The sequence below is a fragment of the Ostrinia furnacalis genome, unplaced genomic scaffold (assembly GCF_004193835.3).
Source record: "Ostrinia furnacalis isolate ACB-3 unplaced genomic scaffold, ASM419383v2 OfSCF4558, whole genome shotgun sequence".
In the NCBI taxonomy this organism is placed as follows: Eukaryota; Metazoa; Arthropoda; class Insecta; order Lepidoptera; family Crambidae; genus Ostrinia; species Ostrinia furnacalis.
The window spans coordinates 1-56,302 of record NW_021134797.1 but is presented as its reverse complement, the minus strand read 5'-3'; the positions used below and the strand labels follow the sequence as shown (position 1 = coordinate 56,302).

The 56,302-nt window shown below is 36.3% G+C and overlaps 1 protein-coding gene across 1 annotated transcript; it reads right to left on the bottom strand.

Moving 5' to 3' along the window:
* Nucleotides 1–29,290: 29,290 nt before the first annotated feature.
* LOC114359675 (uncharacterized) lies at nucleotides 29,291–51,986 on the bottom strand. The gene is made up of 2 exons (XM_028314149.1): nucleotides 51,891–51,986; nucleotides 29,291–30,394 (listed from the first exon to the last, which is right to left on the bottom strand). The coding sequence occupies exon 2, from the start codon at nucleotides 30,290–30,292 to the stop codon at nucleotides 29,291–29,293; it is 1,002 nt and encodes a 333-aa protein (XP_028169950.1). The 5' UTR covers nucleotides 30,293–30,394; nucleotides 51,891–51,986.
* Nucleotides 51,987–56,302: the final 4,316 nt, after the last annotated feature.

The window sequence follows — 56,302 nt, the reverse complement described above, 5'->3', positions numbered from 1 at the left end:
CACCGACAATGACGGCATAAATTGTCACTTATCAATGTTATTACAGCAAATTTCTTCAAAACTCCATACACACACAACATCCGCAACACAATGCACCCGCAAGTCAACTCCGTACAGATATTAAGTCACTTTAACTAATAAAAATAATGTTTTTAACACAGATGTATGTTTGCCTGCGCTCAGCAGCGCCCGCAGCGATTAGTATACATACCTCTACAAAATTACAGCTCCCTAGTGCCATAGTGTCAATAGTTTCCAAGCAAAACCTCGGACAGACAGACAGACAGACAGACAGACATATCGAAACTATAAGGGTTCCTTGTCAGGACTAAAAAATGATATTTGTATGATGATAATGACATTTTATTCTATACCGTCTAAACAAATAAAACTAAAAATGCTTCCGTCTGCATGTGTGAATGCTAAAATGCAGAATAAATGACGAAATTAAGAAAATTATAAAACAAGTGCTTTTTTTATCAAAATCGATTTTGCTAGATTATTAGTGATTTTGTAGAAAGGAACAATTAAACTAGGTACTTCTGTAATAAAACAATGAGACCCTAGTACTAACCGCGGTCACTACACGTGTTTTTCTGGATCTATACGTAATCAGTGGGCTTAGTGCGAATTTACATCAATCGTCATCCGCTAGCGACTGCGTAAAAAATGACATACATTAAATGTATGATGATTGTACAGCGTCCCTAGCAGATACTTTCAAGAACTAAAATCTTGAAGATTTTCTTTTCAAGAAGATTCTTTATAGATTTTTTTGATGCACTCGTTAGCGACAACGTACAACAAACTCGCACTAAGCACACAAAAAAAAATGTTTGTTATATTACTCCAAAACTATTAAATTTCGGATTTTTTTTTAAATATCACGTGAGATTTGGGGGNGCTGTCTACAAAATACAAAAAGAAATGAGATTTGGGGGCACGGTAGTGCAACCGCCAAGTCGAGTAAAATTTTTCAATTTCAGTCCAGTTTTCTAGATACATAACTGCTGTCTACAAAATACAAAAAGAAATGAGATCCCATCAAAAACAATACTTGTCAAAAAAACCAAGTCTCGCAACTCAGTTGTTCTACGGTAAAAAGTTGTGAGATCCATGTAATACCAAGTCCAGGCCAGGAAATCTTTAACGTTTTACCTAAATATATTGACTTGGTCATCGCACTAAATAATTTAAATTACACGTGTTTTCATGCGATGGCCAAGTCAATATATTTATGTAAAACGTTAAAGATTTCCTGGCCTGGACTTGGTATTACATGGATCTCACAACTTTTTACCGTAGAACAACTGAGTTGCGAGACTTGGTTTTTTTGACAAGTATTGTTTTTGATGGGATTTCCTTGTCCAATTAAATTTTGCATTTGGTTATCATGCTGTTTGACGTTTCTTCATTAGTTTGTTGAATGTATTGCCTACAATAAGTACCGTTGTAATGTAACTTCAAATATTTCTAGACATAGCAAAATTGTTCACTAACTTTCATACAGTCGATTCAACGTCTTTTAAATAACGTCATCATCAGGTGGAATTAGTCTCCACTGCAGAACCACAATCCTCTAATTTACCAGAGGCAAATGGAGGATTTGGTCTACAGTCCCTCCACGGGCTCTAGTATAATCATCATCATCATTTCAGCCACTATAGATTTCCACTGTTGAACATAGGCTTCCACTAATGATTTCCACATTGGCCTGCTTCTAGCGTCTTCCCGCTAACTTTTATTATTTATTGGTGGACATCCTACGCTGCGCTTTCCGGTGCATAAGCTTGCTCACTTCACTTCAGCTTGCTAATCGATCGGGCGACTTTACTTCGTTTACGGACCTCCTCATTTGTGATTCGAACTCGTAAAGAAACACCGAGCATAGCCGTCTCCATAGCACACTGCCTTAATAGGTACCATCAACAAAACTGAAGTGCATCTAATAATTTCCCTTTCACTAGTAATCAGGGTTCGAGGATATATATCAAGGGATATATATCAAGATATATATCGGATATATATCCGATATATATCAAGCCGGTTTTGATGATATATATCAACTTTTAAAATTTGTTACTGTATTTGTACTTTTTGACATAAGATTTTTATATTTTTAGTTGACTTTGCCATATTTCAAAGATATTTTATGTTTTTGCTTTATTTGTCTGATTTTAAGTTTTAAAAACATTAAAAACTAGTTTATGTAACACATATGCAATAGTATTCATGAATAATACAATAAAATAATACTATAGCTTTCATACAAAATTGATATATATCAATCATAAATATCCGATATTTTGATATTTATAATAAATATCGGATATTTTCGAACCCTGATCCAGTACTTATCCTTTAACTAATAAGCAAAATTACTTAAAGAATACTGCCTTTTCAAATAGCACTGATCAGTAATTCAGTTAACCTCGGAATTTCCCACCATCAATTTCTTAATTGCGTCGAAAAGGCAAGGAAGGGGTTTTACCAAACATATTGCATGTAAATTAGACATTGTAAGTTCAAAGAGGGGACCCTGAGCTTGACGTTATGACCCAGTAAATTTTGCAGCCATTATACTCAGGGTTCGAGGATATATATCAAGGGATATATATCAAGATATATATCGGATATATATCCGATATATATCAAGCCGGTTTTGATGATATATATCAACTTTTAAAATTTGTTACTGTATTTGTACTTTTTGACATAAGATTTTTATTTTTTTTGATGATTTGGCCGTATTTCAAAGATATTTTATGTTTTTGCTTTATTTGTCTGATTTCAAGTTTTAAAAACATTAAAAACATGTTTATGTAGCACATATGCAATAGTATTCATGAATAATGCAATAAAATAATACTTTGGCTTTCATACAAAATTGATATATATCAAAGTTGATATATATCGGATATATATCATAAATATCCGATATTTTGATATCTTATCTTATCTTATATATATAAAAATGAAACCCGTTTCGCGTTGTCACGGCATCACGTGTGAACGGCTGAACCGATTTCGATAATTCTTTTTTTTAAATGTTTGTGGAAGTCCAAGGATGGTTCTTACGGAAAAAAATATTAAGAAAATCTCTACGCTAAGGCGGTACGAAGTTCGCCGGGTCAGCTAGTTTATAATAAATATCGGATATTTTCGAACCCTGCTAGTAATTAGCAGATAAAAGCTTATCTTTATAAGCTTCACTTCACGCATTAAGCCCTCAATCGTACTTCAATGCAAGTTATGAAATGAATTTGAATTTCAAATGCAAGTAGTCAAAGTCATTTCACTGGTTATGACTGAGGTTAGGCTGCGTTCACACACAACGTAATTACGTTTTATCGGTCAACTGTAAGTATGTTAAACAACTCAGTTCAATCTTAGTTTCAAGGACTCGCAAAAAACATAATGAGAAGACGACACTTTTAACAACAACACTGATTTTCCATTTTTCCAAATTAATCGCTATGCGTTGTCGACCTTCGGATTATTATTATACTAAAGGCGCTTTTTGGCTAAATGAGCATCTTATTTTCAAACTCAGAAAACTTTCAAGAGCTTAATAACTGAAAAAAAGCTTGTAAAAATAGACCAGATTCACCGCATCGCGGCCACACAGTAAGGCTGGTTTTAGAGTCACGCTGACGCTCGTTGACCGTCAGCGCTGACAGCCGAAATGTATGAAGCGTCGGCGCCGAGCGATCAGCGTCACTCAGGAACGTTCCCTTCAATTACTACATACATATTGATCTCTCAGCGCCGACGACCAGCGAGCGGTCAGCGCGATTCTAAAACCCGCCTAAGTATCATACCTAGTCCCCCGCTGACAAATCATTATGTGTGAACACAGCCTTACCGGCCACTTAAAAGTGGAAAGCCAGTTAACATCCACCATTAACCCAGTCCCGAAACTAATGATTAGTTCTACAGTCAACAGCACATCAGACTATACATTTTTGTTGAATAGTCGCCCCTATTACAACTGTATAAGAGATAGCAGTGTTTAGGTTGTCATGCCGACACTACTTAACTAAGTGGTGACACCGACTCCCGTATAATTTGTACCGCGTTCAAATGACAAGTTTAATAGTATGAAAATGTTGTTTACTTGAGACATAATTAATGCGGATAGACTAGTTAGTATTAGATTTTCAATTTCTTTGACAGCATAAAATAATGAGGGCATGTGCCAGTCTGGCAAATAGTGCTAATGATATTTTATAAATCAGAGGTTTCAGTAAGTTTACATGAATATGATTTTGAGCTTAAGGCCCGGTTTCCACAAAGCGGAGAGTTTAAATAACCAATTAGATTTCTAAACCGAAGTTAATTAGAGAGGTGATGCAGAAATAACAAAACCTTATCAGTTATTTAAAGTCCTCTCCGCTTTGGCCTTAGAGAGCACGTTAAGCCTGGTTTCCATCAAGGCGGAGGGAAGCGGAAATGTGTTTTCAATAATTTAAATTTTGTTTCTCTTCTCTCTCTCCTTGGTGAAAATCGGCCTTAGTCGTGTTAGCCAGGCGGCTCAATGAGACTGACGCTAGGACTTGTAACCTGTGATTAAAAAGAAAAACTTTTTAATGAAAACAAAATGACAGATAAAAACACATACCTTCATTATCAGTTCAGTTGAGTATCAAACAGGTTTATTTCACGTCACAATCATCAAGTGTCACAATTATTACAACAATCCACACTCACTCCCCGCTATTGTATCAGATACTATTCCACAATAAACATTCATGTTTTAAAAGTGCCAATGTGTTCATTAGTAACTAATATTTTGTACAGTCAGCCTTAGAAAGTTGTAATTTTCTTTTCAAAAGTAAATCAATCGCAACATTACTAGTTATTTACAAAATACTTAATTAAAAAAATATAAAAAGATTAGTAAGAAGACTAAGGCCCAGTTTTTTTATTCATAGTTAAAATAAATAATTGTTAAATTTTGCTACTAATGGTTAAATATTAACAAAATTTAAACGAATAGTTAAAAAATGTACTAAAAGTCAAGCTAACCATTGTTCGAAAAACATTTTTCTCTGATATTTAATCTGATATTTTGACAAATTAGACTATTGGTTATTTTAAATACAAATCAAAAAACTGGACCTAAGAAGCATCCTATTCATTAAAAAATCTGTTTGAATACATTACGCCTAAGGTCCGCCCTTCATTTTCGAGACCATGCTGTTCTCACTTCAGTCAGTAAATTCATATAATTTCTGTGCTCTACAAAGAATAGAGTGTCCTACAAACAAAGTGCGTATAGTTGTAGGCTGATTTTAGTGTCACGCGGACTGTCAGTGCGGATCGCATCGCACAGCCGATCTGTATGAACTGCTAGGGAGCGGAGCGGTTCCTCCAGACCGCATTACCCTAAAACGTGCTCCCTAGAAGTTCATACAGATTGGCCGTGCGGAGCGGGTGCGCACCGGACGGTCCGCGTGACACTAAAACCAGCCTTACAGATGTGGCTTGTGGCTATTTAGTAAAGTTCTGTCTTCAAACGTAGGTATGTGACTGACTGTACATATGATTGCATTGAATCGTGATATCTGACACCTAACGTTTTCATACTGTTAGCAGTGCTTCGTGACATTCTACCCGATCGATAGCTTATTTGTATGACGTGCATAGTTTAAATAAGTCATCAAAACTGTTCAATTAATAACAGAATTCAATATGAATAAATTGTTTATAATCTGTGTCAAATAACTAATTGACAGATAGTAACTATCTGATTGGATGAGTGTGGCACATTCATAAGTGAATTCGTATTCTAATGAGTTAAGGGCTTTGGGCTAAGCCTATATGCCACGTGCGGCANGTTTGTTATATTACTCCAAAACTATTAAATTTCGGATTTTTTTTTAAATATCACGTGAGATTTGGGGGTGGGGGAGGGGGTCAGGCAAAATCTCACCAAATCTCACCAAGGGGGGCGGGGGGGTTGAAAAATAGCCAAAATTGTCTCACGTAATTTCTGGACGCCCCCTAAGAGGTTTTCAAATATTGGTCTGTTCGATCAGAACAATCTAAGTCATAAAACTTACTCGTAAATATCTAACAAGGTTATGTAAAGATAATGTAGCAATTGGCAAAACATGACCATGATTTTTGCTAGAGTTTTAGCCATCAAATGAAAATATTTCACGAAAACAAGCTTTCCAACAACTTTTCAGTGTTTCTAAGTGAAACTAAGTCCTTTTTATTATTCGCCAGAATCTCTTTCCGAGAACCTGAAGAGAAGGTAAAACATGTGATTTTTATACGAGCCGAGCTAGAATATGAGACATTTTCAAGAAAAAATCGCACCGAATTTGGGCGAGCGATTCGCTCATGCTGTGAACCAGTTATTTTTAACCTCCGGAAACTTCATGTAATCCAGTTACGCCATGCATGTGGTGATCTACATCCATAGGTGCATCTTATTCCAACGTACCAAGGTCCAAAATCTGGTGCATCAGATAAGGCCTTCTGCCCACATCCATGGTTTTTATGTTTCCATTTATTACATAGCAGGTGTTCGGTATTTACGTTACTCCGACCTAGTTAGAGTTAGAATAAATTACGATTAAGTTACAAATTGGGTTATGATTGCCTTTAATTCGGTATTATGTTAGTTTAATAGCTAAATTAAGACTATTTGCATCGTATGAAGGGATTAATTGTAATTTATTCATTGAATGTTTTGATTTGCCTTAAGTGTATATCCTACTAAAGTGTTAAGTGCTCCAATAGGTGGATTTAACAGCTGACTGTGGCTTCTAACCAAGTTTAAATAGGGGCGATTTTGCAGCAAAAACTCTATAATCTAACTAATATGTATAAATAACCTAATTACATCTTTGCTTGAGTGAATTAAGTGTTAAGCAGCTCACTGGTTGACAGTATGCTTTGCTCTACCGCACACAAGTCAATAACTCTATAGAAAATTAATTACATCATATGCACAGTCATTAAGTACAGTCTACAACACATAGTACCATATTATCTACCTTGATGTGCTGTCACCTGTACAAATTGCACAGGGAGAGCTAACGGCTGAAGCGCCGTATGCGTTTGATATTAGCACCTATTGTCGCAAGTCCCGACCCTTGATAATAGGTTAAGGTCCATCGTGAGTACCTCATTTTGACGAATAAGTTGAGTAAACTACTGTTCTAGTAATATTAAAGTTAGTTATTTGGTTATTTCGAACTACAAAACAATATTGATACTTTTTTACTCACAAGGGGGGTAACTCTTCCCTGATTCACCCGGTCTCCGTAACCACAGAAGAATGGCTTCAAGAAAGGCTTTCTTGCATCAAAGAGCAGCCAAAACACAACAATTCTGTTGTTGTGGCGAAAGATTTGGTAAGTTATTAGAAAATAGCAAGGCGCACTTAGAACAAGCTCTACTACCAACTAAACGAAAATTGTGCCCCCTCTTAGAGTTGAACCAGTGATCATTGGGTCGGAACCGTAAACAATCGCTACAATGATTTCAAATCCCAAAGTAAATGTTGTGTCTTGTTTAGCAATCTTAAAATGACAAATTCTACAACAAGCAAATCCTGATCGATTCTAAAACCTTAATGTGCAGTAGTCAGATTTAAGATTCAGAACTATTTTGTAGCGGTGTAAGTTAAACCCCGACATCCAGTTCGGTAACTATCGCGCTGCAACTAGGGTTGCCAGGTCCAAAAACACAAAAGCCGGACTCTGTGCTTCATTTGGCCGGACATGTGATGCAATTAGTCAATTAGTGTCATACCTCACGAGTGAGTACTATCATCATTGGTCGCCCAACATCCTGATGCGTGCGCTTCATATTATTCTATGGCTCGATTTAAGACAATATTTGGCCGGACAAGACTGTAAAAAGCCAAACATGTCCGGCTATTAGCCGGACACCTGGCAACCCTAGCTGCCACGGTAAATCCTGTCGAGACAAACGTTCCTACGTTTCAGGCCTGACGGGAATTCTCGGCATTCCTACTGCGGGCTGCATTAGTCCACTTGAATACCATTAACTATTGTTTTGTCAGTCAGTATTTCCTTGTCCAATTAAATTTTGCATTTGGTTATTATACCGTTTGACGTTTCTTCATTAGTTTGTTGAATGTAATGCCTACAATAAGTACCGTTGTAATGTAACCTCAAATATTTCTAGACATAGCAAAATTGTTCACTAACTTTCATACAGTCGATTCAAAGTTTTTTTAAATGACGTTATCATCAAGTGAATTAGTATCCACTGCAGAACCACAATCCTCTAATTTACCAGAGGCAAATGGAGGATTTGGTCTACAGTCCCTCCACGGGCTCTAGTATGATCATCATCATCATTTCAGCCACTATAGATATCCACTGCTGAACATAGGCTTCCACTAATGATTTCCATATTAGCCTGAATCCAGCGTCTTGTTTGTTTGATCTCTTCATTTGTAATTTCGATTTCGTAAAGAAACACCGAGCGTAGCCCTCTCCATAGCACGGTGCTTTAATAGCGTCAAAACTAAAGTGCATTACTTTCCCTTTTACCAGTAATTACCAGATAAGAGCAACTTATCTTTATAAACTTCACTTCACTCATTAAGCCCTCAATCGCACTTCAACGCAAGTTTTGAAATGAATTTGAATTTCAAATGCAAGTAGTCAAAGTCATTTCACTGGTTATGACTAAGGTTAGGCTGCGTTCGCACACAAAGGTGTAACGCAGTTTGATGCTTTTTGAAATTAAATAAATTTAGGTTTTTATCGCTCAACAGTATGTTAAAAAACTCAGTTCACATCTGAGTATCAAGGACTCGCAAAAATCATCTGTTGAGTGGACGAACACTTCTCACACAACATCATTATTTTCGGGCCATATTATACAGAGCCATGTACAATAATAGCTACAAAGAACATAGTTAATCGCTATGTGTTGTCGACCCTCAGATTTTACTACGAGGGCGGCACTGAAAATTTCGGGAATCAAGGAAGTGAAACAACATTACTATTTAAAAATGTATTTATTGCTTTTTAAAGTATTCTCCGCGAAATTTGACACATTTTTCCATACACGAAACCAATCATTGAAGCAACCATTGCATTCGGAAGTTTGGGTCTCCAAAATGGCCGTTTTGTAGGCTTCCACAGCTTCTTCAGGTGATGAAAATCTCTGACCACGCAATTTATTCTTTATTTTAGGGAAAGTATAGAAATCATTAGGGCTTAGGTCGGGGCTGTACGGCGGATGGACTAATAATTCTATGTTTTCTTGCTCTAAAAACTCTTTTGTTCAGTGCGCGGTGTGAGAACTCGCATTGTCGTGATGGAGGATGATGCGGCGGTTGCAGTTCTCTTTACGGAGTTCAGAAACGACCTGTGGCAAACAAATGCTAGCATACTAATCTGCATTAACCGTTCTTTGTCCCCCAAGAGGAATAGTCGCAACATGGCCGGTTTTGGAGACAAACGTGGCCACCATTTTTTTTGCAACACTCCGTGAACGAACAATTTTTGTTGGCTTTAATTCATTTTCGAACACCCAAACTCGTGACTGGTTTTTTGTTTCGGGTTCGTACGCGTATATCCATGATTCGTCACCTGATACGATGTTGTATACAGCATTTGAGGATCCTGCATGTAATCTCCCGAGAGTTCTGACGCACCAAGTAACGCGAGCTGCTTTTTGCTCTTCACAGAGCGAATGCGGTATCCATCGGGAAAACAACTTTTTTACACCTAATTGTTCATGCAAGATTATTTGTATTTGACTCATGCCAATGTCTAAAGTTGCCTGAATTTCGCGGTATATCACATGTCGATCTTCTTCAATCAGCTTACGCACAGCATCAACGTTTTCTTAGGTGACTGCAGTTTTTGGACGACCTTGACGGGGATCATCACTGAGCTTGACACGTCCACGTTGAAATTCAGGAAACTAGCGATAAATTGTGGTTTTGGATGGGGCTTCATTACCAAATGCAGAAATCATCCGGTCAACACACTGTTTTTGTGTTAAACCACTTCAAAAGTCATAATAAATCATCGCTCTTGAATTTTCTCGAGTCAATTCCATTTTCTCAACGACTAAACAAGTTTGACAAGACCTTGTGATACGACCGAGAATCTTTTTTTAAATAAATAAATGGTATACGATTTTTAAAACCCTGGACTTTGCAATTAAATAGATTTTAATATGACTGGAACAGTGGAAATATTCCATTCCCGATACTTTTAGTGCAGCCCTCGTAAAGACGCTGTTTGGCTAATTGAGCACCATATTTTCAAAGGCAGAAAACTTTTAAGATTTCCCGTAAGTTGTGATAATAGTGAAACTGAAAAAACAGACCGACTTAAAATAGACCGCGCGGCCACAGTAATACTTAGTCCACAATCCACATTGCAGCTCACAAGACATTATGTGTGAACACATCCTTACCGGCCACTTAGAAGTGGAAAGCCAGTTAACATCCACCATTAACCCAGTCCCGAAACTAATGATTAGCTCTACAGTCAACAGCACATAAGACTAGGTATACATTTTTGTTGAATACTCGCCCCTATTACAACTGCTTAAAGGATAGCAGTGTTAAAGTTGACATGCCGACACTACTTAACTAAGTGGTGACACCGACTCCCGTATAATTTGTACCGCGTTCAAATGACAAGTTTAGTAGTATGAAAATGTTGTTTACTTGAGACATAATTAATGCGGATAGGCTGGTTAGTATTAGATTTTCAATTTCTTTGACAGCATAAAATAATGAGGGCATGACGTGCCAGTCTGGCAAATAATTTATAAATCAGAAGTTTCAGTAAGTTTACTTAGATATGATTTTGAGCTTAAGGCCCGGTTTCCACCAAAGCGGAGAGCTGAAATAATGTGTTTGAATAACCAATAAGATTTCTGAACCGAAACTAATCAGAGAGGTGACGTGGTGGAAACAACGAATTCTCTTCTCTTCTCTCTCCAGTTTGATGGAAACCAGGCCTTAGAGACCACGTTAAGTCTCGTCAGTCAGGCGGCTAATGAAGACTGACACTAGCGCCCGTATTCACAAACACTACTATGAGGTCTCACAGTGTGCGTGGACGCACAGGGTGACACACGAACCAATCACAGAGCTCTATTCAACGCTGTGCGTTCGATTTATCGTTTGTGAATACGGGCGTAAGACTGTAACCTGTGATTAAAAAGAATATTTTTTTAAGAAAAAGGATAATAAATGACAGTTAAAACCATATACCTTCATAGATTAGAAACAATCCAAAGAGCCACAAAAACAAATGAAAATCAAACAGGTTTCTTTCACGTCACAATCATCAAGTGTCACAATTATTACAACAATCCACACTCACTCCCCGCTGTTGTATGAGATACTATCCACAATAAACATTCATGTTTTAAAAGTGCAAATGTGTTCATTAGTAACTAATATTTTGTACAGTCAGCCTTAGAAAGTTGTAAATTTTCTTTTTAAAAGAAATTAATTGCAAATGTGTTTAAAATAAAACATAATTAATAATTTTAAAAAATAACAAAAAGTTTATATTTTCTGTGATTTCGTTAAAAGTTTGAATAAGTAACGCCGCCAATTAACACTACATCCGCTCTACCTTTTTCAATTTTTTCACTTCAGTTAATTCATGTCATTTCTGTGCTCTACAAAGAATAGAGTGGCCTACAAACAAAGTGCGTATAGTTTTACAGATGTGTTGTGGCTATTTAGTAAAGTTCTGTCTTTAAACGTAGGTACCTATGTGACTGACTGTACTAATGATTGCATTGAATCGTGACATCTGACACCTAACGTTTTCATACTGTTAGCGGTGCTCCGTGACATTCTACCCGATCGATAGCTTATTTGTATGACGTGCATAATTTAAATAAGTCATCAAAACTGTTCAACTAATAACAGAAATCAATATGAACAAATTGTTATTTATAATTCTGTATCAAATAACTAATTGACAGATAGTAACTATCTGATTGGATGAGTGTGGCACATTCATAAGTGGATTCGTATCCTAATGAGTTAAGGGCTTTGGGCTAAGCCTATATGCCACGTGCGGCACGTGCCTGATTGAATGATACTGATATAAAAACCAGCCACCATATTCATCAAAAGCATGCTATGTCACAAAATTCAATATGCTCAACATTAATTGGATATAGGAAATATTTATGGGAGATGATACGAAAGATATCATCGTAGATATTTTATACCAAACTGGAGAAATGACCATTTTGTCTTCTCAGATAAGATCTGGGTACATGCACAAAAATTTAACGTTTTTTTATTAGTTAGCTGTGCTCCCGACTTCGTTCGTTCGCCTGAAAATCGTTTTTGACCTAATCCTCTCAAGCTAAATTCAATTTCGCCCGCCTGGTGGCGCCACTGGTGAGTAAGGTCCTGTCACTCACTTGTTTGTAACTAGACGAAGATAGTAAGCGCTGATGTTTTTTTTATGGGACAGGAGGCAAACGAGCAGACGGATCACCTGATGGTAAGTGATTACCGTCGCCCATAGACACCCGCAGACCCATGGGCGTTACAGGATGTGTTAGGAGAACGCCACTGTCAAGTCCTATCACTTACTCTCTAGTGGCGCTAACTGGTGAACAAAATTTAGGAAACCCTCACTATTCGATTGTCTGCGCAATTTCCTTAATAATTTTCTTCTCATGAGATCTTAAAACTTTAACAAGTGTACCTCGTAGTATCAATATCCAAGCTAAATTGCTTCCAATTGGTTAGCAAAGTTAACCTAAATAGCGGCAGTTAGTCCAGTTGTTAGCCAGTAACTCCTAATCTATGGCCAGGCGATCACTTAACAGTACACACAACGGATCATACAATTAGTCGCATCCTTCACATGGCTTCTGTGGGAAAATACGCTACAAGCTGAAGAAAATACGCTAATACTATTTTCTATATCTTACAGTGCCGAGTCTTTAGTATATCCAGTTTTCCAAATTTTCCAAACGCTGCACTGCTTTATGTAGAGTTTTTGCCTTACTATTTTAGAAAGGTCATCATCAAGGTAATCCTGCATGTAAACATTACAGAATTAATGATATACTTAGTTACTATATCTTTGAAAATCATAAATATTTTTAAGGTAAAAATTCGCGTTGCAGTTTTTAGGTGACAAACACGCAAACATTTTTTTTCATTCGTGTAGACTGTAGAGTATCTACAGAATCACAATTTCTAGACTTTTAATGTGTTGAATTAATTCCTATTGCTCTAGTTCGAAACAACAATCGGTGCATTATCTAAACATAATGAGCAATTTATAAACATAATGCCTTTAACTGCATTGCCATTTACATAATAATGCAGTCCGTAAATAACTTTCGGAGATGTTTATCTACTCGAGATCCAAACGAATGATAGATCACGAAATTATTTACGTATGAAAAATCGCAACAAAAATTGAGTGTTGAAATCGAAATAGAATATTAAACTTTGTATGGAATTAGCTGAGCGTGACGTCAAATGTCGACTGCACTTGCAACTGCATGGGACGTTGCGTATTGTTTTGACATGGCTAGTGACGTCTTAAGATGTCAGATGTCTGTATTTTAGGTATTTTTAGATAAACAGAGACGTACATGATGCATTTGATAATGCCACGACTATAGAAATAAAAAATCATGCATTTTTCACATTAAGTTGAATTTTTAATTAAAAATGCTATCCCAAAACAGTCGTTCAATTTGTACAGTGTCTCTGATTACAATAGGCACAGCATTGCATTAACCTATATCTGTTTACCAATTGTTACAATTGCCACAATCCCAATTCACCCGACCACGTTATGATCAATGACTTAATAAATCCAAGATTTATGAATTCAACCAGTAATTTTGACGCCTCAGTATTAAGCAACGCGATAGAGACAAATTTACGACTTGTTTTACGTTGTGGTTGTGTACCACACTGATAGATGTCCTTACGAGGTGGAGAAACCTTAAGGCGATTCTCACGGTGTAGGTGATAAAGTGAGGGAATGTGTTATTTTATGGTGACGAGCAATAAACTACAAATGCGAAATGATTAGGACTGTAGACGAAGTGATGGAACCTTTTGATGCATCAAGACAAACACTGTGATATCTTATGTAAGTTTTAAAAGGTGCTATCTTCAATAAAAATGTATAGTCTGATGTAATGTCGACTGTTGGTACCTTACTTATTTTAATAAATCAAGCTTAAACCACTGTCTATCGAATCCACAAAGAGTTGCCAGAAGATTAAAAGAAAGCGCGGGAACCTTTTAGCCCAGGCGCAGACCACCAACTTTTTGTCAGCCGATAGTTTAGTCGAGCAGTTACCTAATCAGTTTGGGCATGTATGGAAGTGCGCACCTTATACCGATTTGATTTTCATACAAATTAAAATCGGGCCTAACTATCGGCCGACTAAAAGTCAGTGGTGTGCGCCTAGGCTTACAACCTAGGTCTCTATCATTTTCTAAGCAGTTATCTGCACATACATAACCTCGATCTAATGCAAGTAGAGAGATGCGTGCGGGTATTGTACTTAGCATAGACTATTACAGTATTATATTGATAGCTTTGAAAGGAAAACCAACAGTTTCCATGCAAAGCAATTCATGTAATAAAGTTGCAATTCAAATAGTAACATACAGAAATAATTAATAGTTGAGTAATAAGTGCTTTCAAGTATTATTTGCTTGGCCGTATCGAATGGCAAATGGCAGTGTTTTTTAATATTGCATGTCGGCAAAACTAATAAATAATAGCCTGTGGAAGTTAATTCTGGTATCATTTGGGTATACTAAGCAAATACACAAATCTTGTCCGTCAAGAAAATCAATCATTTGTAAATAAGACAAGGCTGAATGAATGACAACACTGGAGGGAATAAATATTAAGCGCGTTCCAGGAAGGAATATTTTTGAACCATTCGAATTCCAAATAACGAGAACTGTGACAGGAAATTCCCCGGAATCAGTTTGCTTAGTGCCCTCTGCCAGATATAGAGGTTATTATGTAGGCGAGGGTCGAATTGACAGACAACGAATGTCAAGCTTTGGCTACCACCATAGAAAAAGATAGAAGTCACTTTTTTTTAAAAGGCTGACACAGACAAACTCTACAAAACCAAAGTTACTCACCGAAAGTTTCACCGTAAAACCTTAATTTACTTATTCAAGAATTTATAACAACACAGCTTACCCTGTTTATCAAATGTATCCCAATGTGAAGAAACAAGAAACTGGATAATTTAATCCAAACGAACGACCAATTATTGCTGACATGACCAGTTCCGATTTAACTGCAATCGTTAAATGTTGCCGTTAAATTTCGCGATTTATGACAACAATAACAACATTCCAAATGAGACTAACGTACGGTAGTAGCTTTAGAATATCTAGAAAAGGAAAGATTTGGTTAGGCTCCGAAACTATTGGACCGACTTGAATTTCTTCACCATTAGAATTCTACGTTATCCCTGATGAAAGTAATGATGATAACAAGGAATGTATGTCAACATAATGATAACGCACTACAAACAGGTGCCCCTTTCATTTAGAAAGAAGTCATAGTATCTATGGATAGTGCAGTCTAGTTGGACAGTGCCCCACTGAACAGAGAAAAGTCATAACTAAAAAAAACAAACATTACGCAATCCCAGAAAGGCAGTACGACCTTTAGAAAATCGATAAACTCATACAAGTTAATGTTAAGCCTGGTCCAGAGTAAAGCTTTGCTCACACTAGTTGAGTACCTACTTTGGTAGAGAAACTCGCCTTTAGTGACTAAACTACTCGCTACTCACCAAAAAACTTTTCGAACTTTGGTCAAGTAGAGTTAACAAAATTAGTGGTTTTATATGAACTCTNTCGCGACTAACCTAGCTACGCGGCCGATGTTCGTTTCTGGGCATATCGCGGAGACACGCGCCACGCCCCCGTTTCACATCTATTCCCTTCTATGATCTGAGGGGCTGACGCTGTGTAGGTTTGTTGTCGACACGACAAGAAGAAGATCGAAACCATAAAGAGTTGCCAGAAGAAGAAAAGAAGCCGCAAAAACCTTAGCAACCTAAGTCTCTATAATTTTCTATTAGTATTTCTATGCACTAACCTCGATCTAATATGCAAGTAGAGAAATGCGTGCGGGTATTATAGGTACTTAGTATAGATTATTAGGGTATTATATTGATAGCTTTGAAAGAGACCGACATTTTCCATGCAAAGCAATTCATGTAATAAAGTTGCAGTTCAAATAGTAATACACAACAATAATTAATAGTTGAGTAATAAGTGCTTTCAAGTATTATTTGCTTGGCCGTATCGAATGGCAAATGACAGTGTTTTTTAATATTGCATGTCGGCAAAACTAATAAATAATAGCATGTGGACGTTAATGCTGGTATCATTTGGGTATACTAAGTAAATACACAAATCTTTCCCGTCAAAAAAATCAAGCATTTGTAATAAGACAAGGCTGAATGAATGGCAACACTGGTGGGATAAATTAAGTGCGTTCCTGGAAGGTGTATTTTTATATTCCAAATAACGAAAACTGTGACAGGAAATTCCTCAAAGGATTATAAGAGTGAATCGTTTTGTCTGTTTCCCAGATACAGAGAAAATCAGCCTCTGAGGTCACTCGGACACGTCATGACAATGAATGCCAAGCTTCGGCTCATTATCACCCTCAACAGTTACTCACAGTTACTACCTCAACAGACTATGTAAGAGCCTCCTCCAGTTTAGTGGAAAGTTTTGGCATGTGTGTCGGAGATCGCAGTTTAAAAAACTTTGGCTACCATCATACCTTTGTCCAGCAGTGGACGTCATTTGGCTGAAACGAACGAACCATCATAGAAAAAGAAATGGAAAAAGGCTGACAGGGGCAAGCTCTACAAAACCAAAGTTAGTGACCGAAAGTCTCACCATAAAACCTTAATTTACTTATTCAAGAATTTATAACAACACAGCCACCAACCCTGTTTATCAAATGTATCCCAATTTGAAGAAACAAGAAACTGGATAATTTATTCCAAACGAACGACCAATTATTGCTGACATGACCAGTTCCGATTTAACTGCAACCGTTAAATGTTACCGTTAAAATTCGCGATTTTTGACAACAATAACAACATTCCAAATGAGACTAACGTACGGTAGTAGCTACCTTTAGAATATCTAGAAAAGGAAAGATTTGGTTAGGCTCCGAAACTATTGGACCGACTTGAAAAACTTCTTCACCATTAGAATTCTACGTTATCCCTGATGAAAGTAATGATGATAACAAGGAATGTATGTCAACATAATGATAAAGCATTGCCACTAGGTGGACCGACGATCTGGTGAAGGTCGCGGGAGGTGCCTGGATGCGAGCGGCGCAGGACCGGTCTTTGTGGAAATCCTTGGGGGAGGCCTTTGTCCAGCAGTTTCGGCTGAAACGAACGAACGAACGAAAGCATTGCAAACATGTGGACATTTAATTTAGAAAGAAGTCATTGTAGTATCTATGGACACTGCAATCTAGTTGGACAGTGCCCCACTGAACAGAGAAAATTGTAAAAAAAACAAACATTACGCAATCCCAGAAAGGCAGTACGACCTTTAGAAAACCGATAAACTCATACAAGTTAATGTTAAGCCTGGTCCAGAGTAAAGCTTTGCTCACACTAGTCGAGTACCTACTTTAGTAGAGAAACTCGCCTTTAGTTACTAAACTACTCGCTACTTACCAAAAAAATTTTCGCACTTTGGTCAAGTAGAGTTTACAAAATTAGTGGTTTTATATATAAACTCGNGTACCACACTGATAGATGTCCTTACGAGGTGGAGAAACCTTAAGGCGATTCTCACGGTGTAGGTGATAAAGTGAGGGAATGTGTTATTTTATGGTGACAAGCAATAAACTACAAACGCGAAATGATTAGAACTGTAGACGAAGTGATGGAACCTTTTGATGCATCAAGACAAACACTGTGACATCTTATGTAAGTTTTAAAAGGAAAATTGTATTGTCTGATGTCTTCAACAGTATCTTACTTATTTTAACAAATCAAGCTTTAACCACCGACTATCGAAACCAACCGTGCATAAATAACTGCACGCAGGAAGATTTAATGAAGGCTACGGACAACGTCATTCTTGTGGCGGAGTTTTGGGCTGACCNACTCGCCTTTAGTGACTAAACTACTCGCTACTCACCAAAAAACTTTTCGAACTTTGGTCAAGTAGAGTTAACAAAATTAGTGGTTTTATATGAACTCTACTAAACCGCCCGGTTCGGACCCGTTTAGCTGGTGAGCGAGTGAGGGATGCGTGGTGGAGGGTGCTACTCGCCTATTAAAATAGAGCAAAATCTATTGATTTAGTTACCTACTCGACAAAATTTTTAAAATGTTGATGTTCAGGCACGTTTAGCTACTAAATTACCTATTCGCCACTTTACTAAATTACTGTACTAGTGCGAACAAAGCTTAATGCGTAATTATAGAATTTCTCTGCACATACAAGGACACTGCGCAGTGTTGCCAGTGCTTAGAAACGCGTGCGCATGCGATATGGAAACTTGACGCTGTCCCGCCAAAAACGACGCTTTGATTCATTCATTAGAGGCGGTATTATGTCGTGGGCAGATTATGCATTAACATTGAACGCATTGGATGTATTGGTTTCGTTCATTCTTGAGAAAAAATAACGAGTATAAAAAATAATCCGCACGAAAATTGACGCATTCTGTACATAATAATGTTGTAAGCCACCAGCGTATGCACGAAATACTTTTCATGACTGTACGTCAAACTAAGTTATAATATAATTATATTATAATCTTAACTATGATTTTAGAAACAAATGTATGAGCTTATCTAGCAAAATCGATAAAATGCCCATATAAAAGTTGGATGTGGCGCGTATCGTAGGCCTAGTGATCCGAATACTTTATTGAAAAAAAAATACATAGACGGAGACAAACGTGCATTGGTTTTATATCTTTGAATATGGCGCCTTTATAACATGTAGACAATGTAGTAAAACGTGTCAAACTGTCTCCAGCGAATACTCGTCTCAAAATAAACTTCCAAGAAACCATCAATGGTGTTAAGGATAAAGGCAATAAAAACAATAGCTCTATGAGGTCTAATCCTCAAGCGCGCGCGCAGAATGCTCATGAGGTGTGGACAGGAAGCGCGGACGTGCTAGAATTCCTTGTGGGTGATGGCGGATTTTAGGGTTACGACGAATATCTGTCACATTGTCTACAGGCGTAGACAATGTGACATTTGCTATCGATTTCGATTCGGTAAAGGCTACAGGCATGAACTTACTTTTGTTTAGTAAGTATCTAACTTTATGGCAAGACAGAATAGACAGACAAGAAAAGCTTTAATGATTACAGTTTCGACGGCTCTACATTACTTATTTATTTTATTGGGCTATTAACATGAGTGAGATACAGTATTAAACCCATTCTTGACCCCATTACATTAGCCCCAAACAAAACTGTGGCCCCAGTTTTTTCTTGTGCAGGGGAAAATCACAATTATTAATAACATAACCTTGGAGACAATTATTAATTCAACATTTATCTTCTACATCATGTAAAATCCTATCCGACCCGAAACTCAAAATTTGCTTCTTCATACGAGTATTTATTTAACAATGATATCTAATTGCATCTTAACAAGCCTAGCCAATATCTTGGTAAAACATGTATCACCTGTTAAAACTGTAAGACCAATTCATGTTGCTCTGTAATATGTTTTCACACATGTTTATGTAAATAAATATATTTATCTTTATCTAGTTTATTGTTGAAAATAGCCACTACACTTACCTGCTACAATAAGAAAAGATCCAATATTTATATTTCCCCGTACGGAACCCTCAAATACACTCCTATTCCAAGACACTTTAGTACTACCGCTTATAAATAGACTGAATGTATGAGGTATTTCCAAATGGTGCGGTGCATCAGTCTCGTCACAAGTTAAACAACTATGAATTCTATTTCGAATGCCATAAGGGTCTTGGACAAAATTGGAAGAAACGTCGGAAATACTTTTGAGGTGATAGACAAGGGCCCGGAAATACACTATGCACTTTGAATTGTAATGCACTTTCGAACGACTGCATAGATGCAGGTTTGACAGCTTGAAAAATTCGTAGCAGAAGATTAAAAATTACGTCGTAAGTAAGATATATTGGTAAAGATTTATTATACCTTTTCACGCTTAAACTCAGATGAAAGGTATAGAGATAGGTAGTTTTAGGCCCAGGAAAAAACATAGGATTGTTGTTATCCCGATTTTGAAGACAAAAATTCACACGGCTAAAAGCTGGAAAATACAACACTAGCTGGCACTAAAAACAAGACTAAGACATGGAAGAAAAATAATGCAATGACCATTGTTATCTGTACCTTAATATGATTCAATATTAGATTAAATTGCATTAGATATTGTGACATGAGTTTGATCAAAAAGGCTCGGGCTGTAGAGCCTTTGATAAGCTTATTAATTCTTAAACAACTGCATTAATTAAGACTAAGTGTCCTTTGTTGTCTAAGATTTGAATAATATTAATTTGCAAATTGAAAATGTACACTTATCAAATAATTCGTTCGGTTACATTCTTAGTGTTAAACTTATGCCTTTTCATGGTAAATTAGAAGGCACGTAATGAAATGGCACTATAAATTTACTTCAAATTCAAGCAAAGAATCAAGATTATGATGAATATGAGGGTAGCGGTTGAATCTGTTCTTAAGAGTAGAGTCGTACTTGAGTGTTGTTTTATACAGGCGTCAATATTTATTTTATAACTCATTTATCTTACCGGATGGATCCGAAACGTGGTCGCTTACTATGGGCCTCATAAGAAGGCTCAAGGTCACCCAAAGGGCGATGGAGCGGGCTATGCTCGGAGTTTCCCTGCGTGATCGAATCAGAAATGAGGAGATCCGTAGGAGAACCAAAGTAACCGNTTCCAAGATACTTTAGTACTACCGCTTATAAATAGACTGAATGTATGAGGTATTTTTAAATGGTGCGGTGCATCAGTCTCGTCACAAGTCAAATAACTTTGAATCCTATATCCAAAGCAATAAAGGTCTTGGACAAAACTGGAAGAAACGTCGGAAATACTTTTGAGATGATAGACAAGGGCCCGGAAATACACTATGCACTTTGAATTGTAATGCACTTTCGAACGACTGCATAGATGCAGGTTTGACAGCTTGAAAAATTCGTAGCAGAAGATTAAAAATTACGTCGTAAGTAAGATATATTGGTAAAGATTTATTATACCTTTTCACGCTTAAACTCAGATGAAAGGTATAGAGATAGGTAGTTTTAGGCCCAGGAAAAAACATAGGATTGTTGTTATCCTGATTTTTTAAGACAAAAATTCACAAAAAATACTGGAAAATTCAAAAAACACTAGCTGATACATACTAAAAACAAGACTAAGACAAGGAAGAAAATAATAATGCAATGACCATTGTTATCTTTACCTTCATATGATTCAATATTAGATTAAATTGCATTAGATATTGTGAGTTGTGACATGAGTTAAGATCAAAAAGGCTCTAAAGGCTGTAGAGCCTTTGATAAGCTTATTAATTCTTAAACAACTGCCTTAATTAAGACTAAGTGTCCTTTGTTGTCAAAGATTTGAATAATATTAATTTGCAAATTGAAAGTGTACACTAATCGTTCGATTATATTGTGTGTTACATTCTTAGTGTTAAACTTGTGCCTTTTCATGATAAATTAGAAGGTATCTAAAATGGCACTAAAACTAACTTCAAAATCAAGCAAAGACTATGATGGGTACAATGGAATCTGTCATTAAGACTAGAGTCGTACTTGTTTTATATTATATACAGGCATCAATATTTATAACTCATTAAATTAATATGAAGAAATGTTTATGAGTTGAGACTTGTTTATGGTCTAATATGACAGCTGTTTATGTAGAGCGACTAATAAGTCGAACCGTTTAATACAGCCAGCAAAAAAATAAATCTTTCACAAAACATGTTAGCCCTCTTACATTTTAGAAATACAGGATATTAGAAAAGCCAGCCATAGCCATAGCTAAATTATGACATAGGTAGAAAGCAACTTTAAAAAATGCTTTTTAAGTTTATGCATATGTACCTACTTGCCTAGGTAATTACTATCTACTATCATCATTTTATTTTTATAATTTAATCTTTGAGTTTGTATGTCATTCTTTGCTAACCGTACCGTATCCCCCATACGTGATATTCGGCTGATATCACCCGCCCACCTCCGAAACTGTGACGGCTCATTTCATGCGTTTGTTCCCATATTTGTCAATAAATATGACGTAATGTTGATAAATAGTGACGTAAAACATTGGTGTAGAATGAGTTTACGGTTATAGAGCTGAATGACTTCGTGTTAGAAAACTATTCTACTTTCCCGATGTTCATTCGTTTCAGCCAAATGACGTCTACTGCTGGAAAAAGGCCTCATAAGGATTTCGACAACTACTGGTTCTGCGCTGCCCGCATCCAGGTACTTCCAGGACCTATCTCATATATAGACGGCGCTGTAATGATAACCAACAGTAGACTTGAAATGTGAAGTGCTAGTTCACTAACATACAGTGATCACTAGAGATGGCAAGATGTGCTGTACCCGATTTTCATTTTTAATTGTCTAATCCCTGTTTTCACCATCAATCCCTAATTTTTAAGTGACCCATTTGAAAACAAAATTCCTGTTAGGTATTATTAGGGGTCCATAGGACTAGGGGTCACTTAAAAATTAGGGATTGATGTGAAAACAGGCATAACTCGTTAGGCGGGTGTATTTGCCGCTATCCCAACGAACGCAAGTAGGTTTATAGCCAAGGCATTCAATTTGCCACAATACTAGACACAGACTTCTTATAGGACATTCAAGTCATACGCATATTCCAAAGGGGAGTTGAACAAATCGTCCGCCAGATAGCGCCACGGTCGCGGCGCACGCGCATTGTTTGTAAACACGTTCGCGAGCGTCGCTCGCCGAATATAAATGAGACATCTTTTATGTCCGTCCTGTATCTGTAGTCTTTACGTAAGTATGGACTTTAACTACAAATGGAAGTAGATTTACTGATGATGCCACACTGTCTTGTTTGAATTAGAAACACAGGTGTAACTACAAATTACTAAGGCTGAATTACACCATCTTATTTTAACTTTGACAAACGTCAAAAATCTGTCAAACTCCATACAAAAAGCACCGGTTATCGTTATAGTTACGGTCAAAGTTAGGTGGTGCAACTCAGCCTAAAAGTAGTCCCTCGTGGTAAGACATAAATGCTTATGTTACGAGTAAGGACACCACAAAGTCGGTCAGTCCGACACTTTCATCGTTCGGCTATCGTTTTTAAAAGTAGTATGTTACCTATTTATTTTTATGGTTTACTCTACCATTTAATTATGACCACAATGAGATAAAATAGAGTCAGGGAGAAGAAGAAATTCCTCTACTAACTCAGCATCTTTTGGTTTGGTTATGTAGGTGTGTGTGTTAGATACAGAATTTCGACATCTGGTATTTCAGCAGACTCGTTTGATTCTATCTCATAACAGTCTTACACTGAATGATAAATGGCGAATAAACCCTAAAAAGGAAGATATTAATATACCCACTGAGAAGTAAGCGACTAAAATAACACAATTGACGCGATAGTTACTTAATTTTATAGTTGTCAGTTATAGTGCATAGTTACGGTGCGATCATAAAATTCAGTGGCATTTTGTTGATGCTGTGATCATGTTTAACTATTATAGTAGTTCATTGAACTTTAGTTCCAGAAATTTCACAACATATTTTCGTTAACCTACACATATTTTTTCCCAAATAAAAAAGACATTTCCTCTTCCTCTTCCCTAATATGAAACAAAAGTAAACCAGAATTTGTTCGAGCTTTTGAAGATTCAACACAATAAATTAGCCATACAAGTACCTACCAGAACCATGTAACTGATTTAGGTGACATTTGTTTAGTATACAAGAGAAGAGGGATATTTTGAGATATACAAAAATATTATGGTAGTTTTCATGGCGGTTTTTGAAATAGGCAAAAGCGTGGCCTCTATAATTATTGCTACGTGTAATTCAAATCAGCTATCATGCCCTATTCACAACACTGAATACAATCCCAATACACTACAGATTCCTAAAACCTACAATTTCTACTTACTAATCACAAATACCTGTCAACTGATCGACAAACCACTCGAGCTTTCGTAACGCTGCGTAGGCGCACGCGATTACTTACCGTTCGCAGTGGTATGGCCACCGGGCCACTCGGTTCTATCATTAATATTAGTAACGATAAACGTTTTATCTGTCACTATTAGTAATAGACAAGCTAACACCGAATAACGTTTGACTCTGTTTCGGTTACATAAAATATGTAGTTTAGCTATACTTTGGACTACGTTGTAAGGTAGAACATAGCGAATTTGACATAGAACACACCCCCAATAAAATATCACTAATAATGTCGGAGAGCCATAATCACTTCTTGACCTTATTTTAAGTTCATCGATTTAGTAATCTATCCCAAATTAGATAGATATTGGCGTTACTATACCTACATTACGAAACATAAACAAAAAAACATGAGAACATTCCACGGGATTTCATCTTTATTATCTTTTGCTAACCCGTATAAAAATACGATGGGGCAATTTACCATTACAAGTCATCGTGAAACAAAAAAAACACTCAACAAGGTCATCTATAATTTTATACTGCCTAGGCCTAAAAGATAAGATACGTCCTTATTCTATGAGCTCATTTGATTTAATTTGGCCTTGATTCTAGTCACAACGCATAAATGTAAAGAGTCAAATGACCAAGTTTTAAAAACAATGGGTCAGTTTTAAAAGGACACGCCAAATCTTGAAAGTTGCATGATAACTGTAAAAAAACGTATCTAAATATAGATTTGTCGCGAACCAGCATAAGTAGATTATCAAAGAAAACCACACCTCTTCCTCTATTCCCTTATCATTACAGAAACAAATAACATAGAGTTTCAATTAATACCCGTGTTCTCTACATTAACAGCTCCAACTTCTGGAATGAAGATCCACAGATCAACCATAGAATCACCATCAAAGCCATAGATTAGTACCCCGGGTATGCCATAATAACAGGCGCTGTCCATATAGGGGGTCCCGTTGGCCACGTAATGATAGGGATCGGTAGCGATCAGTAAGAAACCCCGGCAAAAACTTGTATGGGAGAGGATAAGCCAAGTTTGGGACATGAATGAGATCGTTTGGTTGGAATAAGGACAGCATCATAATAAAACTTGACGTTACCGGCTCTAAATGTCTCTGTAAAATTAAGGATGGATTAAAACAATAACAAGGGAGTTTGACATTAACTGTACATCTATTATCACGGTAACACGAATATATTATGTGAAACCTCTGTGCCTCTTTAAACTAATACAGGATGTACGGAGATTGTCATTTTAAAATCAGTAACTCAGTAACCTTGAACATTTTACGCAGCGCCATCTAAATCCAAATTAAACTAAACGATGATCCTAGATTTAGCAATTATGAGTAATAGTTTGAAACGATTGCCTTCAAACCTCCGCACAACCTTGCAACGGTGGAATACAAATATCCTAGAAACGCGATACCAGTTTGACAAAAAGAGTTCTTTGTAACGTAATCTTAAATTAATATCTAATCAAGAACTTGGCGGAAGCACTACCATGTCCCAGATCAGATAGTAAAGTTAGATTTACATAAGCGAGTGCGTGTTAAGGCTGACATGATTAGAACTCAGTAACTGTAATCTTCGGTTACAAGTGCCGATCAATTCCGTTAAATTAGATCGCCCTAATATGGCTTTGCATTGAAGGGATGATGACGTGATGATTCGATTTAGATAACCATTGATCTAAAGATTCAATTTACACCTCAGTAGCCCGGACAAGAACTTACTGAATACCGATCTATCTAAGGAAATATTTCATTATTGGCGTGTTATTAAATAGATTGCACATTCTTGAAATCACCGCAAGAATCTCGGCTTTTGACTATTTAATGATGAGAACTTATTCCTTCTTAAATCTAAACAATTCAGGAAATATTTAGCATTGTTTAATTCAACTCAGTCTAATTTAGTTAATTTAGAATCTGGAAATCCTATTTGAGGAAAAAACTAAGGACTTTATAAAGGGGAAATCTTGCCTTGAAATATCTCGTAGATAGGAAATCCCGAATACTTTTAGCCAGGTTTTTATAGTAACATTATAAATGGGATTTTCCTATTTGTAATGTAGAACTTGCTTCTTATCGGAATGAAGAAATATACTTACAAACTTATGTATTTTATTATTCGATAATAATGAGATTTAAGTACTTTACCGATAAACTTTGCTTCACTTTGGTGTTCCAGATGCTTACCTGAAAAAGAAAACATCACTATTAATCAAGTACAAATATTCAGGTCACCGATTATTTTCCTATTAAATCCATCATTGACATTATTATCATTAATAGTAAGTGGAATTCCACACAAGACAGCTCCAACACTTATTGAGAACAAGAGGTTAGTGCCAAGGAAAACGTGCTTTCTATAGCTATCAGCCGATGCCAATCTAGAATACATAAAACTAAACCTTCAAAGAATACCGCTGAGAACACGAATACAGCTGAGATGTGATCGCAGACGCACCGGCTCCAGAATCACTAACAACTTTCGCCAAATACGTAGAAAATTCGCTTAATCGCATCATCAATTACGTTTAAATAATACTAAAAGCTCATTCGGATGATCCCAAAATGGAGGTTCATTAAATTAAGCACATTAATCAGATTTTAACTAGATAGGGAAATCAGAGAAAAATTTCACACCTATATTTATAATGAGACTGAGTGAGAAGTGTGAGAACCATCACATAAATCTTTTTCCAAACACAGAATGGACTTCCAAAATAAATTATCAATGCTCTAAAAATTAAAAAATAATTTTAAATACATACAAAATAAAGTTACGCCTACTACTTATAATAGGTGTAAATCTCTGTAATAGAAACACATCAATAGTTTGAATCCTAAAGATAAAAGGACAACAGAAGCCCACCAGAACTATGTAGCAAATGACAGAGTTCGAGCATGTAATTTCGGCGTTCGCATAATCATTACATATCTTGAGCGTGAGTTTTGCAATCGGCATTTGTTGTGTAGGAGACAAATTATACTTGACATTAGTCCTGTCCTTGTCTCTTTAATAAAGGCCCTTCTAATTGTTAACTCCTGCGGCCATCTTCGGAGCTTCACTGATTAATATTATTGCTAGCGAATACATAATAGAAATACCATAGATCTTCATGCATTTTCTAGATTCATGAATAATATTACATAGTCGCGAGTCACGATTGCTGATTTAGAACCTCCAATTTCAAAATATGATGATGAAGATGAAGCGAAATGATTAGTTATTTTTAAAATCCTTAAAATAGCTGCCAATTATAATGAAAATGTAAAATTGAGTGCGAAAGGAATAGATCAAAGCGTTGAACTTGTTAACATTTGGCACTTCATTAAAATAATAAGCTACAGATATTAATTTTCGTTAACTGTTTATTGGAGCCATAAAATCATGATCTCAATCTCCTGACAGATTAGTGATGATTTGCCGTCAATGATCAAGACAGTAAAATTTAAATTCATAACAAGAAGACCATAAATCACCGAATAATGCCAGAAAGTTAATTGGTAACAGGATCTGAATAATTAGAAAATAATTAATGAGTAGGTAAGTACAGTAGCAATGAGCGCAAACAAAAATGGCATCGGAGTATTGAATTTCGCAACCACACAAAGGAGTGTAGGAGACAAATTATACGTGAGATTAGCAATGAATTTAAAGAAGTTACGACATTCTCATTGTTTACTGATACACAAACCGTTGTGCCATTCAATTATCGTCATACCACTTTCGCGCAGATGACGGCCCGAGATATGAATGAAAATAATTTGAATTCAACTAACAAATTCTTTGGAACCGGTTTGTCGCCACTCTTTAAATGTCACGTTGTAATGATATAAATGAAGAATATGAAGATAGGCAAATTGGTATTGCAAGATTTTCACGACTTTGGAAACAGACTTCTCTGACAGATACATTGTCATTAAACAATACTCTGTTGTCCGTCTTTGACTTATCAACCACAGGGCCGAGCATCTGGGCATTTGAATAACAGTCAAGTTCCAATTGTTCTCAGTCCTCAGCAAATCACCGATACCCACGCTCGGCGTTGTTTTCTTAACACTGACATTAATATGTTCGATCAACATCTCATTTGTATTCACGTCGCTCCCCTGCGGTGGTTATGTAAACACGCCTTGTAACGAATCAGAGACATTTGTGATTCGCACAGCAACATCGATATAAAGTTGGATGCTATGATGATTGAATCTATTGCTATTTGTATTGACACGCATTCTAATCTAAGCTAAAATTTTTATAGCAGTCATAAACAAGATATATTACTCGTACCTACATCCCATCTAAGAATGAGAAGCCTTTGATAGATTTTGCGAAATATATTGATGAAATCTTTATACACGGTTCGTTATAAATCAAAGCGGTAAATCATAAAACGGTCCCACGGTGAAAATCGTTAGGACTCCCGCGATCTCGGGTGCCGCCCACCGTGCGCCCGCGGCGCTCGCGTTGCCTCATGTATGGGTCCGAATGTTGCAGCGCAAATACGGCGCCCGGCCCCGGTGCGATATCGTGATCCAAGAAAATCGAAAGTGTTTGGAATTACCACAAACTGAAACCTTGACGTCCAATTTGAATACCCTCTGGACACGCTAATAATATCAAACAACGTTATACAACACCCTTAGAGCCGCGAAACCATTATTCAAACTACATCGTCCGCTATCCTCACTTTACATAGTAAGTCATTGCCTTAAATGGAACCCCATTTATCTCTTATTTTGGCAAATATAAAGAGACCATTTACGACCGTATCTCCGAAGATTAAACAAATGTGCGTTACGTCTGGCTTTAAGATAAGATCAGAGATTAGGACTTAACAACGCTCATAAGCTTTACACGAGATCACAAAATTCATTGTACGACGCAGTAGCAGCACTATTTATTAGTAAACTATGGACCATTGGAAGCGTAACCGCGTGACCGCCTCCGACATAATGGCAGTCGAGTTCGTGAGATCCGTCGATAAGCAACGAGGGGTAATCAAGTGCCTCCAAATAAGTGAAGTGAGATATCAAAGTGCAGACGCTGCCTGCGGCTTGCGGCCTATTGACGTTTGACTTACCAGGAAGGGCGGCGGGTGCTGCTGGGAAGACATTTCGCCCCATGGTCTGAGCAAAGCGCGTTCGCCGTCAGCCCCGACAGCGGCGAAGCTCACGCCACACTTTCGCCACAGCGAAAGTTCGTAGAGCCGCCGCCAGGGTACTCCATTCACCACCTTCTTCCTAATACTCCCTCGCAGGGAAGGCGACCGCGCTAAGGGCTCTGTCGGAATCCCATTCTTGCTTGCACCTCTCCATGGCGGCTTTATTCCGTTTGTTCCTTTGCCATTTCCAATCGAATTAGCAGACCCTTTCCGCTGTAGAACAGGCTTGGTGTAAATCGGCGGCGATTTCTTTTTTTCGTCAACCAAATATTCATCATAATTAGAACCATTGAGTTCTTCAATAGTTACTGCAGCAGATTTTCTTTCTCTGTAACTACCCCTCAAAGGAGTACGACTGAATGCCTTTTTGCACCTTTCGCCGTCGATTTCGTCATGAAGCGAAGATATAACACTGTCATCGGCATATCTCATGCGGGCTGTTTTCATCAAAGAAGCTTTAGTATTCTGAGCGAATAGTCGCTCACATGGGTCAGCTATTGTATGGTTGTCCATTCTGGTTTTTGAAGTATTTTCTGAATCCGTGTCACTATGGCCTTCGTACGAGCTGGTGCTATTGCTGAAGCTCTTGGTGTACGAGCCGTCATTGTTTCTCATAAATTGGTGATGTTTGTCGGCCTCTCTAATTTCTATTATGCATTCGCCTCGGTAAGATTTACGTGACTGCAGGCTAGTGTTGGAATCGGATTTTGCGAGAGGATTGTGCTTGTGATCGAAGCACCCGTTGGCGTGTGCCTTGCCAGTGCAATGCCGGTGTATCTTAGCCAAGGCAGCCAGCGTCTTGTTGCCATTGGGCGATAGTTCGTCGCCGCACCGCAGCGACTGCTCGAACGAGCCTTGGACGTGAAACATTCTTCATGTATTCAATTCAAGTTCTCATGCAGACCGGTCACCACGACTGGCATTTTCAGGGGTCACAGTAAAGTTCCATGGTTCAAATCATGGCGAACGTCACTGTACAATAAGAATATTTACTAGTTATGAGTTTTACGGTGCAGATCGTAGCGATATGTTGTATCTTAAATGTGTATCAAGAGGTTGGGCATGACAAATCGTGATTACAGAAGCATATTTGGAGTGATTGATGTTTTGGAGCGAATGTAGGTCAGTTTGGCAAAGATAATGGGATAGACAGGTAGATTGTGAGTGGATTGGAGTAGGGTCTTGTGAACCATTGTCGCGTAGGGCTCGCGCGTGACCTCAGTATAAAAGCCATTGTGTGGAAGTAACTCATACTTGTCTGGCGGTAATATCCCTTATGCTTGGAGAATAAGGTTGGAAAGACAGTAAGAGCAAATTAGCGTGGTTTAGACACGCGTAGCATTTCTGCACGCACTACCAGTGGAGGCATGTTTTAGTATATTAACGCGATTAAGAACAAAAGACATCGGACGTATTGACAGAGCATGACTTCATTAAACTGGAAATAGTTCGGTGAGAGCATACATTCAGCTTGGTTAATTGATTACCTCTAATAAGAGAAACAAATGTACACGCATGCTTTTCTAAAGCATTTCAGAGACTAATAAGAAATAATTTACTACAACATAGTCCAGTCAATGAATGCTTTAACGACGGTGTAGAGAGAAATCCCTGGAACACAATTTCTGACCTCGGGACTTTATTTGGACTAGTTAGGAGGTGAACATAGCAAAAGTCCCCGCCCTTAGCCCTTGAGCCGGCGGGAAGAGGGGGGTTTAAAGGTACCACTTTTTGGTTTTTCGCTTAATCCTCGGAAACTATGTGTCCTAGTGACATGGCTACTATGAACCAAAAAAAGCTTATTCAATTTACTACAGGTGAGACTGTCAAGTTTTTCTATATCTTGTATAGTTTTCGCGGTATCTGCTCTAGAAGGTCTGTAATATTGGCAATTTTAATTTTGTCTTACATGTTCCCATCAGGAGAAAATCGACTAAATCAACATTGAGCAAACATTATAGACATGCGGGAGCATGTTAAGCCTAGTTCCAGGGAGACGACTGCATCGTGCGTATATTTAGACGAACCAATAGGAGCCACTTTTGACTCCTCATTACTAAAAAAGTACTGTGCATTAACATTTCAAATTTGGCTCATGTGTTGCGACTTTCAAGATAAACATCAGCTTCCAATTTCATAAATATACCTCAAACGGTTATTTAGGTATTGACGTTCAAAAATCGACATTTAGGACACTAAAATCTATCTATCACCTGTGAAATGTTAAAATTTACTAGTTTTTTATTTTTTCCTTTGTATTTACTCATCTACCTATCTGTATGCCAAATTTGAACCTTCAAGGTCATCTGGAAGTGGTTAGAATTTGGTCTATAGGTCAGACATGAAGATTTTTGGACGTCAATACCTAAAGAACCGTTTGAGGTATGTTTATGAAATTGGAAGCTGATGTTTATCTTGCAAGTCTGAACACATGAGCCAAATTTGAAGTGTTAACGCACAGTAGTTTTTGAGTGATGAGGAGTCAAAAGTGGCTCCAATTGATTCGTCTAAATATACGCACAGTGCAGTCCCCTCCCTGGAACTAGGCTTAACATGCTCCCGCATGTCCAAAATGTTTGCTTAATGTTGATTTAGTCGATTTTCTACTGATGGGAACATATAAGACAAAAATAAAATGTCCAATATTACAGAACTTCTAGAGCAGATGCCGCGAAAACTAAACAAGATATATAAAAACTTGACTATCTCACCTGTAGCAAATTGAATAAGCTTTTTTTGGTCTATAGTAGCCATGCCACTAGGACGCATAGTTTCCGAGGATTAAGCGAAAAACCGAAAAGTGGTACCTTTAAACCCCCCTCTCCCCGCCGGCTCAAGGGCTAAGGGCGGGGACTTTTGCTATGTTCACCTCCTGACAAGTCTAAATAAAGTCCCGAAGTCAAAAATTGTGTTCCACGGTTTTCCATCTATAATGCTTTATTGACTGGACTAACAAGTCTGATTTACGAACGTATTTAAGACATGTATCGTTCATCGATCGCCCACGTTTAGTTGTTATTAGTTTCTACAACTGTTACATTTTATTTGATGTAATAGAACAGATATGTTTCTAAAACAGTACGGCACAGTTAATATTGTTGAAACAGCTGATTTAACTAAACTGATGGAATTTAGGACGTATGTAATGTTGGTAATGTTTTATAGAACGAAATCATTTATTTTGGTGTAGCAATAAGTCCTACGTAAGATGTTGAAAGACAACAGGTCAAGTCTACGTCGCGTCGGATGATCAATCATTAACAAAAATCATTAATAGAATATTATAACTCAGTCAGTGCCTGAGGTATGGAAGCGGCACGGGAGGGTGTTTTTGAGACGTCAAACATCAGCGAGACTTCGGATATGCTTCAGATTTGTATGCTCTGTCACGTCATAATATGTCAATGTCACCCCTCCCGTGCCGCACCCATACCTCAAGCACTGACTGAATTAAGCCTATAATTTTGAAAGCAGAATTTTAAATGTCTATCACTAACAATATAAACTGCAATGAATAGCTGCTATTAATTTAAAACTGTTTAACAATAATAACAATTTGCACAGATTTATTAAGATGTCCACTACCTACTTAACTTTGTTTATTGTGCTTGTTAAAATTAGCTAATCGCTGTAATGTGCAATTTATTGTTGTTTTCTTAACATTATTTAATTTTTATTACTAATTAAACAAATAACAATATTTTTTATACAGTTTGCTCTATCCATTAAGCTTTTTTGTGTCTTAACGTCTGTTAATTTTTGTGTAATTGATATGTTGCAAAAAATGATTTATTTTATCTGAAGTATACAAATTAGTTGTCTATAAATCAGATAGGCATCTTTATATCGATAATTTGTCTCAATCAGGCGCTTGCAGAGCAAAGAGGCAATTAGGCATTTATATCAACCCATTGGGTGTTACATTGACAGTTTAGTTTGATATGGCCAAACGATACTGAAACATCAGGGGACAAAAATTGGAATTATAGGTGTACCAGAATCTCATGGCAAATAGGGAAAATAAACTTTGTTGAGAGCAATACTGGGGAAATTGGAATAAACGATCTTGATACTGTTTAATTTTTTACTTTTATGACTTAAATATTAATGAACATGAAGTACCAATATACATTTTAGGTAGGTATGTGTATGAAGAATGTTGTCATACATCGGGAAAATGTCTTGAAAAATAAATAAATCGTATTATTACTTTAAGTAACTAATTTTATTATGCATCATACTTTTAACTTATCACTTCATTCAGAACTAGAAAACGATTCTAAGAACTCCACTTGCAATTTCTTGTTCTTCAATAGATGATCAAAATAAAGAGATAAAATCTTTTTCAATTTTCTTTACATGGTCATAAAAAAACATAACCCTCCTTGTGACGTAATTGGGTAATAAACTAAATGTATCAAAACATTTCAGTCCAACTTACTGTCAACTCGACGACGCGCTTTAGAATCAAAGATTGATTTTGAATTATGCCTTATTTTACAATTCACATTGAAAACAATATGACTTGCTTGAGCTTTTTCGACTTTTTCACAAAAATAACAAATAGTCAAGAAGAGATTACAAAATTTTTGCAGCGGCTGACAGATTTCATAATTTTCTTTGACAGGTGACAATTAAACCATAGACAATTGCCATATAAAAACACACTTTTCCAATATTTTTGTTTGCCATGAGATTCTGGTACACCTATAATAACCCAGTATTGATAGTGGAAGGCAGACGTGCTCGGTGCAGGGCACCGACGAGATGGTCGGACGCGGTGAGGAAGACGGTGGGCGGGAGTTTGCATCGTGCGGTCCACACAGCTTATGACCGCAGTTTGTGGAGGTGGAAGAAGAAGAATTGATAGTGGTGCCCTCCTGTAAATGTCATATTTATATGGGTTGGGACCCTTCAGTGTTGTCCGACATGACAAAAATCGGAACTAATAACCCAGTATTGATAGTAGCGTCCCAACTTGACCTTCACTGGTTGGGTTTTTATTAGCGGTCAAGCTGTAGATCCTGACTACACAGGAGTTGCAGCGGTGGGAACGAGAGGTGGGAATAGTAGCGTCCCTCACAATGACAACTACTTACAGTCGTATTTGTATCGTTCAAGTTCCTACTCCAAAATAAAACAAATGCCAGCCAATGGTAGTCTTCTATGAAAGTAAAAGCTGTCGTAGCATTGTATGTACTCGTGTTTCGCATTCGGTTATGGCCGATAAATATTCATGAGGACTGGGTGTCGCCGGATTGTGACGGTGTTGTCACATAGATCGAATGGGCTTAATATATGAATGTTTTCTGTCTTGTGGTGAGTTTTTTTGTTATAATCGAAAGTACCTAAGTTATTGTCGCATTCTATGATTTGGCGCTCTGTTTGTGGCATATTGAATCTTTCTTTGTACCATTTTGTACCTACAAAAGGACAAGTTGCCATTTATAACCTTTTAAAGAGTGAGGGATAACGATAAGAGAAGATAGAGAATAACGGCTTCGTGATAATGCGGTTCCCTGGATTTGCAGGTCTAAAGTTCATCTTTAAGATTGTTTGGTAAATCAACCGAGTGATAATTTAATTTCAGTAATTAAATAAATCACTGTGTTATTGTTCCTTTCGTTAAGATTTCAGGCATTTAGGATATTGTAAGTTACATTTTGTGCAAACTTGAATCATCCTGAAGCCTGTATATCAGTAGCTTGAATCTCAATCCATGGATTAAGTATTATACTAATTTTTATCTGCATATTTAACATTAACTTTATCATCGCATACCTGTATGTCGGAAGCTTTGGACTACGTGGGCGGTCTTCTTAGAGGTCGTTTTAACCAAAGCAACAGTTTATGCAACATTCACCGGTTTACCGCAAAATTGATGCAGTAGGTCCAATAACTGTAACAGTTCACCATGCCCACCATTAAATAAATGAGCTGTCCCATAAATTAATGTTATGCGCATGTTAACATAATAATACTCGTAGTTTGCCCTATTTGGTACTTAGTTACTACCTGGTTGAATACTCCAGATACGATTTGACGTGCGATTCCTGGCTCATACGTTAAAAATATTTTTAGAAAATATAAATATGCACTTGCAGCATTAATCAAAATCACCAAAATCGGCTCCAAGAAGCTTCGCCCGCGTAATAAATAAAGAGTATCCTAGGAAACTATAGGACATACTAAAATTGCTTTATGTAGTTTTACTTAAATGGTGCTTATATGCTGTTGCTACTTAAATGGTGAATTGTTATAAAATTTCGTCTCGCAATATTTACGTAAAGAAGTACTTAACCAGCATTCATTCCGCACAAACTTTCATGTTGATAAGGATAGATTATACGACAAAATAAAGGACAACGCGACTTCCAATGACATGCATTGTAGTTACTGTACACCTAAAATCCACTATGGTTTTATCAGAGCCCATCCTACGCCCATTCAGTTATCAGTGTCAATATTTGTACAGCCTCTCGCAATCTTACTGCACCTTATGTGAAAGCAGTAAGGTTGAATTTGAAGGATCTTTATATTTTTAGTGACGATCTTGCGATATCTCCTCAGCATCAGATCGTGGGAACGAGTTTTGGCTCTAATCAGCTTTTCACGATTCATTTCACTTGAAAGGCGTTACATCACTAAATCAACTTTATTGAAGTGCCTATTAGTTTTTTTGAGGTTATTTAAACTGACATAAGGAAATAGACTCATAACTTAACTAAGTAACTTAAGAACAAAAAGAAATTAAAATAATAAAAGGGAATCTGTCTGAAAATTATGTTCAGTTACATGACACTTATGGAGCCCTTCAATTCTGACATACGAGTAACACTTTGATTGCGTCTAAAAAATATACGTAAAATTGTTTATCAGTTTAATAAGACAAATCTTTATTAATTATCAATTAGGTACTACGTGGTACTACTAAATATTTCAAAAGTATGTGTATACTAGGTATAAAAATATTGCAAAATTAATAAGGCCAAATAAGGACACTCAAGAATAATATCAATGTGACAGTGCCAAGCCATTATCACATTATAAGAAATAACTTGGCCAAATAAAGAAATACAAGCAAAGCCACTTAGCGTTAGGTAGTGAGCACAAACACCCTAAACACACAGCTTAGGGTTGCCATCATAAAAAATAATATTTTCTCAAATCCGTCAGAGATACTTTAATAAATCTACTTACAATATTCTACGAAACACACAGTCTGCCTTTACGCATAATATTTAAAGATTCACAGTAAGTAGTGGTGGTCTGCCTGTTGTGGTTTTAAATTTAGAGTTAATTACGATAAATTTACGTTATTAAGTATCTTAAGAAAATCACCACTTTTTATTTGTTTACACGATAAGTTGGAATAAAAACATTTAGGCTGTTTCATCGCTAGGAAGCAATCTCATCTAGACAATTCACAGGGAAAAGTATAAAAAATAACCCAATTTAAAACACCGGATATTTTCTACTAAAATGATTCAATAAATCAGAGGAAGAAATCAAGAAATACCACTTAACTGTGTCCACAGATGGTCAGATTAGTCACCAAGACATCATTAATGAATTGCCATATTCAAATATTAATGAACAAAGTTGAATGAACGGTAGCCCTGGTAGTAAACTAGCAACACCGAAGTTGGTCAATCATGCAAATTCACGTCGACACAGATCCCACCTATTTGATAATATCGAAACCTTTGGTTGCATAATAGTTTAATGTCCATTGTGCTACGGGAAAATGTCGGTTGGTTTTAGAAAAATCATATTGTGAAGCTAAGCTGACGAAGATAAAAATTTTATTTTTGCCTGTCTGCTCTAAGTGTTAATGTCGACCATTACGACAGACACTGCTGGACAAAAGCCAAGGCACTTCTACAAGTACCGGTGCTGCCCGCATCCATGCGCCTTCACTAGATCGTCGGTCCACCGAATGGAAAGCCTGCTGCTGCGTTCCCCGACCAATAGTCGCCACTCAAGAACTTTTCTGGTCAGCGGCCATGAGTTCTACGCGTTGTCGGTTACTTTGTTTGTCCTATGGATCTCCTCATTTCCGATTTGATCACATAGAGAACTCCACTAAGCACTTACCTAATAAAACAAGTTTTACCTCTTAACAAAACTTCAACTATACGTATGTTTAGCTTTTGTCTATCATACTGCCTCTTGATCTTAAATTGATTTAATTTTTTATTCTTTTTTTTGTGACACTGACATTGAATCTTTATTATTTATTATGTTTGTACGCTTTGGAACTCATTATTATTATTGTTTTATTTTTATTTTATTTTTTATTTTTCGTTCTATTGATTATTTTTATAACGCAGCATGCCCATAAGCCCAAGGCGTCCACTGAAAATCAGTGTCCAGCCATGCATTTAGCTGGCTGGATATACTGAGTGGGCGTCCTTTTTGGCACATCGCCTTCATAGACATTTAAGTATTATTATTGTTATTTTTATTTTTTTATTTCCATTTTAATGTCCTGATTTATTGTTTCTTTTTTTTTGTGCCAAATAAATTATTCTTTCTTTCTTTCTCTCTTTCTTGTGCCGCAATACAATGGATACTTTAGAAGCAAGATGTGCTCCACAGAATACGAGCCAAGCCACCGCTCGTGACCGAAGGCTTATTACCGTCGATAACTCAGATAACACATCCTGAACCGCGCACGCGCAGTGACGACACTCTGCCACTGATTGGTATACCTGGGACAATTCAGAAACTAATTCAAGAATTGTACAGGAAAATGGGTAGTATCTACTGATCAAATTATCCAGACCAAGAAGCATAAGTGCTATACATAAATAAAAGATTTCACGATTGCAAGATATAATTTATTTGCTCTACAAACAAATATAGTTTTCTTACTTGATTAATCCTATCACTCTTTCTTGTGAAAAGCTCGGGACGAGTTATTAGAGATTATGGCTTCATTTTCCGTAGGAGGGGATAAGGTATCTGATTTGAACGGGTTTCTAGGACAAATTGTAAAATATTTTCAGGATTTATCCCAGAAATAGTAAGAAACATATTATTACTCTATCTATACTATAGTGTTTGTATCTAAGGTGTTTATGAGATGCGATTGATGTGTTACATGGCTGCCATTTTATAAAACAAATAACAGTGAAATTAAATAAACTGAAAATTTTCCGTCATTAGCTATAAATAAATATTATACATACCATCTAACGTCACATAATTGTTCTATTGACTGCAAACAGTACGGTAGAGAAAATTATATTTGCATACGTTACTCAACGAACCCGCGACCTTTGGGTTTGCAAAATCGACACCTAGTCTTGCGAGTAGCAAGCCACTTATTTAGTAAACAAGTTTTTTGCACTAACATTTTGCGTCTTATCTTGAGAAAGAAAAAATATTGAGATGATATAACCTACGTTTTCGTTTTACTGAATGAATCATTTCTTCTCAGCACAGGCCCATTTATTGTCCCGAAGCAGTGGTAGGGTTAATACTGGGACGTGTAAAAGTGCTTTATAAAAGCCTATTTGCAAAAATAAATGAGTTTTCTTTTTTCTTCCAATTTAAGATATTTTTTTCGCGTTATAACACGACAAAGCAGGAATGCGACTGAAACGTATGTCACCCCCTAGGTATATTTCACTAGAAGACCTAGGTGTTTCTTAAATTTCTTAAATCCTATACGCCCCTGCTCAGACGAACAGGATGAGGATGGTTAAAAATAGTGAAAAGTGTAAAATCTAATTTACATTAATTAAAAAATTAAAGATCCAAAGAAAATAAGAATCGCTTGGTTATAACTGTTCTAACAAAATATCACACATCAACATTGCCTTTTTACTCTCATTCGATATCATCGAAATCAACAACAGATAATAATATATCAAACCAAAAACAAGTTTTTGGTCGTCTAATTACAAAATCATTAAAATTCCCCGTGAACTTTTGTTTAAGTAAAATAAATCAACGTTCATAAAAAATACTCAACGGTCAAATAATACTGAAATATCTTGGAACTTGATGATTTCTAAATTAACGATGACTTTACACTGCACTTCACCCACTTGGTGCGGAGACTTATTGGAAAAATATGTAAATGTAACCTCCTTCCTAACATGAATGAAAAGATATTGAACTTGCAATCAGACACGACTCTATCGATGTGACGAAATCTTTTGTGGATTTATTAACTACAAACTTTACTAAAGATTCCAAAGATATCATAATAGCTGTAAAGAATAATTTAAAACACTTCAACGTGTTAAATCAATTTGCATTTTTACAAAATAACACAAAAATCAGGATTTTTGATTTAAATATCATAGTCCAATTAAAATATAAAATAAATTATTTTGAACTGGCAATACTGGCACAACAGCATTTTAATTTTTTTTTTCTTTTGCATGTTGACGTTTTTTCCGCCAATATTATAATGTTCGGCCAGTATCTCTTCACATACGAAATTACGAATATAAGTTTATTTTATTATTTCAAAGGAATGGCCACAGTGTATATCTTTATATGCCGTCGTCTACCTACTGGATGACCACGTCATACGATGTCAAAAAATATGATGAGACTGGAATATTAATTAGATATTGTTGGTTTCATAATCTAACCAAGATCAAGGTGACTGTTCAAAATGTATTCACGTAATCTAGATAAGGATGTGACAAGAAGTTTATTCATGGAAAACATGATAATAATCATCATGACAATCATGGACAGACAAAAGAACATAATAATGAAATACATAATAATGTAAATAAATTAGGAGAGAATCACGATTACATAAGAAATGACTAAAGAGTACCTAAGCTAGCAAACCCAAGTTGTCCTGTTAGAAACAAAAACTTTTAATTGAGGTTTTTGCTTTCCAAAAAAATTTAGTACTTCTCCTAGATCAAACATATTGAAAATCCAGACAAAAATTTATGTTCCCTTTTTAAATGTAACACAATTAATTTAAACGCCTTATAATACACGGCCATTTTCAATTTTGGGACATATAATACCACAATCCACGCTATTATACGTTAAATTAACCTAAACCCTACCTTACATATTCATTAAGGAACTCCGGATTAAATCCGTCCTTAGAATTCCAGGGGCAAAGTCCTCGTTAAAATATCTCTTAGGTCCTTGAGTTGCGGTCTGTACATTCTGCCGCAGAAATAGCAATTAAATTTCGTTGTTATTACCAAGAAATTAAAGCGAAAATGTTTTTTACAAGTTTTTGATGCCGACTGGACAGTCAGCGCCAAAAAATTCGCGACACCCAATGGCCAAAAACTTCGCAACGCTTCTTTGTTACAATTGGAATAAGGTTATGTTGTCAACTTTTTGTTTAAGCCGTGTGGTGATGGCAGAGTAGAATACATTTTGTCACCAACCCCTACTCCTCCCGCGGATGTCGTAAGAGGCGACTTAGGGACTACACATCAAACAGAGAACGGGCAACAGCGCTCTCTGAAAAACATCCATTTTTATACTGCGATCTCCAACCAGGCAGCCTGCCCAAGCGTGGGGATTGTGGCAAAAACCTCCATTATAGTGGAGGAGGCTAGTCCAGCAGTGGACTGTAAAGGGCTGTTGACGATGATGATGTCAACTTTTTGGCCACTTTAGGTGTCACGATCACGAACTATTCGATGCCGACTGTACAAACTGGCATCTAATGTATTCAACGGTTGGTCTCATACGGCGTCATTCGCAAAAAGATTTCGAACAATTAATTATAGATCGTATTTCTAATAACATTAGTGTCAATTATCTATATATATAAAAATGAAACCCGTTTCGCGTTGTCACGGCATCACGTGTGAACGGCTGAACCGATTTCGATAATTCTTTTTTTTAAATGTTTGTGGAAGTCCAAGGATGGTTCTTACGGAAAAAAATATTAAGAAAATCTCTACGCTAAGGCGGTACGAAGTTCGCCGGGTCAGCTAGTGGTGAATAAAATGCAGAAGTAAGAGATGAAACATTTATTCTTAGAATATGGTGAGTATCTTTATATTTTAATTGCGTTTTGATTCGTGGAAATACGGATTTAATGTTAGCATAAAAAATCTAGGAAGTTACATTAAAACAAGCAATTAACAGGTGATAAAAGATAACTTGAAGATATCAGCGACATCGATTATAAACTGGTTGATACAGCCCCGGATCTACGATTTTTTCGAACCGGGGCAAGAACTTGATATAGCGCCCCCTCTCGTGAGCGTTTGATTAACACTAATATTATAATATGTGGCATTATTGGTGATCGAAAGAATACTCTTTAATAAATTTGTACTCTTTATTATCTATTACTAATATTTTTTTCTTAGGTGTGACATCAAATTAAATATAGCAATCATATAGCAAGGCAACTGATAATCAAGACTTTGTTTTAATTTTTCTCATCGTTTTTTGCTGCTCAACTGCAATAAGTCACTAGTTGCTAGTTGAACGTTATCTCCCTGCTGAGATAACACAGACGAATGATACTGTTTGCCATCATCTGAACCTTGAAGCTTCAACTGATTTGTCGAATCAACTTGAGTGTCCAAATTACAAGAGTTATTAGAAATACCTGAAACCGTATCCGAAGTATCAGTGGAACTTGACGATGGAGCCGCTTCGTAAAGCCATTTTCTCATCTTAGAAGCATATTTATTTACGTCTTCAAATTTCTCTTTAGCTCTTTTTCTATTTTCAGCCCCAGAAAGCTTTTTTCTCGGTGCGCTCATCGTTGATCTTTTACAACCTAAAAATATTCATAATATATTTTACTTTATATATATTTTACTAAATATTCATAATATATGGTATCCTTCCGTTTGGCCAAATTACTTTTCGCCAAATTTCACTTCGCAAACAACTTATCGCCAAAGTTTCATTTCCCAAATAAACTTTGAGCAACTGTACTTTTCGCAACTAATTCATTTGGTCAAATTAACATTTGGCCAAATTTTACTTGGCAAATGTTTATATAGCAAATGTTTTGTTTTGCCAAATATTATATCCCAAATAATTTGCTTGGTCAAATTGACACTTCACATACTTACGAGTACCCACCGCCGNTCGAAAAGATAATATAATTAATATGATTTATAATATTATTTTTATTACTTACCTATTATTTCGTAAGGCGTTTATTTCCAATACGGTGTAGTTTAAGTCAATAGTTTCGCTAATAATTATTATAATTACTCGCACACGCAATTAATCACACAAACAACGATAGTCCCTTGACGTACAGGTTTATTCGGCTCGGTTCGTGTAGCCTCTAGTTCTACATGTGAGTCTCTGCCGGGAATCCCCGTATGTGACATACGGGGATTCCCCCGGCAGAGATACGTACGCTATCAGTGTTGCCAACTAGGTTAATACAGAATGTACTAAATTGATTTTGGCGCCCTCTGAAACTGCCGCCCGGGGCAGGTGCCCCGGTTTGCCCCCCCCTAGATCCGGGGCTGGGTTGATAGATTCAAGCTTATAAACATGAAAAATAAAAAATGAATTTTATTTATCAAAGAAATATCGACGAAAATAGGTTTTGATTGATTTCGACTATCCATAAAAATCTACAAAAAAGATTCCTGCTCTAGTAAACTAATTTAAGTACACGTAAAGTCTCAACAAAAAGCGAATGTAGAAAGAGACTTGTCATTTTGTAACATATTTCTAAATTACTTATTTCACAGTTCTCCCACACCCTACAAAGATGACAGGACAGTTTTGAGCGTGAATGCCATAAACAGAAATTACGAACCGATTAAGACTATTCTTGTTAAAATTAAAGACCAAAAGAAAATCTGACACTTCCCCAACCTAACGACAGATTTAGGAAACAAAACACAGACGAAACGGAATAATAATTCAAGACAATCACTTGGCTGTGTAGGCGCCGGTAATCGCTTCTCAGTATTGTCTGCGGTCCCATAAATAAACCGTAAGTTATAGGCGATAATTACGAGGATGCATTAATGCAGATACATCACGATGGGTATAAATTAGACATTAACATGATTGTCAGATTCGCTATCAAATGCGATGAAAGGGAAACATAAATAGGTGTAGCTTAAAGCACCTTAAAGGTTCTGCCAATCCAACGCGTGTAGGGTTGCCAGGAGTCCGGCTTTAGCCGGACATGTTTGGCTTTTTACGGTCTAGTCCGGCCAAATATTGTCTTGTCCGGGCTGTCCGGCTTTTTATTTGGCCTGCTGTTCCAGGCGAAAGTCGAGCCACAGAATAATATGAAGCGCACGCATCAGGATGTTACGATGACAGTAATTGCACCCCCCCCCCCCCCTTTAACATGTCCGGCTTTCAGGGTAAAAATGTCCGGCCAAATGAAGCACAGAGTCCGGCTTTTGTGTTTTTGGACCTGGCAACCCTAAACGCGTGCAGCCTGCGTGCGCGATGGCGATCCTACTGATTTCTACTGATCGCCATCGTGCACGCATCCTGCACGCGTTGCCGAACCTTTACTCAGTCACTGTCTGAGGTAAGGGAGCGGCACGGGGAGGTGACATTGACATAATATTATGACATGACAGAGCATATAAATCTGTGGGTCTAGACAAAGTGCAAATTATAATCGCAAACCAGTCGAAAAGTGGTCGAAAAGCCCCTTTTTTGTATAGACAAAGTGCAAATTATAATCGCAAACCAGTCGAAAAGTGGTCGAGAAGCCCCTTTTTTGTATGGAGTTTTGACGGAATCGATTTTCGATTCGATCAAAAAGTGCGTTTTGTCTAGGGGGGCTGAAGCACATTTGAAGTCTCGCTGACGTTTGACTTCCCAAAGACACACTCCCATGCTGCTCCCATACCACAGACACTGACTGAGCTAAGTCACAAGTCCTAGAACTATAGTTAGCAGTCGATTGTTTCGAGAATCGAGAAATTTAGGTCGATGTGTGTCGATTTAATGTTGCCTCAACCGATCAGTTACCTACTTAAAAGTAAAAAAATATTACAGTTAATGGCGCGAAACGCAAAACAAAATCAATAAATCAATCAATATTATTGCCTAAACCCGACGCCAACCCAGAAACGATATATTTAATTGAAAAATGATAGATAGACCCCCAATTAAAAAATTGCAAATTTTATTGTTAGGCCTTTTAGAGGAAGGTGTAATCTAAAGTCAGCTTCTATACTTTGAGAGACAGAAGGCTCAAATGATGAACATTAAACTTCAAGTTTTATAACTACATAATGTTTACATGCCTAATAATACTTCTAATCGTCATCAAGCAACTAAAGAGCAAAGTAACAGTTTAATATTATAGCAACTACTAAAACCAAATACGAACAAGTCAATTAACGAGGTGCGACAGGGACGTCCCGGGGCGACGCGACGGCCGATTTATAATTACCCAAAATATTCGTATACTTAGGGCTAACACAAAGTATGAAGAAACAGTTCCGTACATTGAGAATTCATAAAAGAAGAAAGAAGTAATATCAATGGAAGAACAGTCACTGAGGACTTCAGACAAATAACGACAGAATCTTACAAATATTTGACAATGATCTTAATGTTATACTCATAGAATTAGAATTCGCAATCAATAAAGAAAAACATGTTAGAACCTAACAACCTGACAAACAAATAAAGCTGACTGATCTCAGAACAGCTATGGTCTATGCCTCTCGTGATGGGAATATCGATTATTATTAATTATTATTATCCCTAATTTGATATCAAAGTGTTATGTTGAGAACACTAATCTAAAACAGTTCATCGTTATGTGTTCCATTTGTCGTTCTCGTGTAAACATCTCAAGTTTTCAACCGACGTGCTGTTGTCAACCCTTGGTACCGGCTCGGCAAAACATTTGGATGTTGACATATTAACGACTGGTGTTCCCATCAGCCTCGGGCAGTTTAGTGCGCCGATATTTATCTCTATCTCGGAGAACGAGATCTTTACCTTTTAGAACCTCGACGTGGGATGCAAGAAGTTAAAAATATCAAGAGCAACATTGTAAATCAAAACTCAAGTTAGAATTCTTATTCAAGTCTGAATTGTTATGCACAGAATTTTGGTAGTGCACAGTATTTTGCCTGAAGTTACGGTGTGATGCTTAATTTAGGGCCAGTTAACTGACATAAGAAGACGCTCTTCCAAAAACATAAATAAGAAATCCAAGAGCTGAAATCAACAATTATTGTTTATCTGACAATTTAGGGAAGTGATGAAGGATAGGATTATGGAGCCCAAATAAAACTAAACTGATCTGTACTGAAACAAAAAACGTATGTGCAAATTAAAATTTACATAGGTAACACACAAGGGTATACCCGCACGATGTAATACTGAATGCACATTATGCAAATCCGTGCAACACCTGCATATTAGCATATGGAATGTTCGAGAACATAATAATAGAATTAGAAACTGTTGAGAATCTATGTTCACTAATAATAAGGCTTTTGTCCTTCTAAAGATGTGCTAATAAGCATAGAATGTCAAGCGACAAGCAATAACGAAATACATAAAGCTTTCATGAATCCAAATAGATAGATAGAACACACTTTATTATACAACACACAAAAAAATAAAATAAAATAAGGAAATAGTATTAGTTTAATACCTAATACTTATGTATAAAAAAAAATAAGACAAACATCATTTTTTCAAAGAAGTGGCAAAAAATTAAGCAACAGATGTATAAGAAACAGAATTAACAAATAAATGAAATACTGCGAATAATTTAATGAAACTAAAATACTTAAATAATAATTTTAACAAAAGAATATTTAAGGTTTCCAGAAAATTTCCAACATGTGTTTTCTAACCTGTAACCAATTGAGAACAAAATGGTTACGTATGGATTATTGTAGAACCATACGGAAGAATTTGACAAAACAACTCTTGACTTGTGAAATTTACGCAATGTTTTCACTGTGTTAAATAATGAAATAAAGACGGAAATGTAGTAGAATTACTATTCTGTGTAAAAGGTGGTGAAAACAAAATTTAAAAGCCAAACACAATGACAAACCTAGCGTTGTCCAACTGTGGTTTCCGTAGAATACCAGCTTGTTCTGGGTTCTACCATTTGTACCTACCATTCTAGATGACACATGCTAAGTTGGTTGCCATTTCGACTCTCACAACTAATTTAATTACTAAACTGTCCTAGTACAAATTTTTCTTTCTCACTATATTTCTTTCTTCTCAAAAATTATAAGACGTGTGCATTACTTTAAAAATTTGCATCATCAATATTGTAGTAAACCTGCCAAATTCCGGAACCAATATCATATAATTAAATATCAATTGTTAAGATGCGGACATCGGTAAATTAAACAAACAAGCTGTCAAATCGATTTAAATCGAAATCGAAACGTCGAATTATTGCTCGATTACTAAGGTGAAAACAATACCGCCCCCGCAGTGAGCTTTCGCTCATCAGAAGGCATGAGTGATGAATAACAATGAAATCATTTAAAATTTTACCTAGAATATGAAGGAGAGATCCGTGAATTATTATCTATTCGAAGAAAAGTATCTTGAGTTTTAGTTTAAAAAAAAAGATTAACGAAAGCATAATAAGTAAAATAAGTTGTATATCTGTAATGCTTCTGTTTACCATTACCAAAGCTGAAGGGTTTGCTATCACTCAAAATCATTTATAAGCTCACAAAGTAGGTCAAAAACCATCCTAACAATTCCCAAACGCAATGCAACATCTATCCACTCATCCCTTACCATACCAAGATAAATACTTCTGTCTGTATAGTAGGTATACAGGGTGTTAGGTAAATGGGTATATGAGCCGACACTAGCCCATGTTAACAAGGGCATATAAATGGTATGGTGAAGTCAGAAAATTGATATCTTCATTTAATTTTTTTAATTTTCATACATAATAAATTTTATAAAATCCGTTTTGTATGAAAATTAAAATAATTAAAATGAAGATATCAATTTTCTGACTTCATCATACCATTTATATGACCATGTTAACATGGGCTAGTGTCGGCTCATATACCCATTTACCTAACACCCTGTATAGAACAATCACTGTAGCATAAAATACAAGTTAGTTAAGTGTTAATTATAGTAAATCTATGATATATGCCAACTCCTATAATTCATGGCCGATCTACTGCACAATGATCCGCTCTCAGCGCTCGATTTCCCCAGTTTTCATTAATATACATGAAACGTGTAAAATCTACGCCATTTATTCTGTAAGTATTCATAATTTTCAGCCCGCATAATTTCACTGTTGGTATGGACATAAAACTCTCTAGTAAGTCACGCTATATGATCGATATAAAAATGTTCTTTATCGTAAGAAATAGCTTTCATATCATTAACATTTCATTCTATAGACAATATGATGCTACTAACACCTATTGGTTTCCAATCACCAATCATACTTATCTTGTCTGAATTTCAATGAGACAGTCTGTATTAATTGCATTGTATTCTATTCTGTATTCGTTAGGATTTTACAATTGAGGTATGACTAAAGAAATCGGCTTCTGAATTCAGTTTCTTTCCAAAGTGAGTTTTCTTGAGACAAGACGGTTACAACTAACGCAATATTTTTGAAGTAGCGTTAAACCCGCGTGTAAATTAGAAAAATAAACTTCGTAATAACAGTAATCTATCTACAACCAACGATTTGCATCACTATGTTTACGAAATGTCACCAGCTCCGGTCCCCGAGTAGCCCAGAAGTCGTAACATAAAACTAGTTTAAGAGGTCGTAATAATCGTAAACATAAAAGAAGCTAAGTAACGTTTGGAGTGAATAAATTATGAAGTGAATTGTGAATTAGACAACATTTTCATAGTCACTAGCTTTTATTGTATACAGTCGCGATTAAATAACTCTGTCAAGTAGAGCTCAACAATGTCCTCAAATATTATTATGAATTGATTCTGAAGGATCTATACTCAAGCATAGATACATTTGATGGTCCAATTATGAAACTTGACCAATAAAAATTCGAATCTAAGCTACAGATTGAATAAAGCCTTAGATGATGCATCTTCTACTGATTTAGGTCATAGTGACTGATTTGAAACTGACCTTATTAACATATTACTGTTTATTACCTTTAAAGCAATATTCCTTTTGTTGCTCCTAGTAAAGTCATACTATGAACATAATAAACACAATACAGAGTTCACCAATCACAATACATGCTAACGGTTGCACTCGGAAGTCCGAAGCCAATTGACAAGTCGCCAGATGCGCGTGGGCAGACTGCAGTGAAACTTAGATAAACATTGCGATACGCTGACATTTTAGACGTTTGAGCAAATAGAAGATAGAAGAATAAATAAATATTCTACAAGGAGCTATAGCTATGGAATGCATTTATTTGTTTGATATTTTTTTTTTTTGTAAACACTACCAATAAAGGGAAATCGGAAGATTTTTGTAATATTATTTCCTATGATGTGATTGGTTGATATTTTTGAATCAATCAGAGGCTTCTTAGCTAAGAATCATAAAAGAAAGCTAAATCTATGTCTGACTATAATCTCAGAAACACTAATACTTCTTACTAGCATGTCTTCTAATGGTAAGTGACTAATAACAAAGTTATGGCATACTCGTAAAACCTTTATCCAGCCATTAAAATCATCAAAAAATATTATGAAATTGTACCATTTTTCCATCACAAAATTTCATGGCTTCATAAACCCACTAACCACATAATGATGCGATCATCAAAACTTCATAATGCGTTCCGATCGATCAGCCTGCTCCAAATTCTCGAACGATCCCATTAAGAACGATCTAACAATAACAAGATGGTTCTGATGGCTCTGACCATCTGCGAAATGCACCAGATACGATGCTGTTGCTGATCAGTTGCATTAGTCCGTTTTGGGATTAGCTGACATGAAGAGTGCAGGGGATAGTGTGCATAACGTATTGAAGAAATTTTGAATGAGACGTAGCAGACAGATGCTACATTTTGGATCAACAATTAGAAATGAGACAGTTGTTGCTTGCGACAGCGTTGTTAAGCTGAGTGTGAGTTCAATCGATCGATCGATATCAAAGTACAAGTACAGCTGTATAAAGCGACCAGGGATTACTAGAAACAATAAATTGTGTACCTAATTTTCCACAGTTTGGTAAGAGCAATGCAGGCTTGAATCAACTTTATTGTAAGAAAAAGTGATGAAAAACGCTTCAATTGCCTTCCACCGCGAAAGGGAAATGAGCGGAAAATAGCTGGGCGAAGAGTTGTAAGAAAGTATTTGCTTTCCACTAATAAAAGTTTTCCAAACCACTTTAGGCTTTTCACTAGCAATGAGGAGTAAATTTGGAGAATCAATGAATTCAAATCAATTACTCCATGTATCATTTCTTTTGGTCTGATTCTAAACACAAGGTTGTAGTAACGAGATTTTTGAAAAAAGTGTTTTTTAAAAGCCTACTTGCAAAGATAAAATGAGTTTTATGAGTTTTGCTACAACCTACACGATAGAAGAAGAAGCGACTAATGCTTATTCAGCGAACCGAATTAAATTTTATCACCTACCAGTAGAATTGTTTTTTATCTACTCTAAAATATCCAAAAGTATTTAGAACCGGTATTCTAATACGACATTCAACATTCTCCCGCCCAAAGGTCATCTTTAAACATTTTGCAAATGATAATTAATATTTAATGCTTTCATTTATTCTTAAGTAACATACAAAGTCATATGTTTCTGTGCATAATTATAACCCGTTTTAGGTATTATGTTAATCGAGATCACATCTTAATTTGATGCAATATATTAATCATTGGATCTGAGAGAGAACATTTAAAATTTTATTTTTTGTTACTTTGTAAGTAATAAGTTTAAACTCATCTCAACCAAGGGCAAACATTTGGCATGTTGATGTCTTTTATTCTGTATGTATTAAAATTATTAGTGTGAAATCAATCTTAATCTAATTTGGGGTGGGCCTTTGTCCAGCAGTGGACATTATTTGGCTTAATTAAACGAACGAAGCAATAAATAAAATTGGCATTCCCAAAATATACCTACTAAAAATATTTTAGTAATACGAGTATTATAGTGCAGTCTCCTGCACTACAAAAATAGTGCGCGCGCGCCGTATACATAGACCGCAGTCCACAGACTAATCGGGATGCCTTTTATAGACGAAGTTATTCGGAACATTCCCGGAGCGGACTCGGGAGTCGGGATAGCTCGACTTTTTGCCGTTATGAAGGCACGGATATAGGACAGTGATCACTGTGATATTATTGCAAGAATACCTACGTTTAAAATTCACGCAAAAGTTACAAAAAATATTTATTGGGTAAAATTTTTAAGTACTGAAAAAATATATGAAAGACTGATTTAACTTGTGAAAATTGCAAACTTATTTTTCTTTTTTGAAAGAGAACTTTAAACAACCATCCATATCGTATTTTTATATTTTTTCATAATCTGTTGTTTTCACTTTTTTGTGAGCCTCTTTATTTATCCTTATACCTACCTATTCCTACAGACAGTGATGAACAGACTGATTCCATTTAGTAAGCACTAACCCCCTTGTTAATAAAAAGCTTCACCTACGATGAACTCTGGATTAAAATGACATTTCCATACTAAATGACAATTTAAGCCAGAGTTTAACTAGGGTGTACTTGAGTTTTATTAATAAGGGGTAATAGTAGACCTGTATCAGTTGAAAAATCTTATGAAGTTAAAAGCAGCAATGCCTTCTTCAGAAATGAGGACCTACTAAGACACAATGGCACACCCTATATCCATTCCAGACGAATAATTGAGCCAATAATAAGCTGGAATGCGTATCGGACGTAAATAAGCCAGACAGGGAGGAAATAAAAAGGCACGGAGGACAAGGGATAAAGGGATTTGTTGATTTGTTAAAAGGGAGAAATCGGGATTAGGTTATTTTTTTGAGATCGGCGCGCCGATTTGTAGACGTGGGAAAAGAGGAATGTTCGTTTAATTACAATTTTAAGGTATCGAGGTATTTGTAGCATTAATTTATGTCTATACCAGTACGTGAAGCAGAATCTACAGATTCAACTTAATGATAATTGTCGGCAAGTCGCGCGTAATAAATAAACTGAATCGATTAAATCAGCTGATTTATGTAATACTTAGCCAGTGCCATTAACTACTTTTATTCATATAATTAAATATACCAGTTATAAGATAAAAATAACGATTGGAATCTCGAGTTTACCACACAAGAGCAACCAGATCGAGTTCTAATCTCTGTTAGAAAAAAAAACTCGACCATTACCCAATCAATTAACCAAGCGTGAATATGTTTAATCACAACGTCAAACTGCGTTTGTGTAATGTAAACGAGTTTCATATAACAATCGAGAGGAGCTGTCAACGTGACAGACGGACATGTCAAAAGCCCGACACGTAACTGTCAACTCAATTTCGGACGACAGATATGTGAAATCGATTGGACACGACGATTTGCACCGTAAACTAAAAACTTTTATTCACAAACCAAAACAAAGGCACTGCACTATTCACTGTTTAAAAAACTTGACAGGCTGGAAAAATCACTCAAATTAAATAAAAAAAAAATATTTTGAAATACTTCAAACAGTACGTTCGAACTTCGAAATTCAAATTCGAATTTTGAAAACAACGGACACTCGTGCGTTCGATTGCCGCGAACGTTAGCGCGTGCGATGGCGGCGCGTGCGCAGGGTACGCGACGCGGGTTTTAACTGTTTACGGCGATCGTATTTTGGTCCGTATCTCGCCTCTGCGTTGATAAATGCACACTTTTTTTGACAAACGCGAATATCTGCTCAGTTTTGCCATTAATAATTTAATACTAATTGTCAATTAACAGCTACGTATGAGACTTGATAATTTTAATTGATTCCACAAACAACGTGGAGATGAAATCTTCGACTATAACGATAACAATAAAATTACTATTTTAGTTGATTGATTTAATTAAGAACGATCTCTCAGTTAATATGAACACATTAAAATAATACATAATATAAATTGATATTAAATGTCATATAAATAAACATGAGGAGAACAATATGGTATTCGACGCCCGAAAATTTTCGATTATTCTTTAGCATTTCCACTGATTTAAAATAAATCGAAATCGGGTCAAAAGCGGATGTTCAGTCCATCGGGCACACTCAATGAAGGAATACTGTCTCCTGGTGCCATTAGGGGAATGCATTCATACGAGAATAATTGCGTTACGCACATACGCACTTCGGAGCACGACTGCCCTGTGAAACGCAGAACCTCTGTTTAATTTTATAGTTACATAAATTAATTACCTATAGCACCAATAGACTGGGAATGCCAATCAATAACTTTCTATGTTTATAATTAATTAAGTAAGTATATCATGATTTGATTGATTGCAGATTCAAATAATGTGCAGAATATAGATTGTTAAGTTAAGAATGTTCCAGGCATTTGAGTGATATGACGCGTATTCTGAAAATTCGGTTATTTCAACAAGACTTTTCGCCCGTATTCACAAACGATGCTTGCTTAAGTGAAGCAGCAAATCGAACGCGCAACGTTAAATAGAATTCTGTTATTGGTTCGTATGTCACCCTGTGCGTCCACGTGCATGTGAGACCTCATAGTAATGTTTGTGAATACGCTTGTCGAGCGCCTGAGACTTTTGCGTTTACATACTTAAATTAATACATACACAACTAACAGTTTCAAGATACATTTTAAGTTTTTAGTATATGATTGTATACAAACAAATAATCGTAAAAATGGAACCGAAAATACATAAATAGTGTTAGGAAAGGAAGTGACCCACTTTAATATCTAAGGGGAGCATCAATGAAAGATCTTTATCTAAATAACCCTGTCTGGGGTCAAGCTACCTCCCAGAGCAATTTGATTCACTCATTCTGGATCACCCTGTATACTTGTGTTCAGTTTTTCTTACATAAACTAGATAATAATTGGCTCAACTTATGGGAACTGTATGTTCCCTACTCTTATCTATGCACCTTAGTATCAGAAAACTATTGCAGGCCTCAGGCATATTTGAATATAACACTAGTTTGCTCAGTAAACAAAGACACCGAAGGGCACACTAATTACTTAGATAGGAATCCATTAGGTAGGATATTTATAGCCCGAATCTTATGTAGGAATGCCTAATTTAGTTTTATTGGTTTGAAAACAATAAATATTACGAAAGTAGAGATTTCTGTAAAAAAATAGTTTAGGATACATGCTTATTATCACATACCTTATCTATCAAGTACAACCGGAAAATAAATGTCTGTCGGTTAAGATTTGACCTCGAACTTCCTAAGATTCTACTGCCTAAATAACTTAGCTCATGACAGTAAAAACATTTAAAAAATTCAAATATTTTTAGTTTGTAGACCCTTATCAACTCACTTTTACAAAAAAAGCATGTTGTCCCAAATTCAATGATAAATCATGGAAAAGTATGTGTGTCCTGTTTACGAATTCCAAAAGAGAAGAATGGGTTACAACAAACCAAGCCAAACGTAGAATTCAAATTCCTACGGAAGTACACCAACTCCTACCTACATAAATCTGTTTAAAATTAGACATGAGTTACACCAAACCTAATTATTATTGAAATAGCTGACTGGGCGAGATTAGTGGCCGATGTAATTAATATTACTAGCAAAACTGCAAGACTGATAGCGTATGTATACAATAGAAATAAGGTGCAGTAGGTCCTAGACTACATAGCTCGCAGAATTGCTGAAATCAAGTGGCAGTGGGCGGGGCACATAGCTCGTAGAGACGATGGCCGTTGGGGCAGAAAAGTTCTCGAGTGGCGACCACAGGCTGGAAGACGTAGCGTGGGCAGGCCTCCTACTAGGTGGACCGACGATCTGGTAAAGGTCGCGGGAAGAGCCTGGATGCGGGCATCGCAGGACCGTGCATTGTGGAAAACATTGTGGAAGGCCTTTGTCCAGCAGTGGACGTCATTTGGCTGAAACGAACGAGGTCCTATACTACTTTTTTTTTGCGAAATCACATAAAATGCTACAGTATCTACCTCGATATGTTGTCGTCCGTAATTGTAGAGAGGCTATGCTAAACTGAAATATTGCTAGCTGTTATCGTAATCTTACCTACAAGATCATAAATTATGTATACGAAATTCACCACAGTAACAGATATACCACCTTACTAATAAAACTTAGACGCTCGTTGAACAGTGTTTTAAAGTGACGTTTAGTATGGAAATGTCATTTTAAAACAGTGTTCAACAACTGTGTAACTTTTTATTAGTAAGGGGGTAAGTGTGGATAAAGTGTCCTGCGTTGCATTGCACATTAGGTAGGAATAACGAGGCCACTGAATGAATGCCATATTGTAGGTATAATTAAATTATTATAGTATTAAACAGTAACTAAGGGACTACAGAAACTATTCTCTTGGTACCTACTACACTTATTTATTTATTCGTTATTTAAAATTACAATCCTACTAATATTATAAACGCGAAAGTTTGTATGGATAGACGTTTGTTACTCTTTCACGCAAACACTACTGAACGGATTTTGATGAAACTTTGCAGTATTATTGTTTACAACCCAGAATAACATACAGTGTGGAAACGATAAGTGATCTCACTCGATTATTTCTAAACTATACAAGATATCGAAAAACTGGTTACTGATCCTAAAAGTGCTCTTTTAAACAGTACCAATAAATAGGTTACAGAATAAATGGGAACTATCCGAAAATTCAATGTTTCCAGCTTCCATACCTTATTTGGTAAAGTTACATAATATTAAAAACTACACAAGATATCGCAAAACTAGTTACTGATCCTAAAAGTGCTCCACGAGTTCTGTCCAACGGTATCAACAATAGCTTACAGAATAAATTGGATCTATCCAAAAATTCAATGTTTCCATCTTCCATACATTTAGTACTATCACAGTCATGGCACTCATCTCTTGATAATATGATAGCAAGTAAAGCCTAAAACTTATGTTTTCCACAAATAATTTTTAATAAGATGCAAGTTACGAGTTTATTTAATCGACTTTTTAAGTTTATTATTTAACAAAAAATAAATTACACTTCTAATATCGTGTGGTTGGCATACATTTAGTATGGAAGCTTTGCGTAGTTTTTTTTGGAGTTATTACTTGTCAAATTACATTTTCATGCAGGCAGAACTGTTACTTAGATATTATAGATTGTAACAAGTCCAAACTTGCACGGAAAGTTATGTTTGTATTCTAATTTTCCGTATTTGTTTTTGGCAAGTCGGTCAAATGGACGAAAACAGGAGCTGGACGGAAAACCGGTGCAATTACCCTATATTTTGTTAATGAATGTAAATGACAATTACAGTAATAATTTTGCATGCCTAAAGGTGGAAGATGGAGATACCTACTTGAAAAATTGTAACACCTACTGATGTAAACCCATTTTCGCAAAATAAATGATTTGATTTGATTTGATTTGATTTGATAAGTTCTCATAGGATTTTTAAATGGTTTTTAACGTTATTATCTAAATGTTTGAATACTATTTGATCGTTTAAACACAGTGAATGATTCAATTACATAAAGCCAAATTTCATCAAAATCGGTTGCGAGGTTTAAGCGGGAAAGCGTAACAGACAGACAGACAGACAGACAGACAGACAGACAGACAGACAGAGTTACTTTCGCATTTATAATATTAGTTGGGATTATAGTGAACAAACGTAGGGACACTTAACAATTTTAATGACCACCACTAACCACTGGTGGGAACCTTTGGTGGGATGGACATGGTGGGTGGTTAGCGTTTTGTAAGAAGAATTTTACGAAAATTGATTATTTCCAATAATAACATTTTTTGTGAATTTTTAAGGAACCACAAATTCAAATTTTATTAAATTTTGTGGGTAGATTTAAACAG

Excerpts from the sequence above, each read along its gene's own strand:
- LOC114359675 (XM_028314149.1), bottom strand. The coding sequence starts at position 30,292 with ATGTTTCACGTCCAAGGCTCGTTCGAGCAGTCGCTGCGGTGCGGCGAC.